Below are 61,549 nucleotides of genomic sequence, written 5' to 3'. Positions count from 1 at the left end.
TGAACCTAAGTCATAGTGTATAAAATTTGACACCAGCATGTACACACACTCACATTCACATGAAAAGAGATATGGAGAAATAGGATTAGCATCTATAATAGTGGTTATCTCTAGATGGGGAAATTATGAGTTATGTTATTTTTTTCATTCATTTGTGAAATATATATGTATATATAAAACTTATAACAAAAATCCTCCCAATATATCTTTTCACAAGATGTCGGTTGTTTTTCAAAGGTCATTTGTATTGTGTCTGTGTATCTCGACACAGTAGGTCATAAATTCAAGCATTTAATGTTGACTCTTTTTGTTGTTTTTCTTCCCTCAAATTGGTATGAGATTTGTTGTTCTTGTTCATTTGTTTTTTGTACAGCCAACTAGGTCTTTTGATATCCGATAGGCGCAACCTCAGGAATATAATTCAGCTAGGTTGGAAAATAAATGTTTTCCTGAGCTTTTTCCCAGGCTTTCAACAATGTGAGATTTTTTGCCTTTATAGTGACCAGCCAGAGGTGAAGATCATTATGAAAATCTCGTTAGAAATACAAAGAACCAGGACACCTGGGGGGCTCAGTCAGTGAAGCGTCTGCCCTGGGCTCGGCATGACCGGCATGACCAGGGTCTTGCGGCAGAGCCTCCAAGTGGGCTCCCATCTCAGCGGGGAGCCTGCTTCTCCCTCTCCCCCTGCCTGCCAATGCACCTACTTGTTCTCTCTCTCTGTCAAATAGATAAATAAAATCTTTTAGAAAAAGAAAAGAAAGAAAAAGAAAGCCCCACTCAGCTTCCCACTATCTCCATTCCACAGATGAATGTTGTTATTACCCCTTTCAAAGAAAAGCCATTTATTTATTCATAAACATCTTTAAAATAAAAGGGAAATGAAACTAGATTTTTTTATTGGTGGGGTTTGGGAAATAAAAGTTTACAAATCAGGAAAAGAAAAGCCTTTAATGATTCTTTGTAATATTTAAGACTTAAACAAAAACAGCTCAGTACCGGTGGGAGCCAAAACTAATTAGAAATCAAAATTACATTCACTTCATCAATATTAAATGCAAGAGAAAACAAAGAGGTGTCTTTGCACAATCAGATTTAATTTAGTGTAATAATCTCAGTTCCTGCTCTTTGCAACCGTGGGAGTTTTCTTTAAAAGAATGTTTAAAGACGTATTTCGTGAAGAGTCAACAATTTACTAAATTTTGTGTAGAACTGAGATGGTTGAAAGGGGAGAGACAGGAGGCGAGATCCAAGCAGGGGCTCAGGAGCTGGTCTGGGGTGGGTGCCTCAGAGATGCAGCAGGCACGAGCCTGAGGCGGGCTGCTCCAGGGTAGGCTCCCCCTTCTGCGTGCCTGGGCGCAGGAGGCCGCCTGCTGCTCCTGCTGGGAGCAGTGGGCCAGGGGGGCGATCTTCCAGAACGGGGGGGGGGGGGGGGGGGGGGGGACACGCCTGGGGGAGGAGGGGCCTTCCCTGGACAGCTTGAAGGTACCTCGAGCACCCGAGACCACGCGGGTCGGATCAAGTCCGTGGGGCCAAGCACCGAGTGAGAGGCCCGGGCCCCCCGGACCTCCCGGGCCTCCCAGGCCCCCCAGACCTCCCGGGCCCACTAGACCTCCCAGGCCCCCCAGGGCCCCCAGACCTCCTAGGCCCCCCATGCCCCCCAGGCCTCCCAGCACACCACGGGTGGAAGGTGCAGCTGCTTCTTGGCCGCCGCGCTACCATCCGCTGGACTTCTGCGGCACGCCAGACCCGGTGTTCAGCACTTCTTCAAATATTAGCTCGCTCCATATTCACAATGACCCAGGGGAACAGGAATTGTGATCCCCATTTTTAAATAATACAGCTCATCGAGTCTCGTTTCTTCATGGCCACATCTTTTTCTTCATCGTGGCAAAATACACACAAAATGAGATCTACCATTTTTAACCATTTTTAAGTGCACAATTCAGTAGTGTTACAAGCACCATCCATTTCCAGAACTTTTTCATCATCCCAAACAGAAACGCTATACCCATCACACAGAAACCTCCTTCACTCCCCTCAGCCCGTTTCCCACTATTCTTTCCGTCACTATGAATTTGTCTGTTCTAGGTCGCTCGTAGAAGCAGACGCATACAATGCTTGTCTCGTGTCTGGCTTATTTCACATAGCACAGAGTTTTCGAGGGTCACGTATGTTGTAGTATACTGATTTTATTTTGTTTAGTTACTTATTTATATCCCCCACACCCATCCTACCCAATGATAATCTTTGCATTTTTAACAAGCTCCTGAGTTGATTCTCGTATGGAAAACTAAAGTTGAAGTATTACTATTCATGTTTCTTTACTGAAAATGCAAACAATGGTAGGAGAGAAAACGAACGCCCAGTCGCACACTCAAGGCCAGGTAGTTTCACTAACAGGAAGAAGTGAGGAAACGAGGTTCCAGGAGTTCTCAGAGCCTGTGTATCTGCCTTGTGGCCTCATGACTTACCCTTTTATGAAGTGAAAAGATAAATCTTTTATAGTTATGCTATGTTTTTCACTCTCATTTTTATGGATCATGTCCTCTTTCATTCTGTATGAAAACCAAACTAGCTTATGGTTCACGGCTGTGAAAATAGAGCATCTGATGCGTGGCATAAGAAAAGAAACATACCGATGGTGAGCAGAGACACTGCAAACCAATACACAGGGCAGCCAGAAGATACGCCACATTTTGTATGGGACTGAAAACTCACCTTCAGGAAGACTTTCACCTTGAAATCTGATGATATGTGGAGCAGATGTTTTAATTTACCTATGATAATTTGCATAATCAATTTAACATGTGGTTTATCAAACCTGCCAAAGAGCAGATGACAATATGGAATGAATATTATCACTAATTTGACACATCATTGAGATTAATCTGACCTTTCTTGCTCTCAGAATACCCAGAAGTCTTCACAGACAGGCATGTTGTGTTATGAGATACCATATGTGGCAATCTAAAATCCACCATTTAGCCTCATAAATGATGGAACCCCTTTGTCAGCGTGCCTCAGGTTTTTAACTCTTTTCCTTTCAAGCTCTCTTCTAAATGGAAAAGAAGGCAATGTGTGAATACTGGGGGAGGCATCCTGTTCTGAGTGTACACGACTTTATGAAAAGTAATTGATTTCTTTCTCTTCCAATACCATAAATGATATCACCTTCTCCATGGTCTGTTGGTTTATTCTTGATCTCAGACTCAAAGAGATACCACCTTTAAGAATCTGTGGTGGATCCCTTTAGGACTGTAGCTTTAAATCTAAAGAACCAAAATAAGGGATTTTTAAATTTTATTTATTTATTTATAAAGATTTTATTTATTTATTCATGAGAGAATAGAGAGAGGCAGAGACAGGAGAAGCAGGCTCCATGCAGGGGGCCCAATGTGGGACTGGATCCTGGGACTCCAGGATCATGCCCTGAACTGAAGGCGGGCCTCAACCGCTGAGCCATCCAGGCGTCCCTAAATTAAGGAATCTTAAATTATGCATTCATTTGAGTACAATAGTAAATTATTAGGAACAGTAGAAATATTCTTCAATAGATGATTGGTTAAATGAAATGTCACAGCAATGGAATGTTACACCATTTAAGTGACGTGGGCAAAGTATATTAATAACATAATAACAGGGATCCCTGGGTGGCGCAGCGGTTTAGCGCCTGCCTTTGGCCCAGGGCGCCATCCTGGAGACCCGGAATCGAATCCCACGTCGGGCTCCCGGTGCGTGGAGCCTGCTTCTCCCTCTGCCTGTGTCTCTGCCTCTCTCTCTCTGACTATCATAAATAAATAAAAATTAAAAAAAAATAACATAAAAACATGTTTGTGGTATATGACATGAAGAAATCATACTGCAAAATAGTGTATGTACCATGATCTCATTTTTATAAGGAAAATTATATATATGCATATATATCTGGAATAGCAAAATGTTAATCGTGGTTATATCTACATGGTAGGATCAAGGGTGGTTTATGGCTCTTCCTTTTTATTTGCCTGTATTAGAAACTCTATTAAAGTCCCTGTGAATGGGTTCACAACACCCGCTGTGGGAGGGGGTGGGGGAGAGAGAGAGGAAGGTTGAAAGTGGAGATGGGGAAGAAGAGAGAGGGAGGGAGGGCAGGAGGGAGAAAGAAGGGAGGGGTGGAGAACCAGCTCTAAAGGAGAGGGCAGCAACTACATTTCGGAAGCCGGAAAGTAGACGTGAGGAGGCTGATAGGTTGAGGCTGGAGAAGGCCCAGGTGGCGGAGGCTGCTGCAGGGCACTAGGCCGCGTTGGGTGCGGAGGGTGCCGGAGGGCGCGGGCGGGAGGAAGGCCCCGAGCTGCAGGCGCCGCCCAAAGCCTTGGGACGGCTGCTGCTTCTCAAGATGGGATTTCTCCCCACTTCTCAGCCCTTGAGCCTGCTAGCCACCCCACCCCGCACCCCCTAGAAGTTTGGAGGTTCATTCTCTGCTGAGGGAAACTGTATTATGGACACCAGGCGGTGAAATTCTAGCAGCACACCAAAACCAAAACGATGAGTCCTGAATGCCCAACCCCAACCCCACCCCCTCACCCACCCCCACCCACCGGCCTTTCCGGTGGCCCCAGACAGCAGCCCCCGGACGCCCTTCTGGGTGAGAGGACAGGAAAGGCTTCCTCGCAGCCTCCACGTGCACCTCTTCTGAAGGCTTCAGACCTGAACCTACAGCACTCAGGGACCTGCGCGCTGGTGACACAGGACCCTAGGGAGTAAGGGATGAATATGGGCTCCCTGTGCAGAGGCGGGGCGGGTGCACCCGGGAGAGACCCCCGAAGCGCTGTTCCTTAAGCTCAGTGGCAGGAGCCTGGACGGTTATGCGTCTTCAAATCAGTCTCATTTAAACCGTGTCTGTACACTTAATGCACTCTTCTCCATGCATTACATATTATTATGGTTTTGGATTTTATTTATTTGAGAGAGAGTGTGTATGAGAGAGCGAGAGCACAAATAGGAAGGGCAGGGGCAGCCCGGGGGGGGGCTCAGCGGTTTAGCGCCGCCTTCCGCCCAGGGCGTGACCCTGGAGTCCCGGGATCGAGTCCCGCGTCGGGCTCCCTGCGTGGAGCTGCCTTCTCCCTCTGCCTGTGTCTCTGCCTCTCTCTGTGTCTCTCATGAATAAATAGATAAATTCTTAAAAAAAAAAAATAGGAAGGGCAGAAGGAGGGAGAGAAGCAGACCTCCCCTTCTGAGCAGGGAGCTGGCGGGGGGTGGTGGTGGTGGTGGTGGTGGTGGTGGTGGTGCTCAATGCCAGGACCCTGGGGTCAGAGCCACAGGCAGATGTTTAACTGACTGAGCCACCCAGGTGCCCCACATTAACATGTTTTACAATTCAAAAAATGCTGGTGTTATCTCAGAAGATAGCACTGGGATAGGACTATGAGGGGCACCCCAAGACTTCTTTCCTCCCTCTGTCTTTCTCCTTTTCTCCTTTTCATTCCTGTTCTGTTTCCTCTGTTCTCTCATCCCCATCCCCTCTTTCTTTTTCTTTGTTTTTCTTTTCTTTTTTTTCTTTTCTTTTTCTTTTCTTTTCTTTTCTTTTTTTTTAAGATTTTATTTATTTATTCATGTCGGGACTCCATCCGGGGTCTCCAGGATCACGCCCTGGGCCAAAGGTGGCACTAAACCGCTGAGCCACCCGGGCTGCCCCCTCTTTTTCTAATTTCTCTTATTTTACCTCAGATCTTTTAGTCACTCCTCAGTAGCCTTTCTCAGAGAAACAAAGGTGCTGGCATCTCTCGCGAAGCTTTTAGAAGGTATTATGCATTTTTTGCCATGATTTTGATCCCCCAGTGTTTTTAACTGAGGTATAATTTATGTAGGCTAACATACACAGATCTTAACTGTGTAATTTTGTGAGTTTTGATAAATGTATATACCATGTAACCACCACTCCAATCAAGACACAGAACATTTCCTACCTCCCAAGAAGTTTCCTGGGCCCTGTCAACCTCCCAGCCCCCAAAACAAACACTGTTCCGATTTTTATCACCACAAAGTAGTTTTGCCAAGTCTTGCACTCTTTTTGTCTGGCTTTCCCCCTCTTCTCTACATAACTTTTTTGGACTCATCAGTGTTGAGACATGGATCAATAGTTCTTTCTTTTTGCTACCGAGTTCTTTCCATTGCATAAGCACACTACAGTTGGTTTGCTTTTACAGTTTTCTCAAGTCATTGTCAGTTTTTTAAAAAGTTAATGTTTTCTAAGTTAGAAATTACTAGATTTGTATCTCATCCCTGTGTTTAGCCAACTGTGGGACTTGAATAAAGCCCAGAAAATGTCACATAATCCAGGTCTTCCTTTTTTCATTTTTCTTATCCTGGTGCAGCTCTGGTTTTCCAGATGGTTGCATATACGGCACAATAACACGGGTAGAGCACAGCACCGTTCTGGCTCTGCTTTAGGCCATAATAGTTAATAGCCTGGCTAGAGCCCAGACTTTTGCATCCTGTTTTTTTGTGTGTGTGAGCTTCGCTATCTTCACGCTGCATTTCATGAATGGTGAATTTTAGATTACTGGTTTATGATAAAAGGATACAACTCAGAGCTGGGCTGGTGGGAAGAGATGCATAGGGCAAGCTATGGAGAAAGGGCACAGAGCTTCCATGCCTTCTCCAGGGACTCCATGCTCCCCAAACTTCCACCTGTCAGTGGAATTTTATTTATTTGAGAGAGAGTGTGTCTCTCAACCTGTCATCAAGATTTTTTTTTTTTAAGTTTTAATTCAGCTCTTCAGAGGATGTGAAGTGAGCTTTATTTTGCACTTTGTGCTGATGGATGATGCTGAGCACCTTCATGTGCACTTATTGGCAATTTATGTATCTTCCTTTGTGAGGTGACTATTCAAACCATTCCCATTTTATTTTATTTTGGTTTGGTTTTTTGAAGATTTTACTTTTATTTGAGTAAGAGAGAGAGAGAGAGAGAGCATGCATGTGCAAGCACGAGCAGGGGAAGGGGCCAAGGAGGAGGGACAAGCAGAGGGGGAGCCTTATGAGGGGCTTGATCCCTGGACTGAGATCATGACTGACAGAGCTACCCAGACACCCCAGCATTTGTTCATTTAAAAAATAGAATTGTTTTCTTTACATATGATTGTTTGCCAGATATGTGAATTCGTGGTATTTTCTCCCTTTCTGTGACATGTCTTTTCATTTTCTTAATAGTATCTTTTGATGAGCAGAAATGTTTAATTTTAACAAAGTTCAATTTATCAGTTTTTCTTTTATGGTTTGTGCTTTCTATAACCTTTTATCTTTCTTTCTTTTTTTTTTTTTTAAGATTTCATTTATTCATTCATGAGAGACGGAGAGAGAGAGACAGAGACACAGGCAGAGGGAGAAGCAGGCTCCATGCAGGCAGCCAACACGGGACCCGATCCCAGGTCTCTGGGATCACGCCCTAGGCTGAAGGCGGCACTTAACCTCTGAGCCACCCAGGCTGCCCTGCTTTCTGTAACCTAAGAAATATCTGCCTATCCCAGGATTACAAAGATATTCTGTGTTTTCTTCTGTATGCTTTATAGTTTTAGCTTTTATGTCAATGGCTGTGATCCCTCTCAAATTAATTTTTGTATATGGTGTAAGGTAGGGATCAAGCTCTCTCTGTGTGTGGGTGTGTGTTTTCCATAGACTTCCTGTTGTACCAGCACCTCATGCCTTTAAACTGACGGAATGTGCCTCTGTCCCTTTGCCCATCACACAAAAAAGTATTTTTTTTTTAAAGATTTATTTATTTTATTTTAGAGAGAGAGACCATGTGTAAGTAGGGCGGGGGCAGGGGGTGGGCGGCAGAGGCAGAGGGAGAAGGAAAGAAGCAGACTCCCTGCTAAGCATGGAGCCCAACCAACCTGGCCTCAATCTCATGACTCTGAGATCACACCCTGAGCAAAAATCAAGAGTCTGACACTTACCTGACTTAGCCACACAGGATCCCCCTGCAAAATTTTCTAAACCTAAACCTGAAATTTCAGGATCTACATCTCTGTCTTTCACATGCTGTTGCTGCCCTAACACGTGGTCAATAACATTAAGTGCTAATTATTATAACCCCCAATTACAGGTTATTTGCTTCTTTAGAATCCTATATTTCAAATTTAGAGAGAGAGAAGATTTTGTGAGGAAAAAAATTTTTCAGCTTTTCTTTGATTCTGCCCTTCCTACATTTAAGATGCAGACAAACTCAGCTGTTGAATTTTGTGTCACAAAATTGTGTGAGTGAGTGTGTATATGGTGAAATAATAGGAAATAAAATTGGCATTTTAAAAAATTTTATTTATTTATTCATGAGACACACACACACACACATACACACACACACACACACACACAGAGGCAGAGACACAGGCAAAGGAAGAAGCAGGCTCCATGCAGGGAGCCCGGCCGTGGGACTCGATCCCGGGTCTCCAGGATCAGGCCCTGGGCCGAAGGCAGCGCTGAACCGCTGAGCCACCTGGGCTGCCCTAAAATTGGCATTTAAATACTTTTTTGATGTTTTACAAAGTTAGTAGATGTCTGACTTTTTTAGCAAATCAAGTTTACCTAAAATCAAAGGAATAAGAGTTCCAAAGGAAGAAAACAGGAAAGTGCCAAAAAATGCAAAGAAGTCAGGGAATAATGAAAATGATCACCAGATGTAAAATTAGGAATGACCTATGTGAGGGAAGTTTCTGCTGCATGGCAGAGGTGGAAGCCAGATGGAAGAGTGCTAGGGAAAAACTGAGATGTAGCTTTGTATGAATAGTTAAGAGCTAATTTTAAAAGAGATTGAAGGCCTGAGAAACTTTGGAGATAAAATTTCTGTGAGTCTTGGGGCACCTGGGTGGCTTGGTTAAGTATCTGATTCTTGATTTCAGCTCAGTTCATGATCTCAGGGATTGTGAGATCAAGTGCTGTGTCAGGCTCCTTGCTCAGCAGGGAGTGTGCTTGAGATTCTCTCTCCCTCTCCCTCTCCCCTTGCCCCACTCATGCTTGCTCTATTTCTTATCTCTCTAAAATAAATAGATAAAATCTTTAAAGAATTTTTCTATGGATCTGGCCTCGCAAATATCAAAGATACTGATGCTGGAAAGCCCATATGTGGATGCCCATTTTTTAAAATGCAGTATTTTATTATTAAGTACTATTTTTTAAGAATACTTTTGGATTTAAAGAAAAACTGAGCAGATAGTACGGATTTGCCATGTACTCAACACAGTTTCTCCCATCATCAACATCTTATATTATTAGTATGGCACATTTGTTACAATTAATGAGCCAATATTGATACATTATTAACTAAAGTCTCATATTTCTTTAGTTTTTACCTAATACCTTTTTCCATCTTAAGATCCTATCTAAGATACCACATTACATTTAATGTCATCTCTCTGTAGGGTCCTATTGGCTGTGATGGTTTCCCAGAGTGCCCTTGCTTTTGATGACCTTGTCAGTTATGAGGAGGACGGATCAGGTAATGCTGTAGGATGCCCCCCTAGGGAATTTGATGTTTTACTCATGATTAGACTGAGTTATGGGTTTAAGAGAGGAAGCTCACAGAGGTAAAGGGCCTTTTTCATCACGTTGTATCAGGAGTGTTAAAGGATCTGCAGGTAAATTTTAAAGCCACCAAAGGACCTTAGAGAGCCACCAACCTCTGAGGCTAGATATCTTCCCCTGGCCCCTGGTCCCCTGTCACCCTCCGGTGGCCTCCAAGGCTAGGTGACAGCTCTCTCTGCTAGCAATCCTGAAACTGCCTCCTCCTTTGTGGTTGCCTTGCACTCCCCCCACTTTGTACAGTCCTTTTATTAAGCTCCCCCCGAATTATCCATCTGAGGCTGTCATCTGTTTCTTGCCATGATCCTGGCTGTTACACCCACCCTAACTTAGGGATGAAGTGAGCAACTTGTGCAAACTCCCAGTCAGGGATCTGGGTCTTGGGACTCTTCATCCAGAGCTCTGTTGTTTTTACCGTGTAGCCAACAGCTCGGGACCCAGAAGGAGGCCCCAGATCCCTGGCACGTCCTGCCCCGCCCGCACCTTGCTCTGCGCGGGGCCACCTCGCCTCTCGCCGCCACTGTAGTGATTTTTAAAGCCCAAAATAAAATTGTGCGGTTAGTGTCCAAGGCTGTTGTCTTTGAAGAAGGATCAATTACCTGCCTGGATACACAGAGATGTTTTGCGTCTAGACTTCGTCTCTGACTCATGCTGATCATCTGGGTGGATCATTTAATCAATCCCTCATTTTCTCCTATCATCACTGTTGGGAAGCTTTCCTTGCGTGGGACATATAATATTTCATTCCTAAAATAATAGTCCTTGTACATCATCATTTTACAGGTGACAAAATTTATGATCAAAGAGGTCATTAAGCTAGGGTTTTTTGTTTTGTTTGTTTGGGCTTTTTCCCATCTTTTGAAGATAGCTATTATTCTGTGAATCCAGCATCCCCTCGGGAAACTGCTTCCCCTTTCTCCATCCATGTGGCTGTGGTGAGAACAGTCCTGTTACCACAGGACCCTATCCCCTGGACTCAGCCTTTTCTCACTAAGTTGTGTGGACCTGAGATCATGAACACTGATTTGAGGTATATTTTTATTTGTCAAATGATAACATGTAAAGCTGAGGAACTGCTGGTGGCCAGTTTACTGCACAGACACGGCACATGGGAAGGGAGGGCAGCCAGAGATAGACTAGGAAACAGGCCTGCAGACCCCTGGCTCCAGTGCTCTGCCCATGTAGTGTGCAACATGCCCATGGGTCCTGATAATTCCCCTTTTTGCTTAAGTTCAAACTTGATATTAATCACTTACAACCCCCAAAAGTCCTCATCTCTACTCATTGCTAGTCATCTTAGGTAGAACAAAAGAAAATAAAGGATTTGATTCGAAAATCACTGACAGAGGAGGGTTTCATTCAAAGGGTCGTTTATAGTTCTCCAAGCGTATTTCTTTAGTTTCTTCTTTCTTGATCTCAACGACATCTGAAAAATAAATCTTATCTATTAGAAACAATTGCATTAAAACATAGCCAAATTTATTCAAATAGCAAGTCATCTTGAATGCAACTGAAAATTAGTCTTCTGTTGTTGTTGGTCAACAATGAGTTTTATTTAGTCATTTTTATTTCTTTTCTTTTTTTAAGATATTTATTTATTTATTTATTTATTTATTTATTTATTTATTTATTTATTTATTCAGAAGAGACACACAGACAGGCAGAGATACAGGCAGCTGGAGAAGCAGGCTCCCTGCAGGGAGCCCAGTTCAGGACTCGATCCCAGGACCCCGGGATCACAGCCTGAGCTGAAGGCAGAAGTTCAACCACTGAGCCACCCAGGCGTCCCAGTCATCTTTATTTCTTAAAGAACTCCATCATATGTGCCATTTCCCAGCTTTCAAGGTACCAGGCAGGAAAGGGAAAAGAAAGGTCTTCTAGAGCATGTATTGGTGGTGTTCTTTGTTGAAGTGATTAAAAGAAAAAGTTAACTACTACAAACAGGGAATACTTAAGCGGGTATTGGGATTGACCCTAGAATAGAAAGATATTTGGGATTAAGTAGTCCCCTGCTCCTCCTGAAAGCTCAGAGATTTGCAGCCTCCATAAGCTTACACTTGGCTGTCACCATGTGGGTAACCACCAAGTCCCCTCTGTGTACTTAGAAATTGCCTGGGTGAGCCTCTTCAGTCTCAGCACAATTTGAAATCTGGCCCCAATGCCCATGTTAATGAATTGAACATCACTCTATACTGTGTGGCCACCTTGACCGGGAGGCTTAACACAGGTGACAGTCTGCTCTCGGGATTCATGAAAGAAAAAAATGCTTTAATCCTGCCTAACAAAAAGAATGTCTTAACTCCACCCAACAACAGTTTAAGACGTCAAAAGCACTGATCAGAGACTGTATCAACATCAACATTAGAGAGGTTGTCTCAAAAAAATATGGAGAGAAAAAAATATATATTCAGAGAATGGAGGTAAATATGCAGATAATTTCCAGCCAGCATGCCTGGGGACTCTGGGTTTACTAAGAATGTATTTCAAAATAACCAGTCAATTTGGTTGGACAAATGGCTTTGAAATATTAAGCTAGTTGTTTGAATGACTAAACCAGTCCATGAAAACAATTTATCTTTGGTCCTCGGGTATAGACCTACTTATTTTTCAGAAACTTTTATTCTGTCTCATCCAAATTACTCTCCCATTGCTTTCACCCATTTTTAAAATAGTTTGCTCATAGAGAATGGCTACTTGGCTTCTCTTTGTCCCCTTGTTCAATTTCTTAGTTTTCCCCTATAGGTTCTAGATAGTTTTTACACTTTTTTTTTTTTTTTTTTTTGAGTAGAATTGACACACAGTGTTACATTAGTTTTAGGTATACAACCGAGTGATTTGACCATCTACCGTCTGTCCTGTTATATCACTATTATGGGATCATTGACTGTGTTCCTTATGCTCTGCCTTTTATTGAACAAATGAACAGTCTCCACTTATGGAATTATTTTCCATAACTGGAGGGAGACTGGAGGCCTCTGCTTCCCTCTCCCCTTCACCCATTTCACCCAGCCCTGCTCTCCTCTGGCAACCATCAGTTTATTCTCTGTATTTTACAGTTCTGATTCTGTTTTTTATTTGTTGATTGATTGATTGATTGATTGATTAGTGGAACCTTATAGTATTTGTCTTTCTTACCTAGCATAATACCCTCTAGGTCGATCCATGTCATGTCAAATGTCACCATCTCATTCTTTTTTATGGCTATGCAATATTCTACTTTGTACATATACCACATTTCCTTATCTATTCATCAGTTGATGGAACCACCCAGGCACCCTTCTATTTTTAATTTTTTGAAGAACTTTCATACTGTTTTTCCACAGTGGCTATACCAATTTGCATTCCCACCAATAGTGCATGAAGGCTCCTTTTTCCCCATGTCCTCTCCACTTGTTTCTTGCACTCTTGATTTTACCATTCCAACAGCCATGAGGTGATACTTAATTATGGTTTTGATTTGCACTTCCCTGATGATGAGTGATGTTGAGCATCCTCTCATGTATCTGTTGGACATCTGTATGTCTTTGGAAATGTCTCTTCAGCTCCTCTGCCCATTTTATTTTATTTATTTATTGAAGATTTTATTTTTAAAGGGGTGCCTGGATGGCTCAGTTGGTTAAACATCTGCTTTCGTCTCAGGTCATGATCTTAGGGTCCTGGGATCTGGCCCTGCATCAGGCTCCCTGCTCGGCAGGGAGCTTGCTTCTCCCTCTCTTTTTGCCTGCTGCTCCCCCTGCTTATGCTCTCTCTCTCTGTCGAATAAAATAAATAAAATCTTTAAAGAAATATTTTTATTTTTAAGTAATATCTACACCCAAGATGGTGCTTGAATTTACAACCCCGAGATCAAGAGTTGCATCATGTTCCACTGACTGAGCCAAGCAGGGGTCCTCTGCCCATTTTTTTTTTTTTTGACATGACTTTGCCCATTTTTTTTTTTTTTTTTTTATGATAGTCACAGAGAGAGAGAGAGAGGCAGAGACACAGGCAGAGAGAGAAGCAGGCTCCATGCACTGGGAGCCCGATGTGGGACTCGATCCCGGGTCTCCAGGATCGCACCCTGGGCCAAAGGCAGGCGCCAAACCGCTGCACCACCCAGGGATCCCCACTTTGCCCATTTTTTAATCAGATTGTTTGTTTATTTTGGATTGGTTGTTTTTTTTTTAAAGATTTTATTTATTTATTCATGAGCAACACATTGAGAGAGAGAGAGAGAGGCAGAGACACAGGCAGAGGGAGAAGCAGGCTCCTTGCAATGAGCCCAATGTGGGACCTGATCCTGGATCCTGGATCCCAGGATCACACCCCGAGCTGAAGGCAGACACAACCGCTGAACCACTCAGGCGTCCTGGTTAGGTTTTTTTTTTAATGTTGCCTTATACGAGTTCTTTATGTATTTTGGATATTAACCCTTTGTCAGATACATCATTTGCAAGTATCTTCTGTTGTTATTCTTAATTAAAACAAACAAACCATCAAAAACCCTAAGAAACCATTTCTACTGGATTAGTAGATATTTGCCAAGCTGGTGAATATAACATATTTGGTAGAAATAAAGTCCCTCCATATATGATAGTTTGTGGGTTGTTATATAAAATAGAATATTATCTGTCTGTGGCTATGTTTGGCCTCATTTATCCCAGCTCTTCCTGTGTGCACTTCCTGAGGAGGAAACGTCATGAGTCCATGTTAGGAACATCACTGTTGTGTATGTGTGGACATGTGTGTGAAGGGCAGGTTGGAGAAGCCTGTCTCCATGGTGATGCTACCAAAGCCAACCCCCGCAAGTGGGATAAACAGGAGTCTCCAAGCCAAGTGCTGGGCTCAATTCTAGGAGCAGGCGAAGGCTATAGCTGGGTTGACAGAAAAGGAAAATGGGCCATAGCACGTGGAATGAGTGTGCCTGAACTTCCTCAGGCCCAAATAGGGAGGGAGAGAGGCCTGAAGATGGTCTGGCAGGTTTGAGACCAAGCAAGCTTGTGTTAAACCATTTATTTTTCTCCTGTCTTATTCCTCTCAGGTTTCTTCAGAACCCTCTCTGAAATTCAGACCTCGGAACAGTCCCAGGATGGAGAGAAGAACATGGCGGCCGGGTTCACGAAGCTCCAGGTAGTATCATGTTTTCTATCAGGCAGAGAGAGGAAAAACAACATGATGTTTGTAGAATTTGTAGTGGCCTTGCTAGGCACATAAATCGGAAGGCCAAAAGTTTAGAGCCCCACAATTTCCCACAAATTTTGACGTAAAGGGGCAACAACTGTCTTCTATCTAATCAGCAAAGATACTTATTTCTGGATTTCTAAGTCATTTATTTAGCCGTGTATATTTGCTGATAATACTGGGAAGTTCTTTTCTTTTTTTTCTGTTCTTCTTTCTTTCTTTTTAAGATTTTATTTATTTATTTATTTATTTATTTATTTAAGAAAGAGAGAAAGAATGTAAGCAGGGCAAGTGGCAAAGGAAGAGGGAAAAGCAGGCTCCCACTGAGTAAGGTGCCAGATGTGGAGCTCAATCCCAGCACCCTGGGATCGGGACCTGAGCAGAAGGCAGATGCTTTAAACGAGCCACCTGGGTGCCCCCGGGCAGTTCTTTCTACCAGAGTCTTAAAATAATCTAGGTATTTGAAGGTGTGACATAGAATGACTGCATCTCTCACTGGTTCGGATGGACGCCAAGGTCATGGCGGCAGTTCAGCTGGCCCAAGAGTGTGTCCTACCATGTATACATTTGGGCTAAATGGCAGAGCTCAGCTAAAATCCAGAAGTTCATAGATACCAGAGTTAGAATTCCATTGGGGAAATGCTTACAAAAAACTGGACCAAAAAAAAAAAAAAAAAACTGGACCAGGATAAAGCGAAGACTAAGGGACAGAAAGGAAGCTTGAGGTGTATTATTATTGCCATATTCTGCAAAATCAGACTTCAGCTTCTGTTCAGCCTCTGTTTGGAACTAAAAACACTCAAGAAAAATAAAAATAAAAACACCTCAAGTTTCTTCCTGAGAGGCGTGGGCAATTGTGTGACAGCTATATTCTCTGATAGTTTCCAGCTATCAGAGAATATAGCTGGATTCTCTGATCATGATTCCATCCAAGGTTCTGTGACAAGCCAGCATGATAAGGTTATGTGTGTCTGGGTATTTTATGGTTGTGTGTGACTTTGTCACTTGGCTTTGCAACACGGAGAATTCCTTCCCTAAGTACCCACAGGAGAAGATAAACCAGCGCCTGGCAGCTCAGGCGAAGTGCCCTCCTTTATTCTTTAGCCTTACCTCCATCTTTCCCCCACAGTTTAGTTCAATAAGTTTTAAGTGCCTGAAATCATTCTTGGTGAATGAATAACGCTGGACCACTCTGAAGATATGCGGCTGAGAGGGGGACCCTCGTCATCAGCGCGCACTCGTCACCGAGACAGGGTAACCCATGGTTACTGAGCCCAGATCAGTGAAGGGCAGAGAGCCCCCCCGCCTCACTGCTCTTTAAAAGAGGCCCAGCCAAGGGACCCTACCAGCTCCGAGCTCCCAGCCTGGGCGAAGGTGCGGGAAGCAAAGCCTGAGACCTTCAGCCGAGCGAACCAGCTGCGGAAGCGAGGCCAGCATGTCTCCGTCTTTCAAACTTAAGTGTCACCTCGTTCTGATCTTCCTGATGGCTCTACGAGGGGAGACCCGGTACCTGCAGGTGAGCCACCTTCGCGCCGACCCGCTACATCCTCTGCGTGCCGGGCCGGCCCTGGGGGGGCCGCTCAGCCTCCGCTGGGGTCCGCTCCCCGCTCCCCCCCCCCCCCCCCGCCCCCGTCCTTTCCCCCTTCTTTCTCCGGCTTTCCCCTAGGCTGGGCTTCCTCCCCGCCTCTGCGTCCCTGTCCCGGCCCCTGCGGGTGCCCTGGTCCGATGGAAGGGGTCGGGAGCTGTGGTGCGCTCCTTTATTCCCTTCGCTGCGGGGCAGGGAGAGCGCCCGGCCCCCGCCCCTTCCCACCCTGAACTTTCCCGACTCCTTGCTGTTCCCCGGCAGCTGCGGGAAGCGGCGGACCGCGACCCCCTCCTGCTCTGGGGCGCCCGCCTGAAGCGGGACCTGGCCGGGGAGCCCGAGTACCGCCGCGCGCTGCGTGAGTCGGGGCTGCGGGCGCCTCCTCGGCGGGCGGGGGGGGAGCGAGGCGGCGGGGGGCGGGGGGGGCTGGGGGCCGGGGGGTGTCCTGGACCGCGGGGCGGCGGGGGCGACTCCCATGGGGGACCGTGGGGGTCGGGGCCGCGCCGGGGGGGGCCGGGGGGGGCGGGGGGCTGTCCTGGACTGCGGAGGGGGTGCAGGGGGGCCTACTCCCATCGGGGGCCGCGCAGGGCTGGGGGCTGCCCTGGAGCGCGGGGTGCAGGGCGGCGACTCCCACCGGGGGCCGCGGAGCCGGGCCGGCCGACGCCCTGTGGCCGCAGCCCCCCCGCCGCCCCCCGCAGGGTGCCTGGACATGCTGAGCCTCCCGGGTCAGTTCACCTTCACCGCCGACCGGCCGCGGCTGCACTGCGCCGCCTTCCTCATCGCCGAGCCGGAGGAGCTCATCACCGTCCACTACGACCTGGTCTCCATCGACTGTCGGGGCGGCGACTTCCTGAAGGTGAGCCCCGGGCCAGCCCCGGAGGCCGCGGTTCCGACCCCCTCCCGCGCTCCCGGCCGGCGCCCCAGGATGAGAAACCCACCGCGCGCCCCCCGGGGCTCAGGGCTCAGCTGCGGGGCGCCCCCCTGCCGCCCAGGGCGTGACCCCGGGGCTCGGGCTCGGTCCCGCGGGGGGGGTCCCGCGGGGGGTCCCGCGGGGGCCGCGTCTCCCTCCGCCTGTGGCTCTGCCTCTCTCTCTGTGTTAAGTAAAATCTTTGCCAAAAGGAATAAGACAAACCGACGGGCACCGCTGCTGGGGACCCCCAAGAGGGCTGGCCCTGCGTGGAGGCCGGCGGGTCTCTGGGGGCTGCCCCAGGCCCCGGAGCCGGGGGAGTCAGGTCCCAGGCAGGCCCCAGGCCCCAGGCCCCAGGCCCCAACCTCCCCACGCGCCCACCCCTCGGGGTTCCCGTGAGGCACCCGCACCCACACAGGCCCCCTGAAGTGATCCTGATTAGGATCCCAAGTGGAATTATTTTGGAACCTGTCAAACTCCTTAGAAGAGGACCAGTCCGCGAAGTCATAGGTAGCTAGCTGGTAATTTTGGTGACGGGAGCTAGGTTGGACCCTTAAATTGGAGACCTGGGGTGATTTTAAGAGGCCTGTCAATACAAGTCAACAGTGACCTTTTTGTCCAACCACAAACTTTAACAAGTGAAGGAAAGAAGTCCTAAGTGGCCTAACAGCCATCGCTGTTTGAGCATTGAAGGTAGTTCTTGATATTTTCATATGAAATAAGAGTTACAAAATGAGGAAAGTGGGTGCAGCTAGCCTTTGGCAAGTAGGTAAAGTTGCTGCTCCAGTTTTTTTTTTTTTTCTTTTGCTAGTTTTGAGATATTTTGTTAGTATGTCAATGAGAAGAAGGGAGAGACAGGCTGAAACCCAAATCATGCTTGTGTGGAGTTCTTCTGAAGATGGGATGTGTGCAAAACCTGACCAAGAAAAAAAAAACAAAAAACAAAAAACCTGACCAAGATAAGAATGTAAATTGTCTATAGTTTCATTTACCAAGAAATTATCAAATAGAGTATAATAAAGTTTACTTACTTTGGATACTTTAAAGCTTATGAAGAAAAAAATCATTAATAATAACAGGTGCAAACAACCTTCAAGGCCAAATATAGAGAGATGGAAGTCAAGTAGGCAGGGGAGAGCAGGTAGTCAGTTCACTTAAGGCTGCAGGCTCATTGCTAGATAACTTGCTCCCTTTGCGATATACCTGTGACTTCTGGAGTTGATGGGAATAATCATCTATGTCTGTGTTTTCTGTTGGAAGGTGTTTGATGGTTGGATTCTCAAGGGGGAGAAATTCCCCAGTTCCCAGGATCATCCTCTCCCCACCACTGAGCGGTACATAGATTTCTGTGACAGTGGGCTTAGCCGAAGGAGCATCAGATCTTCCCAGAACGTGGCCATGATCTTCTTCCGGGTCCATGAACCAGGAAACGGATTCACATTCACCATAAAGACAGATCCCAACCTCTTTCGTAAGTGGGCTCCCTCTCTTCTCAGTGGGAAGGCAGGACATGGAGGGCAGGTCAGATCTGCTTTGCAAAGGTAGTGTGATTGCACCAGACTAAAATTGGAAGGGAAGAATGATTTGAATGGAAATTCTTTTGTCATTAGAAATGACCTAAAGGATATTTCCTATTCATTACTCTGAAAATCAATTCACAGTTCTTAATTTATTTCCCAGGCTAGGTAGGATATTAATTTTTGGTGGGTAGAATTTTGTTTTGTTTTTTTCTTTAGTCTTTTTCTAATCTTTTGAGGCACTACAATGGATTCAGTAGCAAACTTTAATCCCTCTGAGTCATTCCATTGATCTGGGGTTAGCTTGAAGAATCAGATCTGAAGTTGCTTTCTTAGAGATATTTAGGCAAAGTTCTATCTGGGATTGGTAGACGGATTTCATGTCCTAAGCAGAGGGTTGGACTGAAGGACCTCAGCATTGCTTCCTAAGTCTGAGCCCACCACTCTAATATATTTCATTTCTAATGGGTACACACACAGATGCTGCAAAGGTGAACAGCCCAGGCCTGAAACATGTTACTCTAATCAAAATGAGTTCATTCATTTGCTTACTATTTTTCTCACTAAAAGTGTTTTTTTTTTTTTTTTTTTAATGAGGAAAAGAAAAAAAAGTCACTCATTTTTGGCTGCATACAGTGGTATTAATATTAACACTTCAAATGGTGGAAGAATGGGGCCTAATCTGCCACAGAATAATTTATTGACTTACCCTGCAATTTTTATTTTTTAAAAAAGAAGCCCCCCAAAAGTCTATTTTTGAGGACTGGAATAGAATAATCCTACAAAGCAACATGAAATGTTTCTCCTATATTTCATGTGGTTAGAGATCAAAAATTTTCTAGAATCACCAAGGGATTTCAGTTCTTTTTGAAATTAAGTGTAATGTAAACAGACAAAGGAGGAAGAGTTCTGACCTATTCTGACCAATCAGAAATCTTTGGCCCATGAGCAACAAAACTCTGATACTTCTAGTCTCATAGTTAGGAGAATAAATTTATTATAAGTCTAGATTTGAGATACAAAACAAATCAGAAAGTCTTATGATAAAGTTAAGTATTAATATTTTCTTTTTAAAATATTTTAACTTTTAGTCAATTTACTACTTAACACCCAGCATATATTTATTCAGACATAAGTCTGCTTTCTTTTTTTCTCAGCCTGTTTTGTAACTGTTTTTTAATTTATTAACTTCATTATTTTAAAAATATCATTATAGTTCCAAGTTCAGTGAAGGAAGGTTTAGAGCAGGCAGGGTTTGAGTTCTGGCCTCACCTTTGAGCTTTTATTCTTTTAGATATGCAGCTCAAACTTGGACCCCAGTTAATGAAGTGTTTCTAGAACTTCTTCTACTTGCTAATGTTGTTTGATTATTAATTTATGTCTTATATTTGTTGTAAACAAGGTAACTCCTTGAGATTGAGATTAGAAGCCCCTTACTCCCCAGGAACTTCTACAATGACCATACATCACTGGTGATTTTTATGCTCACCCCCCCAACCCCACTCCTTCCCAATTCCAAATTGCCCTTGTGGTACATATTCTCGGACAGGCTACAAGGCCCTAGACCATAAACAGGAGCCTCGAATAAGGATAAGATCAAGTTCTATAAAAACCCAGCATACCAAATAGTGAAAATGTGATTTTATATTTCCACAAAGCCTGCAATGTGATTTCCCAGACCCCAAATGGAAGGTTTACCCTGGTAGTCCCGCATCTGCATCGAAACTGCAGCTTCTCCATAATTTATCCTGCGGTGATCAAAATATCTGATCTCACCCTGGGCCACCTAAGTGGTCTGCAGTTAAAGGTAAGTTGCTTTCTTAATTTCCAATCACTTACTAAGACCATGGCTTCATCAGAGAAGGAGGAATCGTACGGGGCAAACATGGCCATTAGCAAATTGCGGGAGCATGTGTTTCCATCAACTGTTGGTCGCAGGTGTGCTTGCCCTCGCTGCTTTGATGAAAGCCCCTTCTATTTCCCTTATGCTGCACGTTGCCTACTCAGGTGCCCTTTCTGATTACTTGACTCCTTCTCTTGTGATGTAAGAAATGTTTTCAGTTGATAAAGTTGTGGCATATAATTACAATTGAACTCTCTTGTACTTGCCTCTTTGACAAAAATTCTCTCCTCGCAGAACCTAGTGTGAGTCATCTACACAGCTGTTTTTTGATTATTGGAATGTTTTATGACATGAAGGAAGTATCTCAGTGACAGAACTGTGTGATGAAGGAATGCTAAGTGTAGCATAAAATATAAAATTGGATTTTTATATCACAAAATACAGTAAAATCTTGAAGTTCTTTTTACTTTATATTTAATTCAATACATTTTGCATGAAAATATTACTTGAGGATCTCCGTCAATCTGTATTTCTGTGAACTTCTGTATGGACTTTACAATTAATGCTGAGCTTGACCACATTTTTTTTTTTAACACTGCCAGTTTCCTTCCTCTGAGTCACTCTCATTTCCTTTCACTTTCTCATCTTCCCAGGTTAAGATAGCTCATGTATTTGCTGACATCAAAGACAGTTATTGCTCCTAATCAGACAGATTTCAGTGAAAACCAAATAAATAGGACCAGCACTGAAAAAAGGTGTATATCTAATTTCCTTTAAGCACTAAATTCATAGGCCAGTGCAATGGGCTTGCTGGGTTCCAGAAATAAAAAGAAAGTTAGAGCAGGGGTGATGCTGGACAGCATCAGGAAGATGGGCAGAGCTAGGGCATGGAGAGCCCAGCAGGGCATATGAAGGAGTTTGAGTTTATAAGTGCAGTGGGAAACCACTGAAGGGGTGCAGGCAGGAAAGTGACACAACCCATTTGATTATGTTCAGGTCCGGTGAGAGTGGCTGGAAATTACTGACCTCATGACCAAATTAATTAACAAGGTCCAAAGGGGGAGGGAGAGGATTACTTAAAGGCCATGCTCGCTTTGTGTGGTGTATGGGCCATGGGGTCCAGAGCAGTACGGCAAGGGCCATTGTCACAATCTAGGCAAGAGATGATAGTGGCTTAGTCCAGGGAGCCAGACCCTCAATGGAAGAATCCAGGGGATTACTTCTGAGGAGCTGTACACAATAAGGTTGTGAAGTACTTCTCATTCCTGAGAATACCTGAGAGGTTGGGAAGAGGAGAAAAAAGTCATCGAGTGTCAAGGAACAGGTGTGTCCAACTTGTTTGTTTCTGTTTGGCTCCCCCTTATTTTAGCTCCTAGTTCTTCCCAATTTCCTTCCCATTTCTCTCTCTGGGGCCCGCCTTTTCCCCTTCACCACCTCCTACTGAAATTTAGACCCTGAAGAACCAAGTGGAAAGTCTAGTCTTAAGAGATGTTCCCCCCGGACATCCTCTACTGAAGGGAAAGACAATTAAGGTTTTTTCCCTTCACCTCTTATGCGACTCTTCATACAAGAACATGAGCCTGTACAGAGGGAGACTAATGAAGCCTCTCTTTCATTATCGGATGAAATGATGTATAGAGCATCTAAGCAGAGGACCCAGCAGATAGTGGACACTTAAAAAATGTATGTCCCCACCTGCTTCCTTGTATTAACCAAACACTTGGTGTTATTTTCTAATTTGTTGTTTAGTTCTAGTTGCATTTCAGTGCCTTCTAGATGTTTGAATGTGTGTGTGTTTATGTATGTGTGTGTTTAACATTGTCTATTTTAGGTGTTGTTCTCTATGTGGCAGGGTCTACCCGGTTCACTTCTGAGCACTTTGGCACTCTGGGCTAGATCTCTCCAGAGTATGCCTCAGTGAGGATGACTGGCAAAGCTGGCTGTGTGATCATGGGGGACAGTGCAAGATGAAAATGTGTGGGTCCTTATTTTAGAGTTAATAAAAATTGCAAGATGGTGACAGCAGAGCCTTAAACCAAGCACAAGGCCCTCCTAAGTGTGGGTCCTATGGGCAAAGGTGGCATGCTGACGAGGCTAGCAGTGCAGATCACAGGAGATAGGTGGCCCAAAGTGCAATATTTGGAACGGAGAGTGGCTGGTTTACTTCTGTGGGAAAGTAAAGTGCAGGAATTGCTGTGGACAAGGCAGCGTGGGAAAGATGAAGGGCAGTGGAAAATAGTTATAGTGGATTACTTCTGCATTACATTCTGGCTTCAAGCAGCTTGAAATAAATTAGTTTTAGTTGAGAGAAGAAAGACAATGGTAACTTTACCTACCTTGAGTCCCAAAGGAGGGTTCTCTTCTTTCTTTAACATTCTTAGAACTAATCTAAATGCCTATTAGTAGAAATGATAAGTATTGCCCCAATAGCAGGAAACGTGCTTTATAAAGAAGAAGAGGTGAGTTGAAGGACAAACTGATATAAAAGCCCTATTTATAAAAACTGGCTGCATGCATTAAGAAATTCGAATAATTCAGTACATATGTCCAGATGATTTAAAAAGCAAAGCATTTTTAGATTCAATTTTCATTCATTTTATGTGGAATTCACAGATTCCCATTTCATCATTCCAGTTCTTGAGATTATAAATTTTTTTTAATGCACATTTAAAGAAAATGATTACTCAACTGATTTAGAAGAGCAGTTCTTAGGATCTTTTTTTTTTTTTTCTCTTTCTTTTAACTGTCTCTTAATTTCCGGAGTCTTGGTTGTTAAATTAAATGGCACTGCCAGGATGTCTAGGGCTCATTGAGTGAATTCACCAACTTGAGATTGGTCAAATGGTTTGACTTCTGTAATTGGTTGAAAGCTATCTTTCTCTGCTTTATTCTCTTAGAACCCCTCAGCAGGTTGTGGGGGAATAGGAGACTTTGTAGAGCTGCTGGGAGGAACTGGACTGGACCCTTCCAAGATGATGCCTTTGGCTGACCTCTGCTATTCATTTCATGGCCCTGGTGAGATGTTTCTTTGATAATTATTTATGAGCCTATCAAGATTCCTTAAATAAAACTTGATACTTCCTTAAATGAAACACCTTAGATTTTTTTCTTATACATGGGCAGGCAAGTTCAACCCAAAAAACTTCCATTTTGCACATTGAGCCAATGTAAGGATTCTTACACTTGAGCAAATGTATAATATCGAGAATTCATTACGAAAATATCTGACACTGGGAGAGAAGCCTCTGAAGAAAGAGGGTATATGTTTAAGGTTAGCCCTAATAAAACCATGAGCATGATAGAGCTTTTTTGTTCTTCGCTCTTTCCACCTTCTTGAAGGTCCCTGCTTTCATCCTTTAGAGACTAAGAAGTTTACTCACTGAAAATAGATGGATCAAATAGATGTATCATCAACCACTAATAGTATAATAATGAAGTAATATCTTTTTTAAAAAATGGAGTAATATGTAAATACCTTTTCCATATATATACATATGTATGTATTATTCATAATACGTAAATTAGAAAGTGATATGCTTTATCAGAAATTCTCAGAAGTGCCGAATATCCCCAACTTCTAGGGGCAAAACAAGCCTCTGAAAGAGTAGTGCAAAACCAGAAATACATTCTGAAATCTGAAAGTGGTCACTGGTAATGAAAGACCAGTTTAGTGTACAGCATGCCAAACAGAACCAAATATTCTTTTTTTTTTTTTTTAAGATTTTATTTATTTATTTGAGACAGAGAGAGCACAAGGGGGCTGTGACAGAGGAAGAGGGAAAAGCAGCCTCCCCGCTGAGCAGGGAGCCTGATGTGGGACTCCCTCTCAGGACCCCAGGGTCATGACCAGAACTGAAGGCAGATGCTGCTGCTTAAGCGACTGAACCACCAAAGCGCCCCAGAACCAGAAGTTCTTTGTTAGGGATCAGTGAAGATTTTCCATTGGTTGATGCTTAGGTGGGGTGAGGGTGGCTGGGAATTGCTGGTTTAAGCTGTCAGTACATGTGGCTTTTCTCACCTCTTGCTGTGTCCTCTGAGGCACTGGATCCTTCCATGCAGGAGGGCACCTGCGAGGAGATGCATTTGCTCCGGATAAGAAGAGTAGATTAAGGTCTAAAGAACACTCGTGCCTTAAAATGTAGGTAATTGAAGCCAGAGTGATTTTGGTGCGGTTAAGTCAAATAATAAGTAAGTAAGGTACCATTAACAAAGGAAAGGGAGCATGTTATATATATCAAAGTGTAGAGTAAGATCATGAAAAGAATAAGCTTTCAAATCATTTAAAGAAAATTAAATTTGGACCTCCTCATAGAAGCTTAACCTAGACTCCCAGGTGCTTATATAAAAATAATTAAAGGGTTTATATTTATTACGTCTCTAAATTGGCTTTTACCTCAATAACTACCTGGCTGTTTTACTTCATTTGAACCCAGGCACAGGTTGTGAAGTACCTGTTATGCAGTGATAATGCTAGAGTGTGTCAGGATGTGGGCCTTACCGAGACAAGGTAGTGGTGCTGATGGGGGAGATAGACAAAATTAAACAGCAGTAAAAATTATTGTATAGAAGATAAGTCTTGCATCAGCAGCCAGCTCAACACTGGAAAAATAAAAGAAATTTTTGATAAAAGTGCTATGAGTTTCAATGTATAGGTGTTCAGTCACATCTGTACTTGAAGATATATATAAACATTGCCAGATGCTCACACAAATAATTGATAAGATTGAAAAGAAACAATGAATAAGATTGGACTTAGGAGAAATCAGGATATCAAAAGCCATTCCATATAAGAAGCCCAGAAAAAAACGAGAGTGAAAAGGTACAGGTGGACAATACAACAAAGCAAGTATATTCATGTATCTAAACTATGCAAATGATTTCTTGCTTATATATAAACAGTTACTATCTAGGCTTGGAAAATAAGAAACAGGTGATGATTTTTTTTTTAGTCGACATAAAATCCAGCAGTCTACTCCATCCTCCAGCCCTGTCCACTAAACACCCTCTGGGTCCTTAGTAGGACAACCAAAAACTGCCCCTGCCCCTCGGAACCTGCCCCTAGAGGGTGGTGCCGCCCCTGCTGAGAACATGGAGCAAGCGCAGAGCACAGGGTAGAGCTTTGGCCTCCACTGCCTTGGCCATGAAAGCCTTGCAGGGAGAACATGAAAAGTGCAGAGACATCTTACTGCCTCTGTTAAATAACAAAAATCCAACTGAATAGATTTGTAAAATCTCATTGGTTTTATTAAAAAATTCATGAATCGGGCAGCCTTCCATCTAGCAAGTAGAGGAGTCTCCAAGGCCTTGTACAAAATGGAAGTTTTTTTTTTTTTTATAGAAGGAGGGTGGGACAAGAAATTTGTCCAAAGAAAAAGATTGTTTCATGGGCCACCTGGGTGGCTCAGTCAGTTAAGCACCTGCTTCCGGCTCAGGTCATGATCTAAGGTCCTAGAATACAGCCCTGCATCTGGCTCCCTGCAGACCAGGAAGCCTGCTTCTCCCCCTGGCCCTTCCCCTGCTCATGCTTGTGCTCTCTCTCCCTCTGAAATAAATAAATACAATTTTAAAAAAATCTAAAAAAAGGGAAAGATTGTTCCAGACAAGGCCACATTCCCTTAGGTGGAAAAGCAAGGTGTCTTGTCATCCAGATTGCATCATCTTCCTTTTGAGGGATGGAGAGGGCCCCTGTAGCTGACTCACAGACACTGATAGAAAATTCCTGACTGGTTAAGGCCACCTTTTAGAGGAGGTTGAAATTACAATTAGATTAGATATTAGCCCTAGTTTTGTACCTTGGTCTGAAGAACACCATGTTGGGCCTGTGATTTTCTTTCTTTTTTTTCCCTCTGTGATTTGCTTTTTAACTCCACTTTCCAGCCATTTTTATTTGGCTAACAGTGTTTTTGGTCATGAAGAAAACTGAATTCAATTTCAGCTTTCTACAATTAATTATATATTATAATAAAAATGAAAACAGAACATTTCACCTGATGGCAGATGCATGGGTTGAGTATGTGAGAGGAAGATACATCCCCTTGATTTCTTTATGTTTAAATGGTCTTATCAATGGAAATGGTTTGTGTGGTTTCCAACCTGCAGTGAAACTTTTACTTTTTCCATGAATTATAGCCCAAATGAAAATTGGCTGTGACAACACAGTGGTGCGCCTGGTCTCCAGCGGAAAGCACATAAACCGTGTGACTTTTGAGTACCGCCAGCTGGAACCATATGAACTGGAAAACCCAAGTGGAAATAGTATCCAAGAACTCTGTTTGTCTGGTCTTTGAGTAACCAATCCCAGTGATGTACATGCTGCTAGCTAAGTAAGTTTTTAATGGCTATTATATATGATTTTGATGACCAGCTAGTTAAAAGCCTTTCATACCAGTCAGTATTCCCAGGCGTGAGCACACATTCGACACACCCAAGCAGACACACCGTGTGCACAAGCATGCGTTATTTTTTGTACCTTATTTCTTTTTCATTTGTAATATATGAAAGACCACATGGCAGACAATAGCCCCCTTTGGTAGAAAAACAGTTTTCTTTTGTTCTTTGGTATGCTACAAACCTGAAATGGTAAGGCAAGGGCACAGCAATGGGCAATAAGAAATTGTATCTCAAAAAAAAAATGTATCTAAAGGGAAAATACCATAAAGAAATTAAAATGGTGGTGTTCATATCAGTCCTAGAGCAGAAAACAATTGAATGGCTGTGTATGTGTATACCAAAGTAGTTGCATCTGTTTGTTATTCTATTTGTAATAGGTAACAAATTATAGCTACTATTTATTGATTTGTAACATCTTGTTTCTAACAAAACTTTGTAGCATGGAAAAAAGTTTCCATCCACAAGTACAAACGTGAATAAATGTATCAGAATGCTGACACCTTGACATTTTGCTTTGTTTTCCTGAGTAGACCCCTCCCTTATTACCATTAGAAAATAATGTTCTCTCATGTGATGCAGAACCAAGTGCTGAGTTAAGTCATTTCAGAGTTTTTACAGCTAGTAGAACTCTGGGCCACTGGAGTAGAATTATTTAGAGCAAGAGGCAGGATTACACTATTTGCACAAACAACACAAATGGTCCTGATGGGGAAGCAGGATGCAGAAATCCTTTTTCCACCATCCCCCAAGAAAACTGAGAGTACATGTTTTTGTCCCAATGGGGAGGACTTCTCAACAAGGACCTGACAGCTCTCATAGACATTTGCAGAAATAGGAGGACTTCTTTGGTGCTGAGGGTCATTTACTGTTGAGTAAGGCTTGTTCACCTTTGGCTGGAGACCAAGCACTTGGTCTATACTAGACACGTGGGGGCCAAAAATGAGGTCCTGAGCCAGAAAGGACATACCCCTAAATGAACACTTTTCAACTGATGGGTAGAAGCTGCAAACTATACCACAGTTAATGGCCTGATTGTGATTCCTGAAACATAATTAATACAAAGGTCATTTTATAATGAAATGTACTGGAATCCCATACACCGGGCTTGTTAACAAAATTTGAAAACCAGGCAGAAAGAAAACTACTGATCGAGGATGTAAAAATACCCAGGATTTAACACAAATTTTGGCTCAATATTTTGGAATGAGTGAATTAATGCCTGAAAGGATGAATGAGTGGATGGATGAATAAATGGTAGGATAAAAGCTGGGATGAATGAATAAATGCCTGAATGGATAGAATTCCTAGTTACCTATAGAAGACACTGGCTATCTCATTTCATAGAAAATAATATTCTGTGAAGTTGAACCCTTTTCTTTTTCACAGTCCTTTTGCAATCTAAGAATGAATGCATTCGCATCACTGTCAGCAGTCTCTGGCTTGTGCTCCCTGTATGCTGATTACAGAAAAATGATCTGAGGGAAGGAGGGGAGTCTTTGTTGTTTTAGGTTTTTATTTATTTATTCACGAGACACACAGAGGCAGAGACACAGGCAGAGGGAGAAGCAGGCTCCCTGCAGGGAGCCTGACGTGGGACTTGATCCCAGGACCCTGGGATCACAACCTGAGCCAAAGGCAGACGTTCAATCCCTGAGCCACCCAGGTACCCCAAGCAGGGGAGACTTTTACCATGGGACTTAAGACAACCTGCTTTTATTCCTAAGGGACATTATGCAAGCTACTCAACCTCACTGCACTAAAATGGGTGGGACCGCGGCCCTTCTAACACTGGCGGTATGCAGGCATTCATCTGTGGCATGTTTTACTTCAAAGCTTATTAGTGTGCCATAGCACATGTTCTTTAAGAGGACAGACACTCCAGTGAGCTGTCCAAGATATTTTTTGGATATCCATGTCTTAGTCCTTTTTTTTTTTTTTTTTTAAGATTTTATTTATTTGAGAGAGAGAGAGAGAGCACAAGCATGTGCCCACACATGAGTGATGGGGGGCAAAGAGAGAAGCAGGCTCCCCGCTGAGTAGGGAGTCCAATAGGGGGCTTTTTCCCAGGCCCCTGGGATCAGGACCTGAGCTGAAAGGAGGGGTTTAACCAACCGAGCCACGCAGGTGCCCCCATGTCTTAGCTTTCATTCCAAAGGATGGAGCATTTTTCTGGAAACAAAATGGTGGATGAGATCTCTGAGGAGAGTGACATGGTATGTCCCCACTGGCACCTTCACTAACTGAGTAAAATGTTATCTGAAATTCTGGCCAAATTTGACTTTCTAAGAGAAGCAGTATGCATAGTGGTTGAGGCCATTGACTCTGGAGCCAGACCTCGGCTACTTACTTGAACAAGTTACATAGGAGACTCGCTGCTCATTTTTTTTCATCTGTCAAACTGGAGTAATAAAGGTAAATCTTTTAAATAAACATTTTTCTCAAGATTCAGCGGTTAAGGGATGCCTTGGTGGCTCAGTGGTTGGGTGTCTGCCTTTGATTCAGGGCATGACCCTGGGGTCTGGGATTGAGTCCTGCAGGGAGCCTGCTTCTCCCTCTGCCTGTGTCTCTGCCTCTCTCTCTGTGTCTCTCATGAAGAAATAAATAAAATCTTTTTAAAAAAGGGTTAAGTGGTTAAGTATATATTAAAGCCCAAAAATTATGTCTTGTACATGTCAGTTGTTACTATTATTTATTACTTATAAGCAAATATAGGCCATCCCATACTCTTAGTGAGGCATTTGCTCTGTTTTCTGAAGCGTTTGACTCATTGTCCTTTTTCATCCCGGGACATTTGTGAAGAAGCTGGGGTTAGACTGGGAAGTGGAGTATAAGGTCATGGGTAACATTTAAGGGTAGATGATGTCAGGCCTGGACAGGTTCCCATGGGCCTCTCCTTATAGTTGGCCCCTATTTGTAGGCTCTGCACATCCATAGGACCTTTCCTGACCTTGGACAGGAAGAACCTGGGTAGCTCTTATCCAACATTCTGGTCATGAGGGAGTCACCCCATAAATAATCTATGCTGACTCTTTACCTCTGTGCACAGCCCTCATCTCCACGATGTAACCTTCTGGCTCTTGGTTACCTCACTCTGGGTCAAGAAGCCTGACTGTACCTTAGCTTCCACTCCTAGCCTCGGTCTTCCTGAATACTAAATAGGTGATTTGTGCTCTGCTGCTAATCACTGAATCCCCCAATTCCTCCTGCCTCCATGCCTGACATTCTGAGCATTTTTGCTCCTAAATCTTATGCCACTCGCCTATCCTATCCTCTGGGCACTTTTCTACCTCCTGCTTCTACTTCCTACTGTTGGTGGAGAATGTTGGTCTGCCTATGACAATGGACTTTCTCCCAGTCTCTGAGGCAGCATGTTTTCTTGACCTCCAACCTCTTCCTGGTACTGTTGCTTCACTTAAAAGGATAGGGCAGAAGTATTATGTGTTCAACAAAAGTCATTTCTTCTACCCTCTAAATAGACAGCTAGACTACAATTTCCAGCCTCCCTTACAGTCAGGTTTGGTCATATGACTGAATTTTGCCTTAAAGAGTGTGGGTAGAATGATGTCCTATCCTCATGTGATCCTCCATGCCCTCTGTCTCTCCTCTCTTACCTACTGGCAAGATATCAAGGTTTTTTTGTATTTTTTTTTTTTTAGAGATTATATTTATTTATTTATGAGAGACACACAGAGGAGAGAGAGAGGCAGAGACACAGGCAGAGGGAGAAGCAGCCTCCATACAGAGAGCCTGATGCAGGACTCGATCCTGGGGCCCCAGGATCATGCCCTGGGCTGAAGGCGGCAGTGCTAAACCACTGAGCCACCCAGGGATACCCTATTTCACTTAAAATATATATATATATATTTTATTGAAATTCGATTTGCCAACATATAGTATAACACCCAGTGCTCATCCCGTCCAGTGCCCCCCTCAGTGCCCGTCACCCAGTCACCCCAGATATCAAGGGTTTAACAAAGGAATCCAAGACCATACAAGAAGATGGAGCCATGGGATCCAGATCCTGGGTCACTGAATGACCACATGGAAGGCTGCCTATTGACCAGAAATTGGACTTTGTATAAATGAGAAGTGAATTTTTATTATATTAAGTTACTGAGATGATGATGGTGGTGGTGGTAGTGGTGGTGAGTGTTACCATAGTTCATACAAGGAGCTTGCCTCATTCCAATTCTCAGTTATTCTCTTATTTTCCTGTCAGGTTTTGTGGCAACTATCCAGACAGGCCTGACCTCATTGTCTTCCAGAGAAAGATACCTCAAATACACGTCTTTGATCTCCCAAACACCAAGGTGTAACGGAACTCATTGTATCCGACCTTTCCATATACCTTAAAGAATCCATATACACTGATTCTTAGACTAGACTCCTTTGAAAATTTGATGGAAACTATAGATCATTTCCCAGGGGGAAAAAATGCCCAATATATATAAGAACACCCCCAAGTTTCTGAAAGCTTATAAGACCCTGAAGCCCATCCAAGGTTTTGGGATGAGAATCCCTGCTTCAAGAGTAAATAATGGGGATCCCTGGGTGGCACAGCGGTTTGGCGCCTGCCTTTGGCCCAGGGCGCGATCCTGGAGACCCGGGATCGAATCCCACATCGGGCTCCTGGTGCATGGAGCCTGCTTCTCCCTCTGCCTGTGTCTCTGCCTCTCTTTCTCTCTGTGTGACTATCATAAATAAAAATTTTTAAAAAAAGAGTAAATAATGGATAAAAGTAATTTAATAGTAATTTTTTTATGAAAGTGATTTTTAAACCAGTCTTCTCAATCTGGGCTGCTCTCTTATCAGTATTAGTTAGACACATTCCTTGGTTAATTCAACTGCAAAATAAGTCCATCATAGCAACTTAATGTTTCTGCTTTTGTATTTAATTAATTTTGCCTTTTACCCCTACTTTTCCTGGCCTGTTAGGTAGTTTTTCCTAAGGGAGGAAATACATTTGACACAGGACAAATTTTTGTGACAGACTCTTTCAGATTCTTCTTTCTCAACTTCAGATTTTTTTTTTCTTGCTATCTTAATAGGTAGGCAACATTGCCAGAGTTTGCCTGGAAAGTAGAATCTTTGTGAAAGAAAAATAAAGATCTGATGGACAAGATTTATTGGTAGGCAGTTTGTGTGCTTAACAACACCTGATAGAGAATTGTGGCTAGGAGCTCCCATTATAGGGTAATCATACGAAATTATATCTGAATACACATTTATCTGTTCAGTGTAGTATTTCAGAAGAGAAATTATTTGTATGTTCAATAAACAGATGGAATGGCTTCAATTCTAATGGGTCATTTGTAATGATTGCCACGCACTTATCTCTTTGCATTTAAATGTGTTAAGACAAACTATGCAACGAGAGAAGCAGAGAGGCAAAAGAGAAAATCCAAGTAAGAGAAAGGAGGCTTGATTTGAGGGTTTGAAAACATAATGAAAATCAAGGTCTCCAAATTGGACTCTTGGCTTTGCTCTTGGTAGCAAGTGTATTCAATCCCTCTGTAGCTGAAAAATTGAAAATGAGAAGTGTTTAGTGCTTTTTATTTTTATTTATTTTGTGTGTGTGTGTGTGTGTGTGTGTGTGTGTGTGTTTAGTGCTTTAAGGGGAAGTCTTAATGCCAATGCTAGGACATACAGCTGGAGGGGCTAGAGAGAACTGCCATCTTTGTGACGAGATCGGTTATGAGATACAGGAGTTTAAGATGTACTCCTCTCTGCTGACTTCCCTCTCCAGGTTTGTAAACTGTAAGAGAATGTGTCCTATGTCATAAATGGCTCTGATGTAATCAAGCTGACCAAAGCGCAAGCCCATATGATGGCAATCTATGTATGGTTGGAGGGACAGCAGAAGCCCTACTTGACTGAGAATATGACCAAATTTTGCACCCTTAAAATTCTTTACCTTTTGTTCTTTAGGATGTTTTTTGTTGGTTGGTTTGCTTATTTATGGTTTTTTAAAATTTTTTAAAAAAAATTTTTCACTTGTTTGTTTTTTTAGAGAGGTAGAGTACAGGAGAGCCAAGGGGCAGGGAGGGAGAGAATCTTAAGCAGGTTCCTTGCTCAGTGGAGATGTAGGGCTCAAACTCACAACTCTGAGATCATGACCTGAGCCAAAATCAAGAGTCAATCACTTAACTGACTGAGACACCAGGCACCCCTAGGATGTATTTTAATTAAACAAGTAATTTGGGGCACCTGGGTGGCTCAGTGATTGAGTGTTTGCCTTTGGCTCCTGATCCTGGGAGTCCAGGGATGGAGTCCCACATTGGGCTCCCTGCGGGCAGCCTGCTTCTCCCTCTGCCTATGTCTCTGCCTCTTTCTCTGGGTCTCTCATGAATAAATAAGTAAAATCTTTTTAAAAAAAATTAAGCAAGTAAAAAAAAATTAAGCAAGTAATTCATAAGTTCTTTATCGCTTTAAAAGATTCAAACCATGTAGAGGTGGTTAATGAAATAACTTAGAAATCAGTAATTAATTTACCATATAAGGTATCACTAAGCATTATAATGTGACAGACAATTGGCAGGTAAGTTTTGGAGGAGAAATGTGGTATGTGGTGCATGGAATTAAGAGTGTGAGATACTAAGGAGACAGATTCACATGAATGCCCCATTAAGGCTCTTGGGGAACCCAGAAAGGACCTGATGAAACCACAAGCTGACTGAGAGTCCTTAGGGGAAAGCCAAAGAAAGCTTACTATGGAATTGGGGGTATTGCCAAAGACAAATTTAGTATACTTCCTCGGTTTTGCTGAGGACCAGCTTGGAGTGCAATCTTGCCTATGTAGAATGGATGGACCGAAGATGCAGCTTTATTTTATTTTATTTTATTTTATTTTATTTTATTTTATTTTATTTTATTTTATTTTATTTTAAGATTTTATTTATTTATTCATGACAGACACACAGAGAGAGAGGCAGAGACACAAGCAGAGGGAGAAGTAGGCTCCATGCAGGGAGACCGACGTGGGACTCGATCCCGGGTCTCCAGGATCACACCCTGGGCTGAAGGCGACGCTAAACGGCTGAGCCACTAGGGTTGCCCCAAGATGCAGCTTTAGAAACAAGATCTAGTCCTATGAGAGTAGGCATCGTAATGGAGGGTGGGTAGGTGGGGAGACAGCCAGACTTCAGAACCAGACATGAGGCTGAGTTCTAATTCAACCACTAATCACTCATGTGCCCTTGAGCAAGTCATTTTACCTCACATGTAAAGTATAAACAAGAGTAAACAGGAGTACCTACCTCTTCAATTAGATAGGTTCTGTGTCAAGTACCTTTCTGGTCACATGGAAGATGTTATGAATATGTCTTTCTTAGAAAGGTTGTTTATCAGTCAAGACGTTGGTTATAAAGTTTCATCTTTTTTTTAAGATTTTTATTTATTTATTAGAGACAGAGAGAAGCATGAGCAGGGGATGCAGCAGGCAGAGGGAGAGGGAGAAGCAGGATCCCTGCTGGGCAGGGAGCCCCACGTAGGGCTCAATCCCAGGACCCTGGGATCATGACCTGAGCCAAAGGCAGATGCTCAACCCACTGAGCCACCAGGGCACCCCTAAAATTTCATCTTAGATGCTATAAAGAAGTATGCTATTTAAAGGAAATAAGAGGTGGCTCTTCTATTTTATTTAAAAAAATTTTTTTTTAGGTTTTGTTTAAGTAATCTCTATACCCAACATGGGGCTCTAACTCACAACCTTGAGATCAAGAGTCGCATGCTCTTCTGACTAAGCCAGCCAGGCACCCTAAGAGGTGGCTCTTATAAGTGATGAGAATTTATTTGGTAAAAGAAATAATTGATTGTTTTTATAACATCAAATTGTTATACTTATTTTTTCTTAGAATGGCCTTCCTGTGAGAGTATTCATCAATTTCTTAAAATGGGGTGGTTGAGGGGTACCTGGCTGACTCAGTTGGAAGAGAATGTGACTCTTGATCTCAGGGTCATGAGTTTGAGCCCCACATTTGGTGTAGAGATTACTTGAATAAACACAACTTTTTTTTTATTATTATGTTCATTTGCAAGGTTCATAAAGTTGTCATCTGCTCAGTGAAAGCCAACCTTCCACCCATCCTGTCCTTCCTTATAAATGGAAACCTCTCTAATTCTTCCCTCTCCTGGCCTTCCTATTGAAAAACAACTTGCTTACACTGAGTGCCCCTAAGGGTCAACCCCAGGATAAAGATAGGAAGGGGTGAGGTAGGTATAAATTTCTGTAAGGCCACAGGTTTATAAACAAAACAAAGAAACCAAAAAACCTCTCTAAAATGGACAAGCATTAAGAAAGTGTTTGGCTTTTTATTAACTTAAGGCATAATAAAAACTAATATTATTGAACACTTAATATGTACCTTGCACTGTTCTACAAACTTCCAATGAGTTAGAACATTTAAACCTCTCTCCGGGGATCCCTGGGTGGCGCAGCGGTTTGGCGCCTGCCTTTGGCCCAGGGCGCGATCCTGGAGACCCGGGATCGAATCCCACGTCGGGCTCCTGGTGCATGGAGCCTGCTTCTCCCTCTGCCTGTGTCTCTGCCTCTCTCTCTCTCTCTGTGTGACTATCATAAATAAATAAAAATTTAAAAAAAAAAACCTATCTCCGTTTTACAAATGGAGAAACCGAAGCAGAGAGAAATAAAATTAATTTGCCTCAAATCACACAGAAAGAAGTAGATGCAGATTCCAGTCATCTGACATCAAAGTTTGACCACCATTTTACTGTACCACCCTGCTAGAGACTATTAGAGCAAAATATGAGACACTGCTTTCACGAAGGGTTTCTGCCCACATAGCAGTGACATTGAAAGCTTTTTGGTCCTATTCCTTTATCAAAATACACCATTCAAAATAATTTTAGGGCATTTGTCTGAGGATATTTTAACAAATCAGTCCCCGTTCTGTTTCTCAGAGTGGCCAAATGTGATAGCTAATATTTTGTGTCAACTTGGCTAGGTCATGATACCTTGATATTTGCTCAAATACTTGTTAGGATACAGCTGTGAAAGTATTTGCTATATGAGATGAACATTTAAATCAGTAGACTTTGAGTAAAGCTGTATGGTGCAGTAAAGCACCGTAATGTGGATGGGCCTCATCCAATCAGTTGAAGGTCCTAAGAGAAGAAAGAGAGTTCCCCTGAGGAAGAGGGAGCCTATTGGTTCTTTTTCTCTAGAGAACCCCAACACACTAAATACTACCAACATTTTTTTTTCTCTTAAAGTCTTTCTCTTGTACCCAAGCCACAATGTGCTGGAAGCAAAGCTTTTGCTAAATCACTGTGTACCAACGAATGGTGTGAGGTGATTATGTCTTTTCTTTCTCCATGTAGCCCCGAGTGACTTTCTAGTCACAAACTAGCTTTCATGTACAGGAGCACAACAAGGCAAAGGAGTGGATGTCAACAAATGTATTAGGAACTTCCCTGCATCACCTCTACCCATTTACCTGAGAGGCAGGTGTTGAAGATGGCAAGGGCCAGAGTAAAGCCCTGTTCTCACTCAAATAAACTGTCTCTGAAAAGAAAGTCCAAAATAAAAGTGGTGTGAGTTGTCATTGTCTCGTTTTTAGGAGGAACTGTAGAAAGAGCAGCCAACAGTTATACAGACACTTAAGATTGTTCCTATGTAAATTCCAGGCAATATTCTAATTATAACCCATGCTAACTGAATATTATCACCTAACATTCACAATTAACAAAAGTTTTCTGGCTGTTGTCAAATCTTAAGTGAAAAGCTAAAAGCTTTCAATGAATAGATTCATTGATAAATCTAATTTGAGAGACTCTTTCAAAGCAATGTCTTTAATTGGAAAGGACTCCCTCATGCATGAGTGAACAATGCGTTTCCCCAGGCCAGTAATGAAATGTGCTCTATCCAGGATTGCAGGAACATCTGGGATGTACATAATAAGACAAGAGGAAAACATTATGGGGGGAAAATCACTCAAGATTCATTAAAAAAAATTTTTTTTAAGAGAGAAAAAGATCATAGGGAGGAAGGGGCAGAAGGAGAGAGAGAGAGAGAGAATCTTAAACAGCCTCCCCCCTGGGCCGACATAGGGCTCAATGTCACAACCCTGAGATCATGACCTGAGCTGAAATCAAGAGTTAGATGCTTAACCGACTGAGCCACCCAGGTGCCCCTGAAGATTCATTTTTTTAAAATGTGATAAATTTAAGAAATGAAGACAAGACAGTAAAATATAAGGGTCAGTGGATGGGTTTGATAGTAGCTCGGACAAGCTGAGAAAATCAGTTCGGAAAGAAGTTAGAAGGTATGGCGGGTAGAAGGAGATGCCCTGGTGTACATCTGAAAGGGCCACTGTGTTATTAGGCATCTTGTTTCTCCTTGTTACAAAAGGTTAATATTCTCAAATACTTTGTAGATTTTTAAAAATACTTCTCTTGAAAATTCTATCTCAAAAAGTGATGTCTGTAAAGATGCTGTGAGGAACTGATTATTTCCATTAGTTAAATGAATGTAGATGAACAGAACTAGGAATTCAGGGTAACTCCTCTGCTATGGAGGGGTTTGTGGCCCCGCCAAATTCATATGTGGAATCCTCATCCCCAGTGTAATGCTACTTTGGTGAATCCTTTGAGAAGTGATTGGGATTAGTGCCCTTATGCTCAAGAAACCTTGCCTGTCCCTCTTGCCACATGAGGTTACAGTGAGAAGCTGGCATACTGGATCTGCTGGTACCATGATCTTGGGGTTCCCCGCCTCCAGCACTGTGAGATACGTTTATTGCTTATAAGCCACCCAGTTTGTAGTATTTTTGTTGTAGCAGCCCTAACAGACTAACTCTCCCAAGCCTGATCCATTGGCAAATTCCCCATGTAGTCATTTTCTAAAGTACCTCAATTCTTCATTTCACTTCTTTATGAATGTAGATTTTAATTTAAATGATACCCCAATTTTTGGTCTAGCACATTCTTTTAGTCTCAAAATTTACTTTTTCTCTATATAATCATAAACCTAACATTTATTCAGTGTTTATTACATACTCGCCATTGTAAAATGGTTTATAGTCACATATTAGCTCATCTAATCTTACAACAATCCACAGAGAAGGTAGTGTTATTATCCACATTTTGCCAATTAAGAAACTGAGGAAGATGGGATCCCTGGGTGGCGCAGGGGTTTAGCGCCTGCCTTTGGCCCAGGGTGTGATCCTGGAGACCCGGGATCGAATCCCACGTCGGGCTCCCTGCATGGAGCCTGCTTCTCCCTCTGCCTGTGTCTCTGCCTCTCTCTCTCTCTCTCTCTCTCTGTGACTATCATAAATAACTAAATATTTTTAAAAAAGAAACTGAAGAAGAAAGAGGTTTAGAAATTTACCCAAGATTATCCAGCTACTCATTCATAATGGAAAACAATTGATATTTCCTTTGTCAGGTTAATTCACGGCAACAATGACTCCTTTTGTTCCTAATTATCAATTATCAACCATTCTCCTACATGACCTTATTTACAGCTCCAGCTCTCTTCTTCCATTACAATCCATCCTGTTCCATCCTCCCTTCCCCCAAATTAAAAAAGCACAAAGTCTGGTAAAAAAAGAAATTGTCTAGATAGTTGAATGGGTTTGATTTTATTACTTACTTTTTAATGGGAAGATCTGGATCATTTCCCTCATTTTTCATTTCACTTTAAGACCTGGTTTGTGGTATTTCATATGTCTGCTAGGAATAAAGGAAATTCCTTCAAACTGGGTGTTTTGACTATCAAAACATTTTCATAATGATCCTTAGGTTAAGGTTTAGACCAGAAATCATCGCTGTAATGAATAAGAAGCAACAGCATGACCTTCTGTCCTGGTTAAAAGATACAAAACTTGCTTTTGAGCTTTTCTTTGGCAAAGTTTCCAGGCAGTATTTCTAGAACAAAAAAAGCCTCCTCCATTTGGTGCTGCAGGAATACGGTGCCTGATTCACTGATGGGAGTCTCTGAGCGGACCAGATGAGCCCAGAGTCAAGGAACATATCCCCTAAAACTAGACAGGGCACCAGAAAAGCTGGGGACCAAATACCCAGCACTGCTTAGGAACCTACTTTTATGATAAACTTAGCCCAAATTGCCAAGAATTCCTCATATTGCAGAAAACAGTGACTATCCTCTATTGAAAAAAAATCTTATCAGGCCACCAAGGCTAGTGATAAGAAGAGGTGCCTCAGAAGAGACACCCTCTGTAGGCAGCTGCAGGTGGTGTTATTATCGAAAGGAAAATCTACCTTTGGCGGTGCTTCTTAAACTTTAATGTGAATGTGAATCTCCTTGGATCTTATCAAAGATCAGATTCTGATTCAGGGGTGGGTCATAGATTTTGCATCTCTAACAGCTTCCAGGTGAGGCTGATGCTACTGGTCCGTGGACCTGTAAGGAGATATGTGTGGAGAAAGATGACTTTTCTTGATTTTATTTTTCTTGTTTGTTTTTAAGAGGCAGCAAGAAAGCACATGTGCAAGAGAGACTGTGGAGGGGGGAAGGAGCAGGGGCAGAGGGAGAGAATCTTAAGCAGACTCCACACCCAGCCTGGAGCCTGGCCCTGGGCTCTAGCTCAAGATCCCAGGCTCAAGACCTGAGCCCAAGTCAAGAGGCCCCTGCTTGATGCCCTGAGGCCCCGGGAGGTTACCTGGCAGTGAGGCTGGCTTCTGGTTGGTTGGTTGGTTTTTCCTTTTCTTGAAGACTTGTGCTAAATAATAAAAGCTACCTTGCTTTCTTTCCGCCTTGTCGCGCGTGTTGGGAGCACCACGGCAGAAGGGCAAGCTGTACCCTGAGAAGGGCAGACACATCAACAAAGGAAAGCTCCAGAGGGAGAGCAAGCACCTGTGGCCTTGGCCAGGTCCCTGCATGGGCACCATTCTCCCGAGGGGATCCAGTGACACCCTCTTAACTCCCTGTGAAGAAGACTGCCCCTTGCCAGCAACTGTGATTTCCTATCAGTACCCCTGTCGTGCGAAGTACACTTCTGACCATATGGCACCAAACAGCTGATACGCTGCCCCTCCGCCCTGCAGCTCCCGGTGCACAGGCCTCGTGGGCTGCTGTCCCGTGGGACGCCTGCTCAAGGGTGGGTTAGGAGGGCAGGGCAGGTCCCACTTCTCCTCTTGGTGCTCTGTTTTGCTCCTGCATAACATCACCACACTGCACTGAAGTTTTCACTGAGGAGTGTCTTGGGTTGAATAGCGTCCCCCTGAATTAATTTCTACCGGGAGCCTCGGCATGGAATCTTGCTTGGAAATAGAGTCTGCAGATGTGATTGGTTAAGACGAGGTCACAGTTGGTTAGGATGAGCCCCAAATCCAATCATGTGTCCTTATGAAGAGACACAGACACACCCATAGGGCCCCGTGACAGTGGAGGCAGAGACTGGATGCAAGAGGCAGAGACTGGATGCAAGCCAAGGAATTCCAGAGACTGCCGGCAACCACCAGAAGTGAGGAAAACACAAGGAAGGATTCTCCCCGGAGCCTTTACAGGGAGCATGGCCAATACCTTGATTTCAGAGTTTCAGCCTCCAGAACCATGAGACAATAAATTTCTGTTGTTTGAAGCCACCCACTTTATGGTCCTTTGTCACAGCACCCATGGGAAAGTGACACAGTGAGTGAGGGAAATTAAAGGAATTCAAAGATATGCTGGAAAGAATTTAAAACTGTGAAAAATGTGACTTCTCTTACAATCTAAAGAAAAAGTCTCTGAGAGGCTGTTCCTAGAGCTCCATTTCCTCACCTTGGTTAAGGTTCAAGTCAGGGCTTTCCATGGGAGCATCTTCTTCAAACCTCCATAGTTCAAATCTCCACCCACCTCCTGGGAAATCTCCTACACAGCCATTAGGGGTTGGTTTCCAATGTCAAGCCTGACACCAGAAGTAGAAGCAGATGCTACAGCCTTAACCAGCTCCCACAACTGTATAATGTCCGATCCCCGCGTGTAACTCAGGGGGGTTCTGCTTCTCCTACTGAACAGTAACCTATCTAGAATTCGGTACCAGATGTGGGGTGTCCTGGTTACCTAGAGCTGCATAACGAAACATCCCAACACTTACTGGCTTAAAACAGTAACAATCACTTTATTAAATCTCATGATGCCTGAGGGTTGAGTATTTGGTAAGTATTTAGTGTGGTAGCTTTGTCTTGGTCCTTGCTTTTAGACTTCTGCTAATGGTTTTCTCAAGGCCCTTCCATTTCTGCCCACCAGTGCCAATGGCAAATGCCAGTTGTTTTAGAGTTTTGTTATGGCAGCATTCAACTTCCAGGTAAAAATCTTCTGGGGATGCCTGGGTGGCTCAGCAGTTGGGTGTCTGCTTTTGGCCTCTCTCTCTCTGTGTCTCTCATGAATACATATATAAAATCTTTTTTAAAAAATCAGGGGATCCCTGGGTGGTGCAGCGGTTTAGCGCCTGCCTTTGGCCCAGGGTGCGATACTGGAGACCCGGGATCAAATCCCACGTCGGGCTCCCGGGGCATGGAGCCTGCTTCTCCCTCTGCCTGTCTCTGCCTCTCTCTCTCTCTCTCTCTCTCTCTGTGACTATCATACATAAATAAAAATTAAAAATAAAAATAAAAGGGATCCCTGGGTGGCGCAGCGGTTTAGCGCCTGCCTTTGGCCCAGGGCGCGATCCTGGAGACCCGGGATCGAGTCCCACATCGGGCTCCCGGTGCATGGAGCCTGCTTCTCCCTCTGCCTGTGTCTCTGCCTCTCTCTCTCTGTGACTATCATAAATAAATAAAAAAAATTAAAAAAAAAATAAAAAAATAAAATAAAAATAAAAATAAAAAATAAAAAAAATAAAAAATCTTCTAGTATCTGTTACTGGCTTAAAAATCATCCCAAAACAGGGATCCCTGGGTGGTGCAGCGGTTTGGCGCCTGCCTTTGGCCCAGGGCGCGATCCTGGAGACCTGGGATCGAATCCCATGTCGGGCTCCCGGTGCATGGAGCCTGCTTCTCCCTCTGCCTGTGTCTCTGCCTCTCTCTCTCTCTGTGTGTGTGACTATCATAAATAAATAAAAATTAAAAAAAAATCATCCCAAAACAATAATAATCATTTTATTATCTCTCATAGTTTCTGTGTCTGAGGGATTTGGGAAGGACTCAACTGAGTACCAGGCTCTGGCTTAGAGTCTTCATGTGGTTGCATTCAGATGATGGGTGGAGCTGGAAAGGCAGGGGAATGGAGCAGCTGGGGGCTGGTCAGGCATCTCTCCCTGTACCTGTGGTCCCAGGATCTCTCCGAATGGTCTCTCTTCACGGACCACCTCATTGCACTGTGGTCTTTTAGCAGTGAGCCATTCATACAGGCTGAAAGCTTTAATGGAAAGGAGCCCAGTGAATAAGGGAACACCTTTAACCACTTAGCTTGTTTTTGTTCCAAAAATGTAATGTCTTCTCTTCCTTCTCCAAAGATATTAATAATATTATTTTCTTTTTAGTGTTTATCTCCTTCCATAGCTTATTTCTCCCCAAATTTCTTGTTTGCTCTCTTTCATAAGTGTCATTAATTCAATTTGGTTCTATTTCTTTCTTTCTTTCTTTCTTTCTTTCTTTCTTTCTTTCTTTCTTTCTTTCTTTCTTTCTTGATTGTATTTATTTATTTGTTAGAGAGAAAGAGAAAGAGCTTGCACAAGCAGGGGGAGCAGCAGGCAGAGGGAGAAGCAGGCTCCCTGCTGATCAAAAAACGCAATGTGGGACTCGATCCCAGGACTCTGGGATCAGGATCCTAGCCAAAGGCAAACACTTAACCTACTGAGCCACCCAGGGATCCCAATTTGGTTCTATTTTATTAACTATGAGGTTAGACCTTTTAAAGCTGCTTATGTGTCACATGCACTTTTTTTTCTTTTTGAATTGCTTTTTCATTTCTTTTGCCTATTTTCTAAATGTGGTGATTGTCTTTTATTAAAGGTTTTAAAGAAGTCTTTAGGGCAGCCCGGGTGGCTCAGCGGTTTAGCGCCGCCTTCAGCCCAGGGCGTGATCTTGGAGACCTGGGATTGAGTCCGCGTCGGGCTCCTTGTGTGGGGCCTGCTTCTCCCTCTGCCTCTCTCTCTCATTCTCTCTCTGTGTCTCTCATGAATAAATAAAATAAAATAAAATAAAATAAAATAAAATAAGTCAAAAAGAAAGTCTTTATATACTAATGACACTGTTTGCCATTTATATTGTACATACTGTTCTCCCATTAGTTGTCATGTTTTCCCCAAGCTAAAAATCAGAGTAAATGCTTCATAAAAGAATGTTTACCTGATTTACAAATGTATATATATATAAAGATTTATGAAAATATATCGAAATAAATTACACTTAAAATTTAACAATTTGCCTTTAAAGTAAATAATAAAAATTCCTGATACAAGAATTGTGCCTTTTTTTAAAAAAAATATTTTTTTATTTATTCGTTAGAGATACACAAAGAGAGAGAATCAGGCGCCATGCTGGGAGCCGGACACAGGACTCGATCCCGGGTCTCCAGGATCACACCCTGGGCCAAAGGCAGCGCTAAACTGCTAAGCCACCGGGGCTGCCCTAAGAACTGTTTCTAAAGATCCATATCTACTAGATAACAGTTCTCAATTCTGGCTACACATCAGAATCATTTGGGGAATATCCAAAAGTATTGATGTCTAGGTGCTAAGCCCACCAAAGATTGGTCTTGAGATGCTACTATGCAGCCAGGGTTGAAAATCCTTACTATATATAAATCAATCCTCTTGATCAGAGCTGGAAACCTGTGGGTCAGGTTTCCCTCCAGAGAACTTGAGGCTGGTCATTACACTTGGGGCTTATGCTTCTGGGCTATTCTGAGCAGCCTTTTTTTTTTTTTTTTTTTTAAGATTTATTTATTTATTGGAGAGAGATAGAGAGCACGTGCAAGCAAGCTTGAGCGGGGTGGGGGGTAGAGGTAGAGGGAGAGAGAATCCTAAGCAGACTCCCCACTGAGTGCAGAGCCTAATGCAGGGCTTGATCGCATGACCTCAAAACCACGACCTGAGCTGAAATCAAGAATTGGAAGCCCAATCAACTGAAGCACCCAGGCACCCCAAATCTCCTTTCTATTGATGGGTTACAAAAAGTCCATTTGCTCATATGAATCTCCACTTCCTCTTCTGTCACCAACTGCCTGAAATTCTCAATATTATAACATTGTCAGTCCTTAAGGATTTTCCTCTTAAGGTGTCCTGTTGTTTGAGGGTTTAACACATTGGTTCCCTGGTTCCTTGCTATTCAGAGTGGTGTTTTGGACAGCAAACCCCCACATCAAACACTAGGCCTAATGAATCAGAGTCTGCATTTAAATCAAATTTCCAGATTACTCATATGCACGTTAAAGCTTGAGAAAGACAAATCTGCAGGGAATTGTCCACCAGAAGGTAAACTACAGTAGGGTGGGGACCTTGTCTAACTTGTCCAGTGCTGCACTATCAGACCTGACAATTATATATGTTGAATGGGTGAATTTGCTTATTAAATGTAGTTAAACATGTTATAGAATATGTGTCGACAAGGTTTTCTTTGGGTGCCACTGTGACAGGCTGAATCCTATTGTGGGTATGTTTTGCTCAGTGCACCATGATAGTATGTCATACTAGTATGACTTGGGTTGTTTGGCACAACTGTGCTCTAACAGATGTAGTGATTTATTACTACTATTTCTGTTACTAGTTTTTTAAGATTTTATTTATTTATTCATGAGAGACACAGAGAGAGGCAGAGACACAGGTAGAGGGAGAGTTCCACTCCCTGTAGGACTCAATCCCAGACCCCGGGATCCCATCCTGAGCCAAAGGCAGATGCTCACCACTGAGCCAGCCACCCAGGCATCCCTACTATTTGTGGTAGTTTTTTTTTTTTTTTAACACCTCATAAGGGACTTTTATGTATCTTTATTTTTTCCCTCCAGTGTGCAAAAACTCAACTCTGTGAACCTGGAGAACATGGCTGTCTCCACTTAATGTACAGGCAAACACAAGATTGAAAAATTTGTGCAAGATTGACAGTGAGCTAATGACAAACTAGAATTTGCACTAAAAACTCTCAAGTTTCTAGAAAGACAACTGGCTAACCACCTGTTGTTGAAGGCTCCTACTTAGAACTCAGCATTGTATAATGTTAATGAAGTTCAAACTTCTGCAGCATGAACATGAAAGAAGTATAATTCAGGTAGTAAAACATCTCATTTAAAGGCATTTCCCTTAGTTTTCTGTACTAATACATTTGATTTCAAGTAAGTAATTAAAACCTACAATAAAACCCCAAAGTGAATATTGATAATATACTCCTGTAAAGATTTCATGAAATAAATTTAAAATAAGATTGTATTGGGTATTCACCAGAAAACTAACATGAAATTGCTCTGCCTTTTATAGCTCTTTATCCTTATGAGCTGGTACGAGAACATATTCTATTTTGCGGAACTGTCACTTTATTTTTTGCCTCAGAAAATAAACCTTCATTCCTTTTTGATGACACCCAGAATAATCTCTGATCATGTAATTTACTTCTCAGTTCACCAGAGGATATTTGTAGCGAAGTGAACTTCAGAGATAGACGTTTAGGATAATGCTATGACGTTAGAGGCGAAGTAGATAAGAGGCATTTGGAAATAGATAAGAGGAATTCATGACAATGTGATTATCTTTTATAAATGATTCTGTCCTTGCCTATTTTTATATAAGAATGTCATTAGATGCATTCAACTATCATTTTCAATAGACTTTATTGTTTAAACCCAAGAGTGAGATCTGTTTTTTAGTTGCCTTCACATCCCTCAGAATTTTGTACATGACACTGCCTTGTATTTGATATAAACCCCCAAAATAATTGTTTAATTGAATTACTCAACTGTACTGAGACCTCATGTTTATGTTCTTTAGATGTAGGCCTCCCAAAACCTAAAGTAATAAGGATAAACACTAAACTCAATCTAGATTATTTTTTTTAAAGGTTATGTATTTAGTCATGGGAGACACAGAGAGAGAGGCAGAGACACAGGCAGAGGAAGAAGGAGGCTCCATGCAGGGAGCCTGACTGGGACCCAATCCCGGGTCTCCAGGATCACGCCCTGGGCCGAAGGCAGACGCTAAACCACAGAGCCACCCAGGGATCTCTTATAATCCAGATTCTTAAAACTATCCTCAAATAGATTAAAGTGGGGGTGTTATTAAGCTGTAAGTTTAACTTCCAAAGTCTACCTTAGAGTGAACACCATCCATGGCATTCCAACACCATTTCCTCCCTGGAGCTTTCTTCATCCCTGTACCCTTGGTTAAAGTTGAAGGACAATAATTTTGGACATTGAGTGGGTCATGCACAACAGATCTAGATGTGCTTTATTCTAGAAATGAGTGACAAATATAAGCAAAGTCTCATCTGAAGAGACCTGGAAAGAAAAAAAAATGGCCTCCATTTATTGAGAACTTGCAAGTATCAGGGGCTACACTAAATTCTTTATAAAACCAACTCCACTATTACTATCTCCTATTTACGGATAAGGACAGATGGAAGAACTGAGACCAAGAACTAGTGAGTGACCTTCCCGAGCTACTGAGTGGCAAGGCTGGGATTTGAACTCAGGCTATCTGGCTGCAGCCTGGTTATTCTCTAAGGTCTGCTGCTTCTCCAAAATGATTGTTAAGGTTTCTTTTTTCTTGTCCAATGAATTTAGACCATTTCCACACCCATTTAGAACTAATTTGTCCTGCATCCCATTCCTAGTTCACTGGATAAACTTATTCATAAAGCCTATCATTAAAAACCCACACCCTAAAATGAGCACGGGAAGCAAACAGTTTAAAGGATTCCAGTAGCAATTAGCTTTCCCCAAATAGCACATTTTGTTTAGCAAGGACTCTGGAAAGCCAAAGAAGTCGTGCTAAATCACCGTGATATTAGGGGGCCAAGATGTTTCTGAATGAGTGGGATGCTCCATGGTGTCCAGGCAGATAGGGTTTCTCTCTTCTGGTCTGAGAGAAAAGAATATATAACAGTGTATATATTCTCTGTGTATAACAGGGAATTTGGACTACATTATGGCTAATGCTCCTTCCATGCCTATACCACTTACTTTGGCTTATCACTGTTTCCCAAGGATGGGAGGTAGGCACATGACTCCCCAGGGCTCTATGACATTCATCTATAATTCTGGGCTGCTCTTGAAGCATGCAATAAAGTAAAACATATATATGTAGTAATAAAACAAGACACAACTGATGGAAAATAATGCAAAGAAACTTCATGAATCCCATATATATGGGTAAATGATATTGGCATATGTTGGTCCTCCTTGGTGTGACAAATGAAACAGGCATTAACATGGAGGACAAAGCTCATTAGAGATCTTTGTCAATGATACTGTAGAGTGCTGGCTTCTACTCCTGACCAAGGATCACCCTTTTCTACGCGATAAATACCTACCGGCTACCTACTGTGTGTTGGACACTGTTTTAGACATTGGAATTATGACTTATTCATTTGGGCAGCTATAAGAAAAATGCCATAAACCAAATAGCTTATAAGCAAGAGAAATTTATTTCTCACTCTTCCAGAGGCTAGAAAGTTTAAGATCAAGCCCTGGCTGATTCTATATCTGGAACCACTTCCTGGTTTGTAGATGAACTTCTTTCATTATAACCTCACAGGGTGGAAGGGGCGAGCTAGCTCCTTGGGGTCTCTTTTATAAGGGCACTAATGCCAACTGTTAGAGCTCCGCCCTCATCACCTCATTTACATCCTAAAGGTCCCCACCTCCTACTACCATCACCTTGGGGGTTAGGATTTCAACACATAAATGAAGAAGGACCCAAACATTTTGTTGATAGCAATGCAAACAAAACTGACAGAGTCTTGTCCTCTCGAGTTCACATGCATTTTAGATGGAGCCACTCTTTGTTCTTTTTGTTCAGATGCTTCTTTGTATTTTTGGTCTTCTTAGTGGGTAAAATGTAGCAAGTTGCATAAAATGAGGCAGCAAAGGTGTTATACCACAAATGGCCCTGATTCCCTGACCATTAATGGTACAGGAGATATCTACAATGGGATGAGCATGAGGTGAGTCCCTGGGGCATCTCATGCGCCAGCGTCTGCGTTGGTATCTGCAGCAGGTTCAGTTTAGGAGCTTTCCTCTTTCTGATGCAAAATGGCCTAAGGGGCGCCTGGGTGGATCAAGTATCTAGCTCTTGATGTCAGCTCAGGTCTTGATCTCTGGGTTGTGAGTTCGGCCCCATGTTGGGCTCCATGCTGGACTTGGAGCCTACTTAAAAAAAAAAAAAATAGCCTAAAGATATTTTAAGTCCAGGTTGGAAAGCAAAAGCAAACTACCAGCTCATTTCAGCAGGTGGAGGTTGAGATTCCTCCGGGTGTTCCTCCTGAAGTCATCGTGCATTAGCTGCCTCTCCACTTGCATTTTTGCCCTGTCCTGTCCTCGTCATGTCCTTTCTCTTTCTGCTGTCAGGGCAAGTGTAACAGAATGTGCAGAGAATAAACAGGCCTTCAGACTCCCTGGCTGCAGAGTGGTGGTCAGCAGTGCAGTGGACAGAAAACACTCCATGGCAATTGCTGTTTGGAAATACTGGCTGCATTTAACAGCTCTGGATTGTTCTCCTGCAACGGTGATGCTCTTGTTTGTCACAGATGACGTTCTCGTCCCTGGGACCCATGATCTCTGTGCTCACATACTCTGGACTAGCGAGCTGTGGCCTGACCTGTGACGCATAGCCGAACTTGGAAGAAAATAGCTGGCGACATGGACGACTTCACAGTATGCATAATGAATAGGACGTATGAAGTTATTCTTTAAGTTATGGTTGTCCTGTATTTCCCTGGATGTACTATCTTCATCTCCTGCAGCCACTGCTCATGGGAGCTGGACCCTTGCAGGCCTCATTACTCTCTCCCCGGGGTTTCTAGCCAAGGTCTGGGAAGAAGCTTCTCAGAGTGCTTCCAACGTGTGGGGCTTACCCAGTCCTAAAACCTACAAATTATGCACCCACTGCTCTTTCATTCGCCTGCTCCAGACCCCAGGGCAGGGATGAGGGGGTTTGGAATGGAGGGTTGGGCATGAGAAAGTTCTCTTGCTTTTAAAACTAAAGAGTGATGCAGCCTGTCGACGCCTACAGGATATGACTCAGTGGAGGAAAGACTAGCATTTCGCTCCCATGCTTCTCTCCTCGGAGCTGTGTCCTGTCAGGCAGGGCAGGAGGCAGGTACCCGGCTCCCAAATTCTACCTTTACGTCTCCTTAAATTCATCATCTCTGGTCTCACTCCCCAGGGTCCGCTTCGGTGTGGTAACAGCGAGGAGAGCATCACCTTGGAGTTGATTATGGGAGTGGTTGTCAGCGGGACAGCCAAGGCCTCTGTACTTCCCTGTCTGGCTCCCTGGCGAATTAGGATTCCAGGGTGCAGACTACAAGGCAGCTGTGGGTCGGAAATGAGAAGCTCATCCCTGAAGAGGCCGTTCCTTATTAGCTAGTCTGAAAGGATCCTGTTGGAGCTGTAAGGCCAGTCTGGATGTTTACTTTGAAAAAGAATCATCTGATATGTTCAGGGAGTAATAAGGCAAGTTTGTTTCCCTAACATCGTGTATCTGGTCCTAGGACTCGCTTAGGCCGCATCCTCAGTGGTCCCTAGAGGTAGAGTCAGAGGTGCCTCTACAGACTCTGGACTCAGGAAGTCTGAGGTGGGCCGCGGGGGTAGGATTTTCAGCAGCTTCCCACCTCCTCTGCGCCCCGCTCCGGGTGATTGTCCACATCCATGCAAGTGGAGAAGACGAAGGCGCAACCGGTGGTTCTCAGACTGGAGTTGGCCTCAGAATGACCTGAAGGACCGGTTAAAATGCCCCTTTCCCCTGGAGTTCCCTATTTTGTAAGTCCGGGAGGCCTGCGGATTTGCATTTCTGACAAGTCCTCGGGTGATATTGGTGCTGCTGTGCGGCCCTGCGTGGGAAGCACCGACGGGAGCAATCCTTTGCCTCCAGTAGGCCTGGGCCGGGGGCTGGGTGTGGGGGCCCGGGAGCCGCGGGGGTACCGCACCCTGAGGATGCTCGGCAGCACCCTGTGTGTTCCATGGCCCTTTCACGGCTGCCTCCCGTGAGGGGTTTGAACCAAGCGAAAGCTGGCCATAGCTCCCTGGGTGGAGCACCCCCAGAAGCAGGGGGTGCCCGGCCTGTGTATTGCGCTGCCCTCCAGAGAGGTCACCCTTGACCCCACTGTTAGCACATCGTCACATTTGATGTGGTTGCCTCAACAGCATCGCATTTGCAATATGAGAAAAGATGGTTTAATAAAAGAGACAGCTTTTAATGAGTCCTGATTTGCCAAAACCACTATAGCATAATTCTGCTCGAAGGCACCGCTGCCCATACATTTTAAAATCCTAAATGTCTAAAAACTTTATGCTCAAGGATCTTTTAAACATTGGTTAGAAAAAAAAAAAAAAAAAACATTGGTTAGCTGAGGAAAGGGGAACTCTACAGCGAAGGTGGGAAGGAAATGTTTTTACCATATGCTCTTTTTTACCATTTGAATTTTGAATTTGAATGAATTCTTAAACTTACCTTGGGCACCTGGCTGCCTCAATCAGTAGAACATGAGACTCTTAATCTTGGGGTTGTGAGTTCAAGTGCCATGTTGGGCACGGAGCCTACTTAAAAAAAAAAAAATAATAATAATAAAAATTGAAGGGCAACCCGGGTGGCTCAGTGGTTTAGCGCTGCCTTCAGCCCAGGGCATGATCCTGGAGACCCGGGATCGGGATCGAGTCCCACGTCGGGCTCCCTGCATGGAGCCTGCTTCTCCCTCTGCCTGTGTCTCTGCCTCTCTCTCTCTCTCTCTCTCTCATGATGAAATAAATAAAATCTTTTTAAAAATTTTAAAAAGGAAAGAGAAAATAAATCATCTCAAGAAATGAGAAAACAAAACTAATGTATAGGACACATTGAAGTAGAGGAGAGCAATTAACAGGTTTTGCTATAATCCCAAGTGAGAGTATAAGAGCCTGACTAAAACCATGGGAATAAGAATGGAAACAAAGGAATGGGGCAGGTCTCTAGAAGCTGGGAAACACAAGGAAATAGATTGTCCCCTTGAGTCTCCAGAAAGGAGCATAGACCTTTAGTCTGGTGAGATGCATGTTGGGCTTCTAACCTACAGAACTGTAAGATAGTACATTTTTTTAAAAAATGAGGTATAATTGACATACAACATTATGTTAGTTTCAAGTGTACTAATGATTTGAGATTTGTATATTTTGTGAAATGATCACCACTTTAAGTCTAGTTAACATCTGTCACCATACATAGCTACAGAATTTTTTGGTCTAACAAGAACTTTTAAGATTTACTCTCTAGCAAGTTTCAAATATGATCTATGCCATCCCTATGATTTATTTATTTTATAGCTGAAAGTTTGTATCCTTTGATCCCTTTACTCATTCCACCCATTCCCCAGTTCCACCTCTGGCAACCACCAATCTGTTCTTTGTATTTATGAGCTTGGTTGTTGTTGTAGTTTTTAGATTCCACATGTAAGTGAGAAAACACCATTTGTGTTGTTTTAGGCCATTACATCTGTGGTAATTTGTTATAGCAGCAATAGAAAACTATATAAGGTATTTCTCTTTGCCAAAAAGTCCTTCTACCTCCATATAAATCAGGTTCAGTAGTGACTCCAGATATGTTCCCAAGTTGGTCAACTGCCTAAAATGCCCCCTCCATTCCCCTTTATTTATTTTTAAAGCTTTTTTTTTTTTTTTTCATTTTTAAGTAATCTCTGTAACCAACATGGGGCTCAAACTCACAACTCCAAAATCAAGAATCGTATGCTCTATTGATTGAGCCAGCCAGGTGCCCTTCTATTCCCTTTTTAAAAATATTCTCTATTATTCAGGTTCAGCTGGAGACCTGTTTCTTTCAGATTACTCTAATCCCTTCTTTTCAAAGTATTGTCTGCACTTAATCATTACTTTCCTATCTTGTTTTTCAATTGTTTAAAGTCTCTAATGTCTTGCTTCCCATAATTAGATTTTAGGCTATTGGAAAACCAGGACCATATTTTGCATTTTTTGTGTCATTTCCTGAGAAAACTATATGTACATATGTAATCAGACTGTAATGAATAATTTGTTAAGAAATTTTTTTTTAGGGGCACTTGGGTGGCTCAGTGTTTGAACATCTACCTTTGCCTTCGGTCATGATTCTGGTATCCTATGTTTCAGCCTCTCTGTATCTCTCATGAATAAATAAACTAAAAATAAATACATAAATACATAAATAAATAAAACATTTAAAAAAAGATTTATTTATTTTAGAGAGAGAGAGAGGCGGGGAGGGGCGGAGGGAGAGAGAATCTTTTTTTTTTTTTTTTAGGGAGAGAGAATCTTAAGCAGACTCCTCACTGAGCATGGAACCCCACATGGGTGGGGCTTGATCTCACCACCCCAAGATCACAACCAGAGCCAAAACCAAGAGTGGGACACCCACATGACTGCACCACCCAGGTGCTCCTGTTGGAAATTTTTTAAAGTTACAATTTTTAAGGGCAAATTATTGTCAGTTGAAAAAGAATTATTGAACTCTAAATTATAATTCAGTAAGGAAACAATCCAACTGTCAAGTAGTTTTGCTAAGAATATACCCATTGCATAAAGAAAGATGTATCTGTGCATGTTTTACAGCAAAGTGGCAAGTTAAGCTGTAATAGAAATGGATCAGCTATCTCCAGTTGCAAATGAGTTATGTATACTTACCTCAGATGAATAGCAACATAATACTTTCCCACCAGTTTGGGTAAGAGATCAGCCTGCCCTGCTGAGTAGAATGGACAGGTTTATTGTTAATGATTGAAGAGCCCTAGACACTATAGGATAAACTCTAGGTATGCTGCATTCACAACTCTTAGCCAGTCTTTTGTTCATACTTTCATCCAATTTTATTTCATTTCTTGAAACAGGAAATTCAAACTTTAATAAATTGCTACAATTGACATCCTCCTCAGTATTATGCATATCAGAAAATGATCCCAAACCTGAAATTTTGCCACAAAATATGTGTGCATTTAGCATCAACCAAATGATCAGGAGAATTTTTGAGCCTCTTAACTGAGGAGAGCAAGATGAGTCATGAAGCAAGGGTGAGACAAGATGTGAGATTATCTGGTGTTTTTATAATATTGTTGATATCCTGATGGACTCATCTGTTAATCCCTGTACTAGTTTATTCATCAGAGAGCATTCGTTATCATAATCCTTTGGATTCTGATGATTTTGATATTCATCAATTACATCTGCATGTTCTTTTTAACTATGTGATTGATCTCCAAGGACAGAGGATAATTTGCAGCAGGGTCTGAAATTGAGCAGAAGAGGTTTAGCTCCATATGCAACGCTTGGATAAGCAGGAGAGAGAATGCAGAGTGTGTGCGACTAAGCAGCAGTGAGTCCCCTGATGGAAGGTCAGTGGTGTGATTTGGTGAGTCAGTGGATCCCTTATCAACAGCCATGGCTCTCTCATTCCACTTTTTCTCTTAGTCCAGTGGACACCTAAACAGTTCAACTTGGATGAAGTCCTCAGAAGGAAAAAAATTTATCTTCTTGCTTTCCCAAAATTGGTAGCCAGACTACTTATTTAGGTGTACCTAAACTGTATATTTATAAATATACAATATTTATATAAACTTATATAAATATATAAATATAAATATACAAATAAGTTGTATATTTAGGTATACCTAAATAAGTCTTCCATGCATCTTTGCAGCTTGTCTGCTAGCCATCAGCCTACTGTTCATGATTCATTGGGCATACTGCTGGGCATATTGGTTCAAATGATGAGAAATATACTTTATCTATTAAATGACAACACATCCTGGGCAGCCTGGGTGGCTCAGCGGTTTAGCGCCGCCTTGGGCCCGGGGTGTGATCCTGGAGACCTGGGATCAAGTCCCGCGCCGGGCTCCCTGCATGGGGCCTGTTTCTCCCTCTGCCTATGTCATTGCCTCTTTCTCTCTCTCTCTCTCTCTCTCTGTGTCTCATGAATAAATAAATAAAAATCTTAAAAAAAAAAAAGAAACGACAACACATCCAGATAGTTTTTGAAGTGAAAGACTGGACTTAGCTTTGCCATTAGAGACCCTCAGCTTGGGGGTCACCTTCTCAGTCTGGTCCTGTGTTTTTTGTCAACGTCTCATCAGCAGCACTGACTCCTTCCTCTGTCTTCCCGCAGCCCATTGTCTGTTCTTTTCCTGTGTCTTTCATTCTGCCTCTGGATTAATTTTCATTTTTAACATGGGTACCTCTACCTCTACTAAGATTAAGTCCTTGACAGTAGAAAAGTTGTTAACTCACATTTAAATCTCCCTCAGGACATAGCAGAGATCAGGGGTGCCTGGCTTGCTCTGTTGGTAGAGTGTACAACTCTTGATCTTGGGGTTGTAAATTCAAATCCCATGTTGAGCAAAGAGTTTACTTTTTTAAAAAGGGGGAAAAGGATATAGCAAAGGTCTGTGCACATAGATAGATAATAAACATTTGCTGAGTATTTTTTGAGTGAATAATGCTAACTGAATTGTTAACTTTTCAGGTTTCTATAGATTCTGCTACTATAGGTTCTCCCTTTTTTCTTTCATTTTATTCTTTAAAGTTTTGTTAATATAAGTTAATTTTAAAACCTGAGAACTCTACCCAAGTAAAAGTAAAAGAGAAATTACCAATATACATATATATATTGGTGTTTATCTGTCCAGGCTATTTGCTATGCATGTGTACACATATATAGAAATGAGTATAGTGTTTTGCAATCTGATTTTTCACACTAAAAATATGCATTGTTAACAATACATTTAAATTTAATCAAAGGCACCTGGCTGGCTCAGTCAGTCAGTAGAGTGTGTGACTCTTAATCTCAGCATTATGAATTTGAGCTCCATGTTGGATATGTAGCCCACTTAAGAAAAAAATTTTAAAATATACATAATCAATATATCCGTATATTACTATCTTGACAGTTGCAAAGCATTTCACTGTGTGAATGTACTTTATAGTTTACATTTATATTTCTCATTTTTGTCTTTTCAAAGTCAGCTAAGATCTTGTTTCTTGGCCTCAGCTATCTTGTTAGCTTGAGGTCCACTTGTCAAAGAGATCCACAATGTCTTGTGTGGTTACAGCAACCCTTAAATCCATCATGACCCAGAAGAGTTATCATGATTGGTTGCATAAGGTCTTTTTTGTATCCTTAATCAAATTGTGTGGAATACACACAATTGGAAAAGTGTATTTATTCATTAAATCTACTTCATTCTTTTGATAAAGAAAACTTACCTGCAAATACATGAGACTTAAAAATGACCATGGCTTAGTTGGTATAAGCATCTGATTCTTGATTTTGGTTCAAGTCATGAGATTGAGCCCCATTCAGGCTCTGTGCTCAGTAAGGATTCTGCTTGAGATTCTCTCTCTCCCTCTTCCCTCCTCTTTAATAAAGATAAATAAGTAAAATCTTTTTTAAAAAATATCATTCATTTCCTATGACACTCAGTATCTGGATGGGATTCATTGTCTATAGAAGTCTATTGGTAAAGTCAAACTCTAGGGTCAACTATAAAGAACCATCCATGAAACTGAAATCAGTCACAATGAGTAAGACAAAAAATGAATATGGGAATTCATTCAAATACTCACATATTTTCTTTTTTAAGATTTATTTATTTATTTTGTTGGGGGAGGGGCGGATGGAGAGGGAGAGGGAGAATGTCAAGCAGACACCTCGATGAGCAAGGAGCTGTTGGGTGGCAGGGATCACATGACCCTGAGATCATGACCTGAGCCAAAACCAAGAGCCCACGGCCCAACTGACTGAGGCACACAGGTGCTCCAAAATTCTCAAAAATGTTAATGGTTTCATATGGTTTCTTTCCCTTTTTTTCCCTCTTAGTAAATGATCATCAGTTAATCTGTGCAGTATTTTACATAAATAAACCCCACTCTAAAAACTTTATTTTTAGTCTTTGGCTGATTAAATCAAACTCTGCTGTGGTGCCTGGCTGGCTTAGTGAGAAGAGCAAGTCCCTCTTAATCTCAGGGTCATGAGCTGTGCCCCATGTTGGGTGTAGAGATTACTTAAATAAATCTTTCAAAATGAAACAAAACAAAAACCTCTGCTGGTTTTCCCCATTACAGGTAGGCAGGCAGGCTAGAGTGGAGTTGGTGCTAGGTATCAGCTAGTCCTTCCCCAACCCTGGGTCACCCCCTCCCTATTACAGGAAAGCCTGCTCCATAGAGACAGTTTAGGGTGAGGAAATGAGGACTGTGGCAATGATATGTGAGAAAGACACATCATCATCTCTTCCTGTCCATTAACCTAGTCAGAGTACGGCTCCAAAACACACTAAACAATGGCCTGCCCCACACCTTCTGTGATACCTGATTACTAAGAGTCCAATAAGGCCATGTCCCACTAAACCAGATAAAAGAAATAACCAAAGATAAAAGTAATTGAGAATATTTAGGAAATGACACAAAGTAGTTAATAAACCTGTAGAGATCATTGACTCATACTTTATGAATTCAATTCTACAAGCACATAATGTATTAAAGAAAAGGGACTGGTCTCTGAATGCCATGTGTTTCTGACATTTTATAGACATTGAGATCAGATGTGCTTACTCAGTCAATCCAGTGCTATCCAGTGCTGCTACTGTAATTAAGACTAAGTGAAGTCGGTTTCTAACAAGTATGTCATAGAAAATGCTATGAAACATCTACTTACAATGAAAATAGAATTCTGGGAATATGTTGTCAATTTCCCATTAGAGAGGACTGAATTGTACAAAATATGTGGTCTGTTATTTATGACTCAGGTCTAAGATTTTTCTTGGTAAATGAATATAGTCTTTATATAACTATTTATCTGATATATGGTGTTTTACAATAGTATAAATAAAATGTTGATATTCTACAATTTGTTGTTGAAGGAATCCCATAAAATGCAATATTGTCATTTCATTGTTTCTTGCTAAAGACCCGTCCCAATTCCTATACTAAGTGTACTGCTGATTAATTTTCAAGCAGTGTAGGGTAATTTAATTTATTTATGTATTTTTCAAAACTTACTGGAACCTAGAAACATTCTATGAGTAGCAAGAATTATTATTTGAGATTATCTACATTGGAGGGAAGTTGTTGGTACCTCAGCTCTTGATTGGAATCACACATATTTTGTCACTTACTTGCTAAATGACCTGAGGCAGATTATTTAACCTCCCAGAGCCTAGTTTCCTCCAGTGTAAAATGGAGATAATAATAAGATTGGCCTTGAAGGACTTTTAACTTTTTATTTTGAAATGATTGTAGAGTCACAAGAAGTTGCAAGAATAGTGCAGTGAGGCCCCATCTATCCATCACCTAGTTTCCCCCAATGGGGGAATCTTGATTAATCATAGTGCATGATCAAAATCAAAAATTAAGTGGCACAGAGCAGTTAACTAGACTATAGTCCTTACTCAAATTTCACCAGTTTTTGCATACACTCATTTTTGTTTTGTTTTGTTCTATGCCCAACATGGGGCTTAAACTCACAACTTCGAGATTACGAGTCACATGCTCTACCAACTAAGAGGCACCCCTTATATGCTTTTTTTGGGGGGGGAGTAGAGTTTTGTGTATAATCCTGTTGCACTTTATTGCATATGACCTTCACTACAACCAAGATTCAAATATGTGAATTAAATAAAATTAAGCATTTAAAGTGCATAGGGTAGTATATAGAAGGAAATAAGTAAATATTTTTTTAATTTTATTTGATAGTCACATACACAGAGAGAGAGAGAGGCAGAGACACAGGCAGAGGGAGAAGCAGGCTCCATGCACAGGGAGCCCGATGTGGGATTCGATCCCGGGTCTCCAGGATCGAGCCCTAGGCCAAAGGCAGGCGCTAAACTGCTGCACCACCCAGGGATCCTGAAATAAGTAAATTACCTATCATGATTATTATTAGGTGAAATCAGATGATCTTGCTTATTCTGTGCTTCCTAATTTCATGATGTACTTGATTGGTTGACAGAAATAGTGTTTTAGAAGCTAGAAGCAAAACACTTTGTATTAATCATGTTTCAATTTTTTTTTTCTATATTTTATGGTGCTTTGACATCCTGGGGCCTTGTAAACACAGGGAGTGGCTGCTCCTCTCAGGGTTAGCTAATTCCTAGAGATAGCAAGCAAACAATTTGCCTGTGGAATTGCCTTTGATTTGCAAACCACACACCCATATGTCTCCTTTTGTCAGACTCCTTAAATTCCCCCACCCCTGGTTATAAATTTTAACTTCTCAGTTGTATTTTGGAGTTGAGTCCAATCTCTTTCTCCTATTGCAATAGTCTTGACATCTACACCTATGGCAATGTTCCTGAATAAATTCTTCCTGACAAGTGCCAGGATAGCTTTTTTTCCTTTATGAACTGCAGGCCCAGTCTATAGCAGACAACACCAGTGTGCATTTCTCAGCATTAAGGGAGACTTCAAGTGGTCTTCTTGACTGGGTGAATGGTGAGAAGGCCAAATTAAAGAGTATACCATTTCTCCCATTTCTTTGCCTTTCCTTATATGAAGAACAAAGAGAAATCATGTTTTTAGATGCAGTAAAATTAATACATAGAAAAACTTCATCAAAGATTTAAAATAATAGGATCACAATATCCCAGTAATCCTTCCATTTATGCAATAAAGTTAACTTAAATGAAGATTCTAGGATGGGGATATAATTTTCAGATAAATGACCTTGCTCCTTGAGCCCTGTGCTTTTCTGATGGCAGGACTTATCACACTATGTCCCATAATCGCTTGTCTGAGGCTTGGTTTCTCCAGGGCAGGGATGGGACAGGTAGGGGTATCGGGGTGCCCACAGGATCTGGACCACCAGAACCTCCAGGCAGTATTTTGTCTTCTTGGGTATGTCACAACTACCAGAAGTTCATTCTTGTGCCTGGAATCTTTGGGAAATACCGATGTTTTACTGCCACCTTCTGGTCAAAATGTGTTTTGTCATATTCTTCATTTTCTGTTTTTGGTTTCTGTAAAAAGGATTTGAGAGAAGTTAAGTCCCTGTCAGATCAGCAGTCCCACATCCCCAGTGTCAACTGACATGGATAGAAAGGCATATAATTCTCTTGAGAAACTTTCCAAGGATGTGCATGAATGCAGAGATCTATTTACATCACACATATAAATGAATACTGTTCTGAACTTGTAAGGGTATAAAAACTAGGTAATTATAACATATTTCTTTAGGTTTTTAAAAAGTAGTTTATAAAATGCTTTCATATTTGGTCATTCTATTAATTTGAGAGGCAAGCAGAGATGATTAATAAAATGATTTTATAGCAATCCCTTAAAAAAAGATGGAATTATTCAGGAGCCCTTAAACTTCCTCACAGATATTTTGTTCTACTAAACTTTTTAAAAATTTAAAATCAGTTAATTAACATATAGTGTATTATTAGTTTCATTCCATCAAGTGCCCTCCTTAATGCCATCACCCAATTACCCCTCCCCTTCAACCTTCCCTCCAGCAGCCTTCAGTATATTTCCTAAAGTTAAGAGTCTCTTATGGTTTGTTTTGTCTCTGATTTTGTCTTGTTTTATTTTCCCTCCCTTCCCCTATGATCCTTTGTTTTGTTTCTTAAATTCCACATATGATATTTGTTTTTCTCTGAGTTATTTCACTTAGCATAATTCTCTCCACTTCCAGCCATGTGGTTGCAAATGGCAAGATTTCATTCTTTTTGATGGCTAAGTAATATTCATATATATATATGTGTGTGTATGTATATATATATATATAACCTATATATAACCTCTTATTTTTTTATTTTAAAGATTTATTCATTTATTCATGGGAGACAGAGAGAGAGAGAGACAGAGACAGAAACATAGGCAGAGGAAGAAGCAGGTTCTTTGCAGGAGGAGCCCGATGTGGGACTCGATTCCGGATCCCAGGATCATGACCTGAGCCAAAGGCAGACGCTCAACTGCTGAGCCACCCAGGTGTCCCGCATACCACCTCTTCTTTATCCATTTATCTGTGGATGGACATCTGGGCTCTTTCTATAGTTTGACTATTGTGGACATTGCTGCTATAAATATTAGGGTGAATGTGCTCCTTCGAATCACTATGTTTGTTTCCTTTGGATAAATAGCTAGTAGTACAATTACTGGGTCATAGGGTAGCTCTATTTTTAACTTTTTGAGAACCTCCATATTGTCTTCCAGAGTGGCTGCACCAGTCACATTCCCACCAACATCAGAGGGTTCCACTTTCTCCACATCCTCTCCAACATTTGTTGTTTCTTGAATTGTTCATTTTAGCCATTCTGACTAATATGAGGGATCTCATTGCGGTTTTGATGTGTACTTTCCTGATAATGAGTGACGTTGAGCAATTTTTCATTATCGGTCAGCTATCTTGATGTCTTCTTTGAAAAAATGTCCATGTCTTCTGCCCATTTCTTGACTGGATTTTTTGTTCTTTGGGCGATGAGTTTGATAAGTTCTTTAGAGATTTGGGATTCTAGTTCTTTATCTGATAAGACATTCACAAATATCTTCTCCCATTCTGTCAGTTGTCATTTAATTTTATTGACTGTTTCCCTTGCTGTGTAAACACTTTTTATCTTGATGAAGTCCCAATAGTTCATTTTTGCTTTTGTTTCCCTTGTCTTTTTTTTTTTTTTTTTTTTTTTTTAAGATCTGTTTATTTATTCAGAGAGAGAGGCAGGGGCAGAGACACAGGCAGAGGGAGAAGCAGGCTCCATGCAGGAAGCCCAATGTGGGACTTGGTCCCGGGTCTCCAGGATCACACCCCGGGCTGCAGGCGGCGCTAAACCTCTGAGCCACCGGAGCTGCTCTGTTTCTCTTGTCTTTGAAGACTTATCTAGCAAGAAGTTGCTGTGGCCAAGGTCAAAGAGGTTGCTGCCTTTGTTCTCCTCTAGGATTTTGATGGATTCCTGTTTTACATTTAGGTCTTTCATTCATTGAGTTTATTTTTGTGTCTGGTATAAGAAAATGGTCCAGTTTCATTCTTCTGCATGTGGCTGTCCAATTTTCCCAGCAGCATTTGTTGAAGAGACTCTCTTTTTTTTTTCCCCACTGGAAAATCTTTCCTGCTTTGTCGAAGATGAGTTGACCATAGAGTTGAGGGCCCATTTCTGGGTTCTCTATTCTGTTCCATTGATCTATGTGTCTGTTTTTGTGCCAGTACCATGCCATCTTGATGGTTACAGCTTTGTAATACAGCTTGAAGTCCAGGGATTGTGATGCCACCAGCTTTGTTGTTTTTTTTTTCAACATGCCTTTGGCTATTCTAATCATTTTTTTAAAGTTTTTTTTTTTTTTTTTTTAAGTAATCGCTACACCCAACATGGGTCTTAAACTTATAACTGTGAGATCAAGAGTCTTGTGCTCTACTAACTGAGTCAGCCACTTCCCTGTTCCATTAATCTTTTAAAATTTTCTAGAATGATTCCATATATGCTTTTTTTTTCATTAGTAGGCCTACTTTTGCTTATAAAAGTATATAATTTTGTTTACAAAAGGGACA

The 61,549-nt window shown here is 42.2% G+C and overlaps 1 protein-coding gene and 1 long non-coding RNA gene across 2 annotated transcripts; one reads left to right on the top strand and one right to left on the bottom strand.

Annotated features, from left to right (window-relative positions):
* The first annotated feature begins 15,734 nt into the window (after positions 1–15,734).
* Positions 15,735–27,450, top strand: CRHBP (corticotropin releasing hormone binding protein). The gene is made up of 7 exons (XM_038532085.1): positions 15,735–16,234; positions 16,565–16,658; positions 16,999–17,156; positions 18,468–18,678; positions 20,383–20,531; positions 23,465–23,582; positions 26,697–27,450. Exons 1-7 carry the CDS (start codon positions 16,154–16,156, stop codon positions 26,852–26,854), a joined length of 969 nt encoding a protein of 322 aa, XP_038388013.1. The 5' UTR covers positions 15,735–16,153; the 3' UTR covers positions 26,855–27,450.
* LOC111095170 lies at positions 24,315–38,709 on the bottom strand. Its single transcript, XR_005356318.1, has 3 exons — positions 38,572–38,709; positions 36,413–36,480; positions 24,315–24,634 (listed from the first exon to the last, which is right to left on the bottom strand). It is a non-coding gene; the product is annotated as an uncharacterized LOC111095170 (long non-coding RNA).
* Positions 38,710–61,549: the final 22,840 nt, after the last annotated feature.

This window comes from Canis lupus, chromosome 3 (genome assembly GCF_011100685.1).
Source record: "Canis lupus familiaris isolate Mischka breed German Shepherd chromosome 3, alternate assembly UU_Cfam_GSD_1.0, whole genome shotgun sequence".
In the NCBI taxonomy this organism is placed as follows: Eukaryota; Metazoa; Chordata; class Mammalia; order Carnivora; family Canidae; genus Canis; species Canis lupus.
The sequence above is the reverse complement of the archived record's forward strand: the minus strand, read 5'-3'. Positions and strand labels throughout refer to the sequence as shown.

Excerpts from the sequence above, each read along its gene's own strand:
- CRHBP (XM_038532085.1), top strand. The coding sequence starts at position 16,154 with ATGTCTCCGTCTTTCAAACTTAAGTGTCACCTCGTTCTGATCTTCCTG. Across the intron at positions 20,532-23,464 it reads TAAGTGGTCTGCAGTTAAAG|AACCCCTCAGCAGGTTGTGG; the intron begins GTAAGTTGCTTT and ends TTATTCTCTTAG. Across the intron at positions 23,583-26,696 it reads CTATTCATTTCATGGCCCTG|CCCAAATGAAAATTGGCTGT; the intron begins GTGAGATGTTTC and ends CATGAATTATAG.